The sequence below is a fragment of the Haemaphysalis longicornis genome, unplaced genomic scaffold (genome assembly GCF_048455015.1).
Source record: "Haemaphysalis longicornis isolate Haplotype H1 unplaced genomic scaffold, Haemaphysalis longicornis Haplotype H1 scaffold_270, whole genome shotgun sequence".
NCBI lineage: Eukaryota > Metazoa > Arthropoda > Arachnida > Ixodida > Ixodidae > Haemaphysalis > Haemaphysalis longicornis.
The window spans coordinates 208,525-280,613 of record NW_027526326.1 but is presented as its reverse complement, the minus strand read 5'-3'; the positions used below and the strand labels follow the sequence as shown (position 1 = coordinate 280,613).

The 72,089-nt window shown below is 48.3% G+C and overlaps 1 protein-coding gene and 1 non-coding gene across 2 annotated transcripts; both read right to left on the bottom strand.

Moving 5' to 3' along the window:
- Positions 1–21,883: 21,883 nt before the first annotated feature.
- Positions 21,884–62,693, bottom strand: LOC144172940 (uncharacterized). The gene is made up of 3 exons (XM_077701533.1): positions 62,091–62,693; positions 24,299–24,570; positions 21,884–22,317 (listed from the first exon to the last, which is right to left on the bottom strand). The coding sequence occupies exons 1-3, from the start codon at positions 62,641–62,643 to the stop codon at positions 22,015–22,017; spliced, it is 1,128 nt and encodes a 375-aa protein (XP_077557659.1). The 5' UTR covers positions 62,644–62,693; the 3' UTR covers positions 21,884–22,014.
- Positions 62,694–66,296: 3,603 nt separating this feature from the next.
- LOC144172941 (U6 spliceosomal RNA) lies at positions 66,297–66,399 on the bottom strand. The gene has a single exon (XR_013323137.1). It is a non-coding gene; the product is annotated as a U6 spliceosomal RNA (small nuclear RNA).
- Between the last annotated feature and the right edge of the window lie 5,690 nt (positions 66,400–72,089).

The window sequence follows — 72,089 nt, the reverse complement described above, 5'->3', positions numbered from 1 at the left end:
AGTTCAAGGGGCAATGCAAGAATAACTCTTGAGGCGAACAGATGTGCGATGGAACAGAGTGAACTGAAGTGGAGAGGAAAGGAGTGGCTTTTCTCGGTCTGCGCACGCAAAAGATGGGAGAGTTAGCCTAAAGCAGCTGCGCTGAGAAAAAAAAAGTCTAAATCGTAGATTTATTCAATGGAAAGAGTTACCGATAAGTTTCACCAAAAAACAAGAAACTCGATTAATTTGTAAGACCAGCAAGGATAGCTTCTTTGGTACCGCCTGGCATGAAAACACAAGTGAAGGGATACGGACGTGAAATGATATCACGTGAAGTGATATCAACAGATGAATCCTAACATAAAATTGCGTAAGTGCAGTGGAATTAGGTACCAGAGGGCACGTGCCCGTCAGTCTATTAAATAGAGCAGGGAGACAAAATATACCTTTGTTCAGTTCGAAAGAACTAACGCCATTGCAACCACAAAGGACTTCTTTAAAAAACGCAATATTGGCAAAATTTTAAATTTCGCGCCACAGTAACGTAGTATGGGCAGGAGCGACGAAGTACCGGCCAGCAATAAGAACCTTGTTATAAATGTGTTAACTGCTCGTTAGCATTCAAGTAATACGATCACACGGAACTAGAGGCCCCAAAAGAATCGCGCAGCCATGTCTTTGGGGGGTGTTTTTAGTCGACGGCCGCCAATCGCACAAACAAGATTCTGTGACGTCATAGTGAAGTCGCTGGCAAGTGGCCTGAGAACTGCCACTGCTTCATCTGTATTCCACAGTGAATCCATAATTTGTTTGGAGTTTGTTATTAAATTGGTGTCATTGATTTCCACACGGGCAGTTTTTTGTAATGAATCAAACTTGTATTTTCTCTTCACGGCCCCTTTAAGTTATGAGGCCTAAAAGAAGACGAAACAAGCAGTGAAGACCCATAAGCGACAAACCCGAAAGTGAAATTGCTTGTGATTACGATTGTGATTGTTATTGCTCGTGACGGAATAACCAGACGTCCTGTCATTCCGCGAGTTTCTTGTAACTGCGGAACCTCCGCCTGTATTGCGTAGGTTACAACAAAACAATAAAAAATTGGAGCGACGCTGAAGTAATTACCAAATTTTGCCGACACTACGACATAACGACACGTTCGAAGTGCGTAGGGAACTTTTGAATAAGGGTTTAATACACGGGTATCGCTGTAGCGCTTTTGCCAACTTATGATGTGCTTAGCATACCTCGCGTGTTCTGAATTGTATGCATAAGCATCACAAAAAAGGCAAGAAGCGTCTTATATTTTCTACCAGTTTTAGGTTAGAAACACCAATTGAGAACATTTTTAAAGGCACCGGTATTCCCTTTTCTCGAGAGGAAATGCTTGTCCTGCATTTTTAGCAACTTCTCCCGTCCAATCACATTGACGTCGCGATGGTCGCCATCCTTTTGCCGCTTGTTCACGTGTTTTGAGGCAAATCAAGTTTGAGAAGTATAATGTAGACCACGCCGCGTTGCACTCGCTAAAAAACGTGAAACCTGGGGAGGAGCGAAGCATGCAGTGTATAAGTGTATTCTTGGCGGCTTGGCTTTTTGGCGAACGCAGATGAAACCGTTCGGGGGTAGAGGTATACATCTCTGCTGTATAAGTCTCTTGTCTTTGGAGCACGAAGCTCTCAAGCGGGAGTCGTAAACGAGAGCCCCGGTGTTTCTTTCGTACGCGTTAGGAAGCGCTCCAGCGCCAGGCGTAAACGAGGGTCCATGGTGTTTTTTAGTACGCGTTACGTTCATGGGCGAAGCTTAAACGAGTTTCCCAGTGTTTTAGTACCATGACTACATGAGACGACGACTACCATGATGACAGGAGACGACAGCAGCCCCAACCACTAAGAGGCTTCGCCCCTAAAACGGAACTGGAGTTTATTTTCTTCTATTTCTGGCACGCATAAGCGCAGTTTCAGAAAATTTGTGGACGCTTCATTAGTGACACTTAACGAATGCGTGAGCACCTACTCCCCCCCCTTCCCCTCTCGAACTTGAGGCTCGCCTCATGCGCCCGCCTTGCTTCGGCTTTATAAACCGTCAACACCGCGTTTCTCGCACGCCCTCCACGCACCGCGCCAACCATCCTTTGCGATGTAGCTATCTCAGCCGTCAGGTTTGCTCGCTATAGCGGCGGAAATGGGTGCTTGTCGATTGTTCGCCAGTATCCGCATTTCGTGGCCCTCAATAGTATCCCCATTCCGTTTTCTGTTGCCGCCTACTCGGCCCCGCATGCGCTCCACACCCAGCTTTACAACTCGTACAGGCGCTAACAGCCTTCTTCGAGACGCCATGCGACGGGCGCGCTGGTAGAGCGAACGAAGTGCCGCCACTCCCCACTCCACCGTCGGCTCTCCGCAGGCGCTCTGTAGTTCTCCGTTCTTCTTTCACTCTGCCAACGAATCAGCGGCGGTAATTTTAGCACGAAAGTGTTTTATTGCGGGATACACAAAGATTTCACTGACGTCATATCCGTCAGGGAAAGGACGCCAGTAGAACGAAGCAAGCGGCCTGTAAAGGGTGCATCCCGGCACACAGGGTCTTCTTGCGGGGAAGCAACCTTTAGCACTAAAGAGTACGTAATACTTACGGTTGTTCGTTTTCGGGTTGTATATTTGAACACGAAAGCGTTTTATGCCGGGATACACAAAGATTTCAGCGATGTCATATCCGTCACGGAAATGACGCCAGGACACGTGCCACGACATCGCTCGCCAAGCACACCCACATGACAACCGCCGGCACGCAAATCATGCTCATCTGCAGATTTCGCTGCGCCTTTTACACAGGAATCTTTTTTTTTTTTGTCGACACGCCCCACCCTTTGCTCACACCATTAAAAATGCAAAAATAATGTGTGGTTAGACGACCGAACAGCACACTTTTCACGGGAACTCTTCAGCTGTCATTCGGTATAGGTATCGGCACCCGAAGCAAAGCTATCCGTTCTTAGTCTGCGCTCGTCCACATCCTCCTCCCTGCATCCCGCATCCGCCTTCTCCTGTGTCCGTCCCCATCCTCTCCCGCGTTCTCCGCATACTTGTCAGTATGAACTCCAGCTAACGGCCGATTCACTCCATTACAAGTCCGTTTCCGCAGTCCACCCTCGTTCCCGACTCCTCCGAGCACCAAAGACCTACACTTCCAGCATTTGGCGACAGCAGCAAGAGGCTATACACGCCCTGGAAAGAAGGGTTCTGGTGGTGGACGCCCCACTCGACGAGAGTTTAATTAAAAGCCCTGCCTCTGGAGCCTAACGAGTCTGTTGTGTACATTGACGAGAGGGCAGGCTGCGGCGAGACCTGCTCCTGGCACGGCCACCGAAACAAGTGGCCCCGCAAGAAGAAGTCCTCGTCGTCGTACACCGGTTAGAGAGTCGAGTTTTCGGGGTTCGATCGATGCCCCTTTTTCCGGCGAAACTCCGACTACTTTACGCCCTCTTTGTGCGAAACCCCTTAGCGCGCGGGCGCGCGCATCTCTGCTTTTCTCTCTCGCTCGCGGAAAGTGCAGGAATCGCGCCTCGCTGTCCGCGGCATGCGGCGCAAGCCTTGTTTCCTGGTCGCCATCGCTTTGCCGTGTCTCTAAGCCACGCCTTTCTTTGGCCCGACCCGCGAGCGAGCGGTACACCGAAAAGAGTTAATTACTTCTCCGTCGTTTCACGCGCGTTTTGGTTTCGCGTTCAGTCGCCCGAGTTAACTTTGCCGCTTGCATCGGGGGTTATTTGTAGGAGTTAAGTCGATGGAAGGGAGGGGCTTTAAAATCGGCCGCGTTGCATACGGGCTCGTTCGGCGTTCGCATTTGAGTCGTGTCGGGCAGCTCGTCTGGTCTCTCCTCACCCCTCACCTCCTCCTCACCTCCCAACAAATTTTCGCTTCCCATAAAGTTGCACTCACTGCTGCGTATGGAGCCGAAATTTGTTAATCTCCTATCTCGTCAGTATGTATTGATGTTGATGAGGGTCAACATCAATAGGTTGTGTGGGTCAACCTATTGATGTTGACCAGCACAATTCTCACAGGCAGGCATTCGGAAAAAGGTAGTCGTAAGCACTGTTGTTACACTAACTACCCTTTATAGGATAGACCAAGCGGCCCTTTATATCCTAAAATGCTACATTTGGCTTGGTACACGCAAAAGGTTGCCCCTCTTTTAATACGTTCTTAAAAGGACACTGCAACACTATTTTCAACTTTTAATGAAATCTTAAACGTTTGCAGAACGTAATCAACCAACACATCCAGTACTCAGATTAGGGAATCGCAACGTACCTCAGTTAAAAAATGACTGCTCTATGGGCATCAGATAACTTAGAAACTTGCTCAAAATTTTTATTTCTTTCATGGTCTTGGCGTTCTTCGACAGCTGGAATTACGTCATTACAGTGGTATAGCGGCTATTCGCCGGCTTTTTTTTTCAGTTACACCAAGGAATGCATTCGGTAGCCACTTTAAAAAGGAAGCCACAAAGGCAAAGCAGAAACGGAAGGCGTATCTGCTGCGACGAGCAAATCACGCAGTGCCGCTCTATGCTGGCAATAACTATACCTTTCGCAATGCTTTCAGACGGGAAGGAAAGAGCTAAAGCGTCTATTCGGAAGAGTTGCCGAGTCCGTTTAAGTGCGTTCTTAGGCCGGGTTCAGACTGTTGCCGCAACTCTCGTAATAACTTTAAGGAATTACGTCATTTCACGTCTCAGTCAACCGAACTGCGTGACATGTCGTTTTTTTAACGTCCATAGATCATGATACGGCTTTTGCGTCGGTAGTCTGAACATAGCCTTACATGAGAATCCACATTTCTATCCTCGTTGCTATGGTCATATTGAAGAGGCTGGCAGACCATATACCCCTTGAAGGTTTCATGTAAGAAGGCGGGTTTTCCCGAGCTCTCTCCGCCACACCTAAATCTTTTTAGAGCGAAGGCTCTATTACTCGACGTGCAAAAATAACCTTGTTCCTCGTAGCTTCAATCCACCTTCAAGATTAGCCAAGGTCAAGCCACCGCTTCGTTCGGTTGCGCAGTGAAAGCATCTAATCGCTCGCTTGTTCTACGTTGAGAGGAGGAAATGGGAAACAGTATGACAGGTGTCATCAGAAACTGATACAGGGAAGGGCTGGCTGCATCTAAATTAACTGCGCTTCCACGCCTACAGCGCCGACGGCGCCGAGCAGCGTCTGCGTTTTGTTTTGATTTAACCATTTCGTTTAACTTGATTTAACCCCATTCAACCACGACAAAAAGTATTTTAATGTGAAGCAATCTCCGCGACTTTAGAACGATTCCGCAGTGTTTCTATCGGTTGTCGCGAAGGAAGGAGCGCAGAGGCCTGCAATTCGACCTCAAGCAGAGGAGGGTTAAGACAGTGGAGGGTTGTTGGGAAGGGTACGGGGTGGAGGCGAAGCAATTGACTTCAAGCCTAAGTGGGCGTGAGGGGAGCGAGAGGGACTGAGGTTATAGCAAGGAAGGAGGAGGATCAATTTAACCTTCATACTGATTAGGGTGGGAGGAGGGTAGGGGTTGTGGGAAAGGAAGGACGGGGGGAGAGAGAAGCAATCTGACCTTAATACCAAGAAGAATGGGGGACTACAGAGGGGTAGGGATTGCGGATGAGAAAGGGGAGATTGGTAGGGGTGAAGTGAACCCTGTTTGTCAACACAAACGTGTCACACACGTCGTCTCTATAGGAGCCGAAATGCCCCCCAATAACGCGGAACACAACACACGAACGAAAGCCGCGCCAACAACCCAAGAACGGGATGCCGTTCTGAAGGAGGGTTGCAAGCTGGGCTAGTTGGAAAGACATTCTTGGATAAAACCAGCGCGAATTCAGACGAAGACGAAGGAAGGGCAACACACGGACAGCCGCTGGAAGCCAGCAGCCAGCGGCTGTCCTTGGGTTGTACTTCCTTCGTCTTCGTCTGAGTTCGCCCTGGTTTTATCCAAGCATGGCCTTCTAAAGCAGTGGTCGGTGAGCAGCATGGAGCGGCTACTCCTACAGGACAGCGACTAGTCTCTTCTATAAACACATACCTAGCGACCCATTCGTGACGAAGTGTAGCATCTATGGCAGGCTCTCTTTATAACGCTAACGGCGACTGCATGAACTGTTATTAACTGTACCCACATGCGACTACTCAACACCTCCAGTTCTACCCCGATGGGCTGGGGTGTTCTGGAAGAAACACCGGACACGGTCTGGCTACGCTTACACTTACGATTATGTCACTGGTTTGCGGCTCATTGGAGGTTCAATGGCGTTGCAAGCTTCCAATACTAGCACTTTCGTCATGACAGATTCATCATTTGTCTAATGGGGAAGAGGCATCAACAATCCGCCTCCTAATTATTGTTTTGGGAAAGCGCCGTGCTGACACTCACTCGCACAAGACACCGTCATGTCAGGGTACTCCGCTGCGAGCACTGAAGACAGCCACGCGGTCGACACGAGGTCACGTTGACCGCGTTACGGCGATTGGTGGGCGATGCGGCCATAGCGAGACATTAATAGGATAAATACCCTACGCCTGTGAGCGTAGCATGTAAGCGTAGCCTGTGAGATGAGACGAGGAATGTCAAGATAGAGGAACAGAATGACCGTCACTCCTTTTGAATCCACTTTTAACTTTTATGAGGAACAGCGAAACGACTTCAGTGAGAAGCATGACAACCATCCCTACCGTTTATGATTTTCACCATGAGTTGTGCTGGTTTATTGATCTGTTAATTGTCATAATGTTAATGTTTTGTTAATCAATTTCTACGCTGAAAGATGTCTTCACCTTATGCCTAAATGTTCTGAGGTAAAACAATACTCAGATGCATGGGAGCGAATACGCACAATAGTAGGATTACGCTGGCAGGAAAGAAGACTCGTAGTTAAAGCAATCCAGCATGGGCTTTCAATGCGATAGCATTTTTGTAACTATTTACAGTGTTCGTTTTATGTTGTTGTCTTTCGTTTGCTTTCTTTTAGTTTTCTTTTTTCGTTTCGGGCTATAAAATGCTGTTACCCACCTCCTTTGTAACGCTTTACAGGCCTTGGGGTATCCTGATTTTAATATTTAATTAATTAAATAATTAATTGATGAATAAATAAATAAATAGAACACTGAGCAGCAAAATTCGCCTCCCGGTCGGTGTCGGTAGCAGAGAAACGGGTACTTAAATGGCGATGACGCAAAGAGAATGAAACTAAAAAAATATTTTAAAGGAAAACTTGGCGAAACAAGAATAATAAAAGTAAATTATTTTTATAACCGCACGTTAAAGCTGAACATTGGCACAACAACGTACCCACTCAGGTGGATTTCGCCAGTGGCGATGACAGCTGCCTTCATAAGCTGACGGGCGAATCACTAATTTCCGTGTGGGGCAGCGTCAACATTGCCAAACCAAATTTTCACATGGTGATGACTCCTGCATCAGAAGCTTACGGCTGATTCAGGAATTCTGATTGGTTGCGAAACCACCACAACCACTCGAAAGAAAAAAGAAAAAAAAAACACTCTGCGGCGTTAAATCGTAGAATATAGTTTTCGCATTCGAAACTCGTAAGAGGTGCGTAGGCGTCCTCGAACTGTTTTCTTTTAGTCGTTCACCAATGTCATTTCCGTCTTTAGATGCGAAGCATCTCATGCTCAGGGCTGTGTCCCTCCCTCCCTCGTTGTACGCCGTCTGCCGTCCGCACTCTACTGCGCATGCGGGTCTCTTCAGCCCCGTCAGCGTTTCGGCTGATGTCAGCGCAGTCCACTATAAAAAGAAATACTAGTTAGGCGGCGCCCGCTGTCGATCCCATGGCTCTCTGGCCGCAACGGGAAGTACGTGGCGCTCTTCTCACTGCGCTAGAAACCGAGACGGGAGCATGTGCTACAAACGCGCCTTATGTCCTTCACTCATTCAAACTGCGTCAAGAAGCTACTGATACAACGAAGGCACGCGAAGCTGAACGCCAATGGAAACGACGAACTGAAGTCTAATGGGAACTTCACTCGACCCCATGGCGGCTTCGCATACTACTCAGGCTTCCCCTACGGGGAGATGGTGTAATTTTTCTTTTAGTCGTTCTCCAAGGTCATTTCAGTTATTAGTTAGTGTTCTTCTTGCCTCCTCCCCGTACGGTTGCGTCTCCCCCTTTTCCACTTTCCATTTCTTCCCTCCTAGTTGCATTCAATATACACCAGGCGCTACTTGGCACAGAATTAATTATTATAAGGTTGTGTACAGAGTGCCGTCCGACAGTACTACAAGCACTCCACTAAAGCGACGTCCACGGGCGTTCTGATGAAAAAATACAGCGTCTGTCAGTGTTGCGCTTTCAATTAACGTATCGTAACGTAACGTAAACAAGCCTAACAACCTAATGGACAGAAATGAAAATAATTTAAAACACCATAAACTTACCTTAGCCATGAAAGTTAAAATAAAAACAAGATGTAAAAAATAAAGCAGGCGTGAGCCGGACTCGAACCACCGTCATCGGGAGCAGCAAGCTAAGACGGAACCTAAAAACTACAAGGGCATTTGTCTGTATGTGCGCGTGTGCGTGTGCGTGGGCGTGTGAGTGGGCGTGTGTGTGCGTGCGTGTGTCTGTGTGGGTGCGTGCGTGGGTGCGCGCGCGCGTGTGTGTGGGTGCGTGCATGCGTGGGTGCGCGCGTGTGTGTGTGTGTGTGTGCACGCGCGTGGGTGCGCGTGGGTGCGTGTGTGGGGGTGCGTGTGTGTGTGCGTGTGTGTGCGTGCGCGTTCGTGCGTGTGTGTGTGTGTGTTCCACATGATATTTATTGCACTGCAGGTCAACGTAGGAAAAGATATATATACACATATCAAAAACTATGTACACATACAAATGAGTTGAATACAAGATAAAAAAAAAAAACTAAACACAATGAACAATTGTACAGTTGCTTTAAAACCGGGGCAACAGTGAACAACAAATAAGCAGGGGATAACAGTCAGGGCGAGAACCATTTTGGTCGTACACATCTTTAAGATTAATGGTCATTTGCCAAAAGTGTGATCTGCCAGGAAGAAACCATAGGCTCAGCGTGTCTATCCAGTATTCGTGTTTTCCATAAACTATGCAGAGCGATTAGAAAAAAAGAACAATAAAGTGGCAGGCGCTGTGGCCTGTATCAGCCCAGTCTTAAAAATTCGAATATCGTCGGACGGCACTCTAGCCTTGGATGGCGCTGAGATGGAGTGCCGTCGGCGGCACTCTATAATAGACACTGCGTTATTATGAATAAACCCATAACATTTTGTTGCGGCGATTCTCATGTTTTCTTACTCTCGATATGCCAATCTTGAAGTCATGGCTTCGTTTCTGCATAGGCTTTCTGAAAGAAGGCAGGATGTAACCACGGTTTTTTTTTGTGTGTGTGTCTGTTTGTGCCTGTGTTTTTATCTCAGTTGGTCATAACCATTCATCGATGCTTCAGGAGCACTACCCGCGGTGATGGCTAACCAGGAGAATCACAGCACGGTTGTAGAGTCACTAACAAATGAAACGCGAACACGAAAATATGAACCAAAAAACACAAATAGCGTGATTCGTTTCAATGCAAGCCAAATTGTCACGCGACTTAATTACAGTACCAAATTTGGAAAATGTGGTTTTTCAAATATACCAATAGCGCGCCGTTATTTGACCTCCACGAACCGCATTTTTAAATTTCGCTTGTTTTGGTTCAATTTTTTCTGATCGCATTTCATTTGTCAGTGACTGTACTTGCTTCCCACTGCGTATTGCTTGCGTACAACTACAGCAAAACCTTCGTATAACAAAATAGCTTTCTTGAAAAATTGCTCTGTATTTGAAGCATTCGTCCCTCCCCCCCTGTAGTACCTAAGCAGCCCACCATTCCCTCTTCTAACAAAGCACCGCTTACAACGAACACATGAGTCTGATCTCGAGGGCATCATTTTATTAAGAGCCTACTCTGATTATATACATAAATGTATTCTTATTAAGTGTTTGTTCTGTCCGTATGTGGGATTAAAGAAGCTTTCTGTAAGGAAAAAAAAATCGTATCGTTATTTTCTGGGGCACTCAAATTCGCTCCCATATGCTCCCTTCAAACGAAACCATCCCTGTCGTCGTCTTCAGCGATGCGAAATGATTTCCAGAATGAGCGGCTACAGCGGCAAACGCATTCGCAGGTAACAAACCGTAATGTGACCAAAAATACTAATAACAAGCGCATTGTATGGCGCTGCGTTCGATTCCCCGGGGGCACACCACACGACAAGAAAAAGTCGGAGGGGGGAGGGGCATAAACTGGTGGATGGTGGGGGGATGATAAAGACGAGTTACAGTTGGACAAATCGAGTTGGGAAAGCCATGCGTGCATCCATAATAGTATCCCGCTGTATTCTTTCCGATGGACCGCCGAGGGGCGTCGCGCAGGTCACGCACCCTCCATGTGCACTCGCATGACGAGACTGCCAGTTTTGTCCTTTGTGGACGAGATTCCCAGGAAGTCATTGATAAGAGGCATGCGCGCGCGATCGGAGAGCGAGTGACTCGGCCGAAACGTCGCTCTCGTCGTCGAACCTTTGTGTGTCGCCGCCTCGCCTGACTGACTGCTCGGAGCGTTTTGGCAAGCGTTGAGAAAAGAAATGCGTCCGGGAGCTCAGAATTTTTTTGAACTATTCAATTTTCCCGCCCCTTCGCTTTCATGCAGGAAGTTGCGGCGACAATGCGGAGGACGTCCCGTGGTTGCTTTACTGCCTGCTCCGAAATCAAAGAGAGAGGGGAATGAATGTTGGGTCCACACAACGTACAGGACAAGGCCTGAGAAATAAACCCCAGTTGATTTTCAGCTTCTGAGTGGCCGGGAGTGAATGACATCACAGGAGAGGGAGTAATGAACTAACTGGGGAGAGGCAAAAGAAGAGAAGGTGTAGTTTTCTTCGGCCGCCCGGGCCCCGGCTTCAACGTGCGGCTCTGCAACCGAGAGCTCCAGTAGCTTCTGCCGTCCGCCACAGTGCAGAGCTCTCGGCGGGGTAGCTATCGCGCCTGGCCGATCAAAGCGGTCGCCGACGGCCGAACAATGGGACGCTGGGAGGCTGCGGGAGGGCTCGGTCTGAAGAGGATCTCCTGTCAAACACGTGGGGCTATTATCGCAGCGATGAGCCGTGCGAGTCGCTCAGTGGCCGTGTGATGTCGTTCATACGTGGGCGCGCGCGATTTTAAAGCCGCCTACCGGACCCTGTTATACTGGAAAGCGGGCCTTCAAAAACGACGTTAGAAACGTACGCGGTTGTGGTTGCGGCGCGTAGTAACGATTCATTGCGGTTGAGTCGATAGTTCAGGGTCAAGGATATAAAATTAACATTTTGTAACTAGGGGCTCCTCAATACGTTTACAAGGCCAACATTTTTGACCCGTACCGCGATTTCCTCTACGGTAAGCAGCTGTGGGCACTACTTAAACAAAAAAACCCGGTTCCCAGGAATTCAGCCAGACGTTCGCGACATGAAGGAAGTCCGATTTAATTTTGAACCGCCTTTTTTTTTTTTGTAGTGCAGTGTGAAACGTTGGCACAGGTAGCCCCTTTACGTCTCACACAAGTATGTTGCGAGTGAGTATGTAGCCTGGGTGGATGCCGGGACATGCCCATGTGGGTAAGCAACCAAGGCGGCTGAGGTGCATACGTCGCACGTCGGTGTGTTATTTTCCCGCTTCCCGACGTCCCCTGTACCACGAAAAAAGGTAAATAAACTGCCAGTTAACAATTTCGTTAACGCGGGAAATTAACCGATGTTTATGAGTCTAAGAGAACATTTTTTTTATATACATATTGGTGAGGCACTAATTGCAGCGACATAACATGCAGAGGATTCAACGCCCTTTCTAACAACACTAGTTTTTAAATTGTTTTTATATTTATATATCTTCTTTACGAACTGTGTGTGGCATGGCGCACCGTAGAAGTATGTGAGGATGGCGAGGCTGCTGTTTTCAGCTCCGTCAGTTGTCGCCGCGTCTCTTGAACTCCTTCCCTAAAACTTCTCACCTGTTTGGCGGAGGCTTTGTACGCTTCCGTCTTGGCCGCGTCGTCCATGGTTGCGAAACTTTTGATTTGCTGGTACATCTTCGGCCGTGGTGCACTGTAGAAGCCTGTGAGGATGGTGAGGCTGCTGTTTTCAGCTCTGTCAGTTGTCACCGCGTCTCTTCACAGACTTCTACAGTGCGCCACGCCACACGAACGAAATATAAAATTCAAAATTTTTGTCAACTAGTCGTAGAAAAGTATAAAAAAGGAGTTGTGTATGACAAACCACCGATAGTAGAAAAAAATTCGAATATGCATTTTGTAGGGAAACATTTTAAAATTACGTGTGAGAAAAAAATGTTGACTTGCGGGGAACAGTTTATCAGATATAAATAAAAAATGTTAGCATGTCTACCGCCTTGCGGAGAAGCCCAACCTTCATTTCAAAATGCGCAATTTTGGGTGGTTCCCTGGAAGAAATATGGCGGTTTGACATCATAAAAAGCGCCAATTCGTCCCCACGTGGCGTAAAAGCATCCTGGAAATGACTGACTTTGCATTTACGGCCAGCACAGTATTCGAGAAAAGCACGCGATGCGGAAAAATTTGCATGGGATTGAAAATTTGATTTCGATTGTATTTCGCACAACTTATAAAATGCGCAGCGCGATTTTGCGCTCGTCGTCACAAGTATAAAATGACTGCCATTATTTGCTGTGAAGGAAAGCAAGTGACCTTCGGTGCCCGTCGTTATTGCGGGTTTTAAAAAATGCGGAAACTTTCACGTGGACATTGTCGGGAAAAAACTTTACCATCCCTTTTTTTACGAAAGTTGAGGGAAGCGCCAAAGCTTTCTTGTATCGTCAGAACGTTCGCTAAAAGTGCACCAATCCTTCGCTGAAAGTGCGTACAATCGACCGTCAAACTTTCACAGAGTCAAATAGCAAGCGAAGAACGAACCAACGCGAAGATTTTTCGCGCAATTTAAGTAAGCGCATTTACGAACAATGTAAATGCATACCCCTACGTGGTTTATGAGATGAAGGTATACTATTGTGCTCCTCCTTCGGGTTCTATGCGTAACGTTGTCTTATCTAGAAGCGTTCCTTTTTCCCGATTTTAAAGTAAATGTTTTAACACAATGCAAGCCCGGTTTGATCTTATCAGAGCTTTTCGGTCGACCAACCGGTCTATGGGACAATGCATTAGTTTTTTTACAGAACGCCATCAGTCCCACGGAGAAAGCTTTAGCTGTAATAATGCTTAGACCGCATTGCCAATACTGAGCTTCATAAAATCGGCTTCACTGCCACGCAAACGAGCATTGCTCAGGAGACATTTTTTTTTATCTGTAATCGTGGAGGTCTTACCTGAAAAAGTGAAAACCCTGACGCCTTATGTTAGCGACATTTTCGTGTACAGCGAAAGTGTGACACTTAGATTAGGGCGCCACAAGGTACCCAGCCAAATATTGCTGCTCTATGCCCACCAGTTAAATTGGAAACTTGCTAAAAAGATTTTTCTCTCTTTCCCGGTCTTGGCGTTCTTTGATTGCTGGAATTACGTCACTGAGGCCATTTATCAGCTATTGGCCGGCTTTTCTTCAGTTGCAGCAATGAACGCATTCGATAGCCACTTTAAAAAGAAAGTCACAAAAGCAAAGCCGAAACGGGGGGCCTATCTTCTGCGATGAGCAAAGCGCGCAGTGCCACTCCGTGTTGCGATAACTGTAGCCTTTACAGTGCTTCCAGACGAGAAGGAAAGCCTGAGAGCGTTTAGCGAAAGTGTTGCAGGGTCCCTTTAAAATGTCTGCATTGTTGTGCGTGATGGAAGTGCAATTTCACGAAGAGAGGTTTTTTCGGGTTGTGCTTTTTTGTTTTCGAGTGTTTGGGCTTCTCGTAATTATGGTGCAAGTTTCGAATCGACAAAAATTACGTATGCACGTAACGTAACGTTTTTCGTTTTCTCTCTTTTGGTTCCTCTAAAATTGTTCGCTGCCTGTAGACAGTTCTTGAATTACTTTCTTTTGTTGATGAACATGTTGCTGATTGATGGGGAGCGAAGCAGCCTTCGATGATTTTTTTTTTCTGGTACCCTGGGTGCAATAGCTGATGTGTAGTATTTTCCCCCGTTATAATCCTGCTCTTCGTCTGCCTCGGCGCGTATTGGTCGTACGCATCAAATTAGTATTCTCTACGTCCGGCCAACTGTAATTACGTGTTTAGATGCTTTCGGGTTATATAGTTATTTTTGTAACTCATATTTTGTCATTTACTATTCGTCTTGTAAAGATGGGGGGAGCGGTACTAGATGTTTAGTACGGAGTGCGCCCTAGTCGAGCCTCGTCATAACGAAGGAGTATCGGTACAGTAATTTAGTTCGTTATAACCGATATTTGTTGTAACAGTAGAGTTAAAAATCGGCTCAAACCAATCGGCAATCTGGTTTCCACAAAAAAAAAAAATGCTTGATACAAAAACGCATTATTTTGAGATTCGAGCTCTTACCCTCGAGCCCTTAGCCCTTCGAACCCTTACCTTTCTCCATGTGGCATTTCAAACTCGATAAACCATAACATGAAACGCGAAATTTGAACAGAACGAAGTTAATTTGAGAAAAAAATGCCTGCTTTCTTACTTTTTCGGAGAAACTTGAGATCTCCGTCTGGTGGCTATTCAGAACACTGAGGAGCATGAAGTTTTCCACATTGTCCACGAACAAAGCGGCCTTTTCTACTTCTGCAGTTTCGGACGTCGGGAGCAGGTTCTCAGCCTACTGGTCAAATATTTCTTCGTTATATCTGATACTGCGCACGCTCTCACGGTTTCAGTTTCGTTATAAAAGAATACGTGTCCTTGAAAATGAAGCGTGGGCAACCAAATTTCTTATTTAGTTCGCTATAGCCGATAATTCGTTATATCAGTGTTCGTTATAACGAGGTTAAACTGTACACGACGCCCTGTAGCGACCATTATGAAAGTGCCACAATAGAGTTTGACCATGTGGAAGTAATGCTTTGACGCTCATCATTTACTCTTCCGCACATAGGCTTAAGATTATGTCCGGTGTGAATTCTGGCCGAGGAGCGTCGTGTCTCTGCTTTATTTAATTGTGATGCTAGCAGCGACAATAGTTTTTCTCGTCTTTATCTGGTAAAATATTGCCTAATTATTAGCGTATTTTTCTGTGCTTCCCATTCCGATGGCCGTTTGTTCTATATTTCGTTTCTGTCTTTCTACAATGCTGAGCAGTAATGATTAACTTGGTTCGCGAGATTTCAACTTAAAGAAGATGTGAAAAAGGCGCTCAAGAAAGAAAAAAAAAAAACGGCGAGAGACGGAGGCTTCGGTCGAATAACCATCTATCCACTAAATAATGGAGATAACGTGCTCGAAAAACCTGCCATATTATTCTCAGAAAGCCTCATGACTTTGAAGGCACAACCGGCTTGGAATAATATCAACGTTATTTTAGTGCACAAGAAGGGAGGTGTCAAAGAGTTTAAGAATTGTGGGTTCACCAGCGCGTACTCTCTCCTGTGTACAAGTTGTTTACATGGTTATAGTTAACTGCATTAGTGACGCCCTAGATTCTCAACAACGTCGGGAGCGGGCTAGATTTGGGAAAGGTTGGCTTGTCCATTCTTTAATTCCGGGCTGCATTTTTGTTTTGCGTGTGTGGGAGTGCTTGTTTGCCTTAGTAAACGTTCCAATCTTCCAATCCTGCAGCATTTGTACCTCTTCCCTCAAATAGACTTCATCTATTCTTCCGCTTTGACGACTCAAAACCCAACTCATTCCCACCATTCCCCCCCCCCCTTTTTTTTTGTCGTGCAAATTTATCAAAATTGGCAACGACCGTATCCAAGTACGTCGCCGATGATCCAAACCCGACGAACAATCCCATCTCCCTCCAGGTCGGAGTACAGCGCTTCTGTTCGTGTCGTCCCGTCATTCAAACAGCCCGAGTGGGAATCCGGGTTTGTATAACAGGGTAGCGACATGCACACAAAGGTTGCATCAGATAAGTGCGCCCTCTAGCGTACCGCGGCAACAGCGGCCCATCCGAAACGCGCTGCCTTTGACACGCCGAGTGGCAGGCGTGTATCGTCCGCGTGGCCACCAAGGTGAGGATCGCTGGCAGCAAAGAAAAGAACAAGAGATAGAGATAGAGTGGCAGCGAATGGGTAGGACGTTATAGAGGGAAAGAGAGAGAGAGAGAGAGAGAGAGAGAGAGAGACGGTGGTGAAATTGAGAGCGTGTCTCTGTGTGTCGGAGAGGGACGGTTGTGCAACCCTGTTTCGGCTCGAAATCCCCGCGACAAGCGTCCGCCCACCGGTCGTGCGGAGGCTTGAGCCCCGGCCGGAGCAGCGCGGGCGTATAATGCTTCCCGAAAGTGGCTCCCTCGCGCGCCTGTCAGGGAAACCTGCATCCCCAAAACCTCTTTGTGGGGCGTTACACAAGGCGGCTGCGAAGCCACGTGCGGAACAGCCGTCCCACGTTCGCGTGGCCGACGCTGCGGTTCCCCCCAAGGCCTCCCCCTCTCTCCCTTACTTTTCCTTTTCCCAACTTCCCGTGGTCCCTATATGATTGTCGCTGATTCTTTTTTTTTTTCTGCATCCCCATCCTGTCTACAAGGGTCGAGATGAATGAGGTTTATGAGGAGTGGATTTGCCGGGGGGACCCTGAAGATCCGGGTCGCTTGTATACGGCGGACGGGTTGAACACATTCTTTATAAGCATGCCCAGTGGCGGATCCGAGGTGACCTTTAGGGGACGGGGCGGAATGCCGGATTTGTTTTGGTGTGTCCAAGAGAAGGGGGGGGGGGGGGGAAGAGGGTTACAGCGACTTTGTGGTTAGCAGTGCTGAGTGAATGACAGCACTTTGATCGATCAGTGCATTAGTGTTGCACTGGGTTCGGTTGAATAAGGTTAAGGGAGCAGCGATTAAATCGAGGCGTCGGAACGACGACTTCATTTGTGTATGCCAGCTGGCACAGAATCACTCGAGTCTTAGGTAAAACCTGAATCGAAGACACGTTACAAACAATCTTGTTTTGTACGTTGCAGAGCTTTCTCAAGTCCATCATGGTGGCCAATTTGATAATTAGCTGTCCGAAGGCGTTAAACGCAAAGACAAAAAATATAGTACCGACACTTTGTAGTCAACCAACTCCCCCCCATCTATGTTATCAATCAGCGTCTTATGCATAGAAACACTGCAGGCTCTGCCAATGAAGTGCATTAATGCATGCGTTCTGCAGCTAATCTAGCCCTTGTACTACAAAATGTGACCCATAAAGTTTCGCCCACGGACTCAATTCGCTGTCAAAAGCGGTATTAATTTTTACTAGTAATCTCCTTCCCTTCCTCTTGCAACAACAAAAAAATATTCCATTCTATACTCTATACTAGTAGTATACTCTATTCTACCATGTCAACGCAGAGAAAGTGAAAACTAAAGCTTCCGAAGGTTTGACCACCCTGGCGAACACTTATGGCCAACCATATAGTAAACGAGTAAAGTTTTACCCCGAATGAAAAGCACCCCCTCCCCCCCCCCCCTCCCCCTCGTCAGCGGGCATGGACCTGGGGCTTTGCGGGGCAGGTCACCTTCACGGGAGACTGGGATTGGGGGGAACGGCAAAGGAACAAATGCGCCGGTAAACGTACGCGAGGGAAAGCTAGATATCGTTTCTAGGAAGTTGCGGGGATGCATGACGATGAAGAATGAAGAAGGGAGCGGCCGCACAATCGAATGAGCGCTGTAATATGTACAGTGAAAGAACGTTTATAAAACCGCCCCTCTCCAAGCGAAACGATCCGAATGAATGGCGTCACGGTTATATGCGGCCCTTCATACACGACAAGGCCGCTTCGGTTGGCTGCACGGGAATCATGTTGCGGAGAGAAGTGCATCCTTAAACACCGTGGTATACGGCTGGTTTCAGATTAATGTTTGTGAAGTGCGTGGAAATATTGATTGTGGTGTTTAGCACGCCCAATTACTTTGGCGATGAGGGGTGCCGTAGCGGAGCGCTCCGGATTAATTTTGACCACCTGGGGATTTTTAACTTGCGCAGAAATCTCCACAAACGGGCTTTTTCGCTTTTAGCCTCAATGTGAAAAGCCGCTACCGCGGCTCGGCTCGAACCTGAATCCTAGGGCTCAGCAGCACAACGCTTTAGGCAATGAGCTACCGCGGCTGGTAAATGCGTAGAAGGGATGACTCGTGAGTATGCATGTGTACACCAGTGTTTGTCGAGTGGCGATGTTCGTGACGACGGTTGTGTCCCAGTGTTACACTCGGGCGACGACAGTGTTGTGTTGAAGGACAGTGCAGCGTCTGGCTTTCAAAGAGACTTCACTGCACGAATCAAGCACCACACACGTAGGACTTGTTGGAGGAGAAATTTATTTGCACGTTTCCTTTTCATGTTTCTATGGTAACATTTGACGTGAACACGTATGAAACTCAGCGCGAAGTGTTTCGCGCGACACACCGGTTCGTTGCGCCTCTGTAGCCGTAGGATCTTCGAAAAGGGGCAGTGAAGTGAGTCGTAAACAATTTCAAATTTCTTTGCCATGTTAAACTTAAGGCTTCCCTAGTTACGAGATTTCTAAGGCTGAGTGGCAGATTTTTTTTTTTTCACGTGTCAATTGTTTTGTTTCAACTACCATTCTCTCACGATCTAGTGACGGCACTCGTGAGTTCTGAGGGCGGCGTTTAGGAGATTGCGAGCATGTCATGTGCTGTAAAATTATTACACCAGAACAGGATCTTCCTTGGTAGGCGTCATCACACAATTCGAAACTACAACGGGGGTGAATGAGGTACCGTTCAACCAAATTTCAAACCGCCGTGACGTCATTGTGGGGTGCAGTTCGCGAGGCGTCTGCGCTATAGGACCAGTTAATTTACCTTCTTTCGCGCTTTAAAAATGAACTAAAACTCTAAACTTCCACATCCGGTATGACATGGATTAAATGACATTACGAAGCCGTTTTACTTCACTTCAGTGCCCCTTCCGAACGTGAGGACTTGATACAGGAAGTGTGCCGTCTTTAGGAAATAGGCGACAAACGTCGTTTCATTTTATTGTGTCCAGCTAACAGGTAGCGGCAAGGGCAACAGTCTATAACCCCTTTTTTTAATACATATCGGTAACTCTCGTCATGATGCCATGCTGAAGCCATCGTGTACAATTCAACGCACCAAAAGTCCGCACACAGTTCGCGCCAAACCTATCGTAAGGGAGTACAGTAAGAAGCGTAGTCCATTCACTACAAACAGTGGCTCCGGTGGAAAATCTAGTGGCGTGCCGTAAAACGTCCGGCGGGCTTCATTTCTCACGCGGTCTCACGTGATTGGATGCGCGCGCTTACACCTCCCGGATAACTGTGCGCTGAGGTAATCACGTGAGAGGGCGTAAAAAATCAACCCCGCCGGAAGTCTTACGGCGTAAACAAGCTACGGCGCACTGCGAAAGTTCTGTAATCTGGATCTTCATGCTAGTGAAACCAGAAAGTGAGCAAATGCGCCCTAGTTATTTGTCAACAGCACGCTTTGTTCGCGACTAGTTGTCAAAAAATGATCACGTGGATGGGACGCAGTGTTGTCCGACGCTGATATTCATCGCTCTGAGAACAACTATCTTCGCAGGAGTTTTTATCTCAAGGTGTCATGCTCAAGGGCGTGTGGGGTCCGCTCAAGCCTTTTATCCACGTATTTTAGAGGATGTCGTAGATAACGGTCACGTGTCAGCGACATGTCTGCAATCCCGTGGAAGGCACACTCGCCTGCTCAAGCACCTGGTGGGGGTAAACGGGAGTGAATACTGTAACGGTAAAGGCCCGGAAAGGCTATGCTCGTTGCGTGCTTGACATCGTTGCACTTCCAAAGCTCGCGTACCGCGAACGAATACACCAAGCGGCTGGCGACAAGCGCCGAAGAAGTGCCGCTGTGACTTCACAGCCGGTTGACCGGTTGGGCTGCCCACGTGTCTTTATCTGCTCCTTCTGCCCTCTCAACATTAGTCTCCCTCTATAGCTGTCGGCTTAACATTGTACGCGTTTTATTCGAAACTGACAGCCCATGTAAACTGGATACTGTGTTGCGGTCATGACGCGGCGTCACTTCTTTTATCGCCTGCGCTTAGTTCTCCGCTAAACTTGACCGATAGTTTTGGGACCGTTGGCAACTGCTCCTTCCCGCGTTTTCGCGTGCACTGGAGTCATTGGGCGAATCCCAGGCTTAGACGCCGCTATGGATTTGTCTTGAGTACAATCTCAGTCGAAACGTCAAGCATCCGTAAGACGTTTTGCGTGGAATACTCTTATGGCGTGCCACAGGCAATGCGCAATGACATCGACGCATGTCGTCGCCCATCTATAGCTTACGATGGCTCGACAAAACGTCGCCCGATTGCGGGGGAAGAGGGGCGGGTGCGCAAATTATTGTCAGAGATACGAGCACCTTGTAGGTATATATCCCTTCACATATTGAGGAACATCGTTGCCGTTTTACGAAGCAGACACCAAGCTTCTGAGGCGGGCACAAACTCTGTTTTCGTCTCCACCAGAGAAATTTAGCTTCTCTACCCGTGACGTCTACCCGTGACGCCTGTCTATCCGTGACGCCTGTCTATCCCTGACGTCCAACCGTGACGCCTGTTTATCCGTGACGTCTATCCGTGACGCGTCTATCCACCACCTCTATCCGTGACGCCTGTCCTGTTCATTCCTCTTTCCTAGTTTTTTCTTAAAATGCTAGTACTCCTAACTAGCCTAATTTTCTGGCTTACGCTTCTCCATCCGTCTCCGAGAACGACAAATATACATCGCCAATGGCTCCACCTTCAAGCGGGAGCTTTTACGGTGGGAGACGAAACAACGCAACTGGGGCGTAGACACAAAGAAGGGTAGACACGCACGAGTGCTGACACTGTCTAAGGCAGCACTGTTTACCCTTACTTCTGTCCACGTCTCAGCTTCGCTGTTTTTTTTTTTTCTTAATCTCGCCAAACCAACATGCACAAATATCCGCTTCAGAGCTATGATGGCCCCCATTCACTCAGTAGCGCGCCGGATTGCGATATACCGTTCCGAGGTAGGTACAGCCAGGCACGTCTGGTGCGATGCAGACGGTTGATTAAACGTGTTAGCATGCCGCACTCCGCCCTTAAGTCGACTTAAAATGTACAAAACTACCCATATTTGCGAGAAGAAAGCATACAGCGGAGCTAAGGGAACATTTTACAGTAAAAGAAGTTACAGGGCCTGCAAAAGTTGGGCACTGCCCGGGACTCGAACCCAGGTATGCGCACCCAAAATCCGCGATTCTGGCTGCACTGGTCGAACAGGCTAGGTCAGCGGCCGTAACACGTGGCCTACCGGAATAGGATGGCCGGCCTTGCCGGTTTTACCCTCCGAAATCTTCAAAAAGAAAGGCTCTCTCTCTCTCTCTCTCTCTCTCTCTCTCTCTCTCTCTCTCTCTCTCTCTCTCTCTCTCTCTCTCTCTCTCTCTCTCTCTCTCTCTCTCTCTCTCTCTCTCTCTCTCTCTCTCTCTCTCTCTCTCTCTCTTTTCCTCTCTCTATTTCGCTCTCTCGACTTCGCTACCTCTCTCTCTTTGTAGGCTACCGAGGTTAAACAGTGGGGCTTTTTTACCAGGTACTCAAAATAATGTAAGGAATGTTCAAATCAAGTCACTAGATGGCGCTGCGGGCGTGCAGGAAGTAGCAGGCTTGTACCCACCAGGAAACGGAATCTCGCTGCCGGATTAAAGGGATTGCTCGCGGTTCAGTTATAATACTATTACTTCTTCGAGAAGGCATTCGTCAACCGCCGCCCTCGACACTTCAGCTGGGTGGTCGGGGGGGGACAGTAGGGTCGTCGTAACATAATACTCCTGCAATACTGAGACGGCGGTGGGTGGATGGAAGAGGCTGCTGGGGAGGGAGGATGGAGAGCCAACGAGGGCGAGAGGAGAGGCGCCGCTCAGTCTGCGGCCGCGCCGCTCTTGTGGTGGTGCTCGGCGGCGGCCTGCTGCTGCGGTGCCCAGAGGCTGGCCAGCCGCTTGGCGTGCTCGGCGGGCGACGGAGGCGGCGGGAACAGGCCCGGGTAGGCAGGCACGGCTCCGAGCAGCGTGGCCGAGTGAGGCGGCGGGTGGTGGGGCGGCGGCCGCCGGTAGTCCAGCGGTGGCGGGGGCGGCGGCGGAGGCTCCTGCAGCAGCAGTTGGTCGAGCGCCTGGAGGACGTCGCCTCCGCAGCGGTCCAGCACGGCCGCCAGAGACGCCTGGCCCTGCGTGTATGGAGGTGGAATGTGCCGCTCATTGCTATTTAAGGGAACCCGATCTCGACCGCCTGCACTCAAAACAAAATCGGAACCGTTTTCCTCCGAATGTTGGCTGTCACCGGCAAGGACAAACCCTCACCAGCAGGTGCTCTTATCCTGGTTGTAGCAGCGTTCACGTCAGAGGCGATCATGTGACAGGTTGTCGCACACCACTGCTTTTATGCGGCAATGAATTGTATGATTACGAACGCTTTGTTTATGTTTAATTTAGATAACTTTTGGTTTTCCTCATTGGTTCAGTCGTTATCTACCTGGATGGGAGGCTTTCTTAGCGTAAGGAGAGCGCTGCAGCTGTCAAGCCTGCACCCGGAAGTAGAGTGATGATGGATATCGACTTTTCTTATTTTAACAGCAGAGCTGTTTGAGCTTTTAGTTCCGCCGTATAGCGTTGCCTGAAAAAAAAATACAGAGAAAATAGACCAAGCGCACGTGAGCGTACGCCTCGTAAGGCGTCGGCCAGCTCGACCTTCGAGAACACTCTCCCCAGCGTTCGTGGCGTGATCTCTCGCGTGCTGATCTCCTTGCCAGTTCACACGCGTTCGCGCCTGAAGTGGGCAGCACAGACGCGGAGTTTGCGCTACAGACGCCGAGTTCGCGAAGCCGAGTGCTGCGGGTTATAGCGCGCGCTAACGCGGTCAGCTTTGGTAGAGATGTGAAAGGCTGCGGAGAAAACAATCGGGCCTGCAAATCACGGAGAACTTTGAGCGGCGAGTTCGGAAATCCATGTAAGGTTCTACAGCCAGGTCTCCGACGAATTGGGCCGCCAGCTCTAGTATTTCTCCATTCTTGCACCACTATAGTGCAAGCTGCATGCGCCAACTTTTTAAATATTGATATCGAATTTCGATAGATAGCAAATATCGATTTCCATTTTGATATCGAGGGGACGATGAAAATTGCTGCACCATTTGTTTCACTCACGGAGGTTTCCGCATAATCTTTACCCACTATCTCGCTAAATTGGCCAAAACAGTGCTGCTTGTATGTTCACACTTTCCACCTTAGGGCGCACAGTGAGAGCCCATTGGCCAATTCTCATTGCCCTTGCCTGAGCTATAGTTAAGTCACGCATATAAGCGGCCCTTTAGCCGGTGACAGCCGTGTGTACACGCTTACCCTCGGTCGAGCGGCGATCGCCGCTGCAAAGACGACGAGCGTCCTAAACTTGCCGCTGTGCAAGCTAGTACTTCAGCCAATCCCTGTTTCCCTTACCTGACTTATAATTACGGCACGCATATAAGCTTCCCTTGTCGGTGACAGCCGTGTGTACACGCTTACCCTCTGTCGAGCGGCGATCGGCGCTGCAATGACGCGAGCGGCCTAAACTTGCAACTGTGCGAGTACTCCAGCCAATCGCTGTCTCTCTTATCTAAGTTATAGTTACGGCACGCATATAAGCTCCCTTTGCCGGTGACAGCCGGTGACAGTGTACACGCTTACCCTCTGTCGAGCGGCGATCGGTGCTGCAAAGACGACGAGCGTCATAAACTTGCCGCTGTGCAAGCTAGTACTTCAGCCAATCCCTGTTTCCCTTACCTGACTTATAATTACGGCACGCATATAAGCTTCCCTTGTCGGTGACAGCCGTGTGTACACGCTTACCCTCTGTCGAGCGGCGATCGGCGCTGCAATGACGCGAGCGGCCTAAACTTGCAACTGTGCGAGTACTCCAGCCAATCGCTGTCTCTCTTATCTAAGTTATAGTTACGGCACGCATATAAGCTCCCTTTGCCGGTGACAGCCGGTGACAGTGTACACGCTTACCCTCTGTCGAGCGGCGATCGGTGCTGCAAAGACGACAAGCGGCCTAAACTTGCCACTGTGCGAGTACTCCAGCATATCCTAGTTTCTGTCACCTAAGATATAGTCACGGCACGCGTATAAGCGGCCCGCGGGGAGTGGGGAAAAGCGTGCGTAATGTCCTCACCCTGGTGGGAAAGAGCCTGGCCAGCGTGTCGAGCGGCGACCGGCGCTGCGAAGACGACGAGCGGCCGTCCAGTGCCAGCGGTTGTTCGGGCGGCGAGACCGACCGGTCGCTGCTGTCGTCCGCGTCGCCACCGCAGCGCGCCGCCACTCCGTCGTCGGTGGCCGAAGAAGAGACCGGCGCGGGGCTCCCGCTGCTCCCGCTCGGCTCCTCCGACGACGCGTCGTCCGACGGCGGGCCGCCGCTGCTGCTGCCTCCTCCCCCGCGCTTCCACTCTGCGCAGGCAGGAGGGAAACCGGGAAATAAATCTGAAGCAGGCTCAAATTAAGCAAGAAATACATCGGAAGCAGGACAACTTAAGAACGACAACGGAAGTTGCCCCGGAAGAACTTGAAAGAACTACAGCTTTATCGTTGCAGACAGACCTGGGAATGCCTGTTTCAGGGCGGCTTTGCGACGCTGGCTTGGAGCGGCTTTTCAGTGATTCCGGCTCAGATCGTTTATATATATATATATATATATATATATATATATATATATATATATATATATATATATATATATATATATATATATATATATATATATATATATATATATATATATATATATATATATATATATATATATATATATATATATATATATTCTCCGAAGAGCGTACTTCTACTTTGTGCGTATTCCTGCAGCAACTAAGGACTCCACTTCACGACTTTTTCTATATATATATATATATATATATATATATATATATATATATATATATATATATATATATATATATATATATATATATATATATATATATATATATATATATATATATATAGTCGTTTGAGCCTTGTTACGCAGATTGTTCCTTCTGAAAGCCTTATGACCAGATGGTCTTATGATCTGATGACTATTTGTGGATGTCTAAGGAGACCTTGGCAAGATTTTTCATTGATTGATTGATTGATTGATTGATTGATTGATTGATTGGTTGATTGGTTGATTGATTGATTGATTGATTGATTGATTGATTGATTGATTGATTGATTGATTGATTGATTGATTGATTGATTGATTGATTGATTGATTGTAACGACGACTGACTGAGACTGACAAACATTTTACTTATCTCAACACCTGAAATTTCGTAACGAGCGTGGGAACGTGCACTAGTGCTACACACCAACTGCTAGCAGCAGTTTTTGCTCCGTTCTTCTAAACTCTTAGAGTCCCAAGAGACAGAGCGCTTGCATCAAGACATAGATAGTGGAAGTTGGAATCCAACTGGGTCGTATTATCGCTGTACATAAACATGAAGTGTGGGTGTGAGGCGGTCTAACGTGTCATGCAGCCGTGGCCGCTTCCTTCACATTTGCACGTGACGCTCTTCTGGTGTAATGCTCGGCTCACGGAGCACACAAGGCCATCTTTCGGTGAACTTTTGCCGAATAAGGAATTTGGGAAGCAGTAAAATCATTTTGGAAAATTGTATGGAACAGGTGGTGGCAGTCTGGAACACGATGGAAGAATAGATTCTTCCACCGTGGTCTGAAACGTCCGGCAGCGACAAGTCGATGGGGGAACATCAAGACAGAAACAATTTTCTTCCGTTATAATAATTATTCAACTCTGTCTAACTTATTTTCCTGACATAGTTGTTGCAGGAATTCGAGAAAGACTGCGCTTTATGAAGTCTCTCAACTCTATCGTTTATAGCATCGTAACGCTGGGTGCACACCTCTTAAAGCTCCGTCCTTACCTGCCCCTTCTACTGTTTTCATATTTTTTTCTCATTGTTTTTCCTTTCCCACGTGTAGGATAGCAAACTAAACCACTGCCTGATTGACATTCCTGCCTTTCTTTTACCTTTATTTACCCCTTCCCGTTTTGCTTGAAGTTTCACTGCATGTAACAATAATTTTTGTCGACCACCTTCAAACCTCAGGGTTTTTTTTTGGGGGGGGGGGGGTGTAAGGGGGGGTGGAGGGGGTTGTCCTGCCCGACTTTTCGATAGCCGTAACTCCCCATAAAGCGAATCTATAGAGCGGAATTGCAAGTTGTGTCTCTTTCAAAAGCGGCCGCTTTGAGCGCGCGCTGATTAGCTGAAAGCGGACGACACGGGTGTAGCGCGAAAGAGGAGAAGATTTCATTATCGTTGATTTGAAGCCGAGGGGAAAGGGAGCGATTAGTTAGTAAATTATTATAAAGATGGGGATAATGTTGGTAACGAAGCGTCAACAGACGGCGGCTTTTCGACATGGTATTCGGTTGTTCAAATGGGTTGTAATATGGTTGGATGAAGGCGAACGAAAATTTTGGTTTGCTTCGGTGATCAGGTGTTTCGGTCTCCGTAAAAACGCATTTTTAGACATTAAAAGCACGTAGAAGTACTGTAAAACTTATAGCAGTACTACACTATAAAACCTATATTATACCTTTATAAAACTATACTATAGCTTTACATGAAACCTTTACTATAAAACCTATAAAACTTATAGTTCCTCCATATGGACACAGCACTGAAACAACAACAGTGAAACAAAAAAAGAACGACTAAAAAGTGTCAAGTTTTAATGCGCTGACAATCAAAATGTCCAAGAAGACACCATTCTAAATAGCCCCAATAAATTGATAAATGATAGCCAAGCGTGAAGAACCATCTACCCTCCGGAAAGTACCGTATTCTGCAACCACCCCGCGCCAAAAAAATGCGTACGTGTCGAGAAGTGTCACCGTCTAGAAGCAACTATGCCAGGAATCCGCCACCAGTAATTACGCCGAAACCGGGCGTCCCCCCTTAATTCACTGCTAAGCTCCAACGCACAATCCCGCTGCCACTATATGATAACCCTGCGTCAATAAAGTAGGGAGAGATTCATATTTCCCGCCACCTGCAGCACAAAAGGGCAACGGGCCACAGCGCGATATTGGCAACGCTTTTACCTTCTGTAACGCTCTCGACGACGCATGCACAAAAGGACAGCTAGTATTTCTTTTTTGTATTTCCCGCTCGCCCGTGACGCATCTCGCCATCCGATAGGCACACGTGCGGGCCTTAATAACGGGGCGGGACAGAAATTTAATAAGCGACATAGTTATCCGAGCCTTTCCGCGGGGAATGTCAATAGGTGTCGCTCCTCCAGCAAGACACCCGTACTAAAAGGAAGAGTCGACTCCAGGAATGCGGCCGCTCTTCATAAGGAGGTGAAATAAAGGGCGCGACCATGTTAAAGCTCTGCCCCGAGCGCCCCTCCCCCCCTTCCATATTCTCGTATAACAAACTGTCAGAAAGTTAGATGACGCAGTGTCGTAACGCCTGGCAAGCCCGCGAAGAGCTTCTTCTCCCCCCGGGATATGAGGAGTCACATTCCGCACGTGCTCCCCTTTCTCCCCCATCTTCCACGCCTCCCCTAGCATCCTTTAACGCCTTCCCTTCCTCTTCCTTCTCCAGCGAGAGCGCGCTGCCATTGTGAGCGCCCGCGAGATTAATCGGGCGGACCTGCGGTCCGCGCGGCGCTAGAGCAGCGAGGCTGCTTCGCCACTTGGCCCCAACGCGCCGCGGGAAAGCGCCTTTGCGGGACGTTCGCTGCTCGCTTCATTCGTTGTCGTCGCCCTCCTCGCCGTCCACTCGCCCTTTCAGTGTCGTCGCTAGTTTTTACTTGTTCTCCGTCGCCCATCCTCATCACCCGGCCACACTTGTCGTCCCGACTGGGCACTCTGGGTCTCTCTTCTGCCCAGCGGGACATTTCTGTTTTCATTTCTGTATTTTTTTGTCCCGTGCTGCTGTTGTTGTTGTCGTGTTTCCCCGTTCTTGTCGACAAGGCCGACTCGCTGCCTCCCCGACGGGCCTGTTGTCCCCGTCTTAACGTCCCTGTGTTGCGGCGACTAAAGATGAACACGCGGCCTCCTTTTCAGTCCCCTTATTCGCCTCGCTATTCAAGAACCCTTTGTTGCCGGTCTCATATGCGAGCAGCAGATCCGTCCTTGCTGGCTCATTTCGTGTCCCGCTTTCATGAATCCACTCTTCTTTTTCTTTGTTGTTGGCTTGTTTTCGGCTGCGAGTGAGAGCTCGGTTGCCTTGACAGCCCTGAATGAGCTTTTTAGAGTGAAACACTCCTACCACGCTTAAATGGACTTCTTAAATGTAAGATGAACGTCTTTGCTAATGGGCCATCCGGAGGGCTATCTGCGCAGCAGCAGACAAGGGTACGCACTGGCGTGGAGTTAGGCCTAACTTTAAGGTTTGAGATATGCCCATTAATTTACCTCCTCTATCAAAGGCGGCTATGGAAGAAGTGGATTGCGAGATTCAAGTGACGACAGCGTGAGTTTATAGGTGGAAGCATTGCTATTTTTAGCACTAGAAGTAGGAGCGTTGAGATGAGAAATTTCGACATTATGAGTCGTCAGTATATAGGTAGAGGGCAGGTTTCGAGAGGGGAGGAAGGTGTGGGGGCGGGAAGAAGACGGATGATTCATTTACGCACCCACAAACACTAAAAAGAGTATGTTTAATGCTTTACGTCAAGCGGCTGCGAAAAAAAAATCTGCAAGTATTCGACATGCGCGCATGGGAAGGCTTCCTGTCCCGGTGTTCCCTCATTTTCGAGGTCGCAAAAGGGGGGTTAAACATGGGCCGCATGGGCCAGCCATTTGGCCCTGTTATAATGATATAGTGAGCTCACTGTCTGGTGACATCGGTATGCGGGACATATGACCCTTGCATTCCTGCTCCAGCCTCCCTACAGATCAAGTGACGTGGGTTTTTTATGTATTTTTACACCGTTCTTGAATCCCTGTGGCTTGAAATGAGGGAGCGATGTGGGGCCACCGACCCTCCATTAATCAGGATACGGGTGAGCGCTAATAAAGCATGGGGATATTAACCGGAGTAGTTATCTGTCTCGGTTCACTTGGCAGCCTCTTGCGTTTCACTTATTGAAACATGGCTTGTAGTGACCTTAGAAGGCAGCGAAGTTTTAACGGCTGAGGTATTGTGTCTTTGAATTACCGCCAAGTTAATTACTCAAGGTATCGCGTAGTACTGCGTAAATCCAACTTTCATTTGTGGTGAAGGTGTGATTGTCCTATCAATGGGACCGACACTTGCATGGTATGTGGCACGACAGCATGTCGAAGGTAGACCACGTGTTCTTAGAGCAGTTTTATTAGAGTGAAAGCTGTCTTAGTAGGACCGATGTTGTTCTGTGAAAAAACTAATGCTTTCCGCATAGACCGGTTGGTCGACCCAAAAGCTCTGATAAGACCTCTGGACACACGGCGTGTGCGTGAAACCGGCCTTGTATTGCGTAAAAAACGGTTGCTTGAAATTACTTGAAAGTCTATAACAGTGATTTCAACTTCAACTAGTTACAGCGGAAAACTGATTTGATTGATTGTAGGGTTTAACACGCCGACGGAACGCAGGCGATGAGGCGTGCCGTAGTGGAGAGCTGCTGATTAATTTTGACCACCTGGGGATTTGCAACGTGCGTCGAAATCTCGCACACACGGGCATTTCTGCTTTTCTCCTCCATCAGAATAGCGGCCGCCGCGGCCGGGAATCTAAACCGCGTCCTCATGCTCAGCAGCGCAACGCCTTAGCCGCTTAGCCACCGCGCCGGATAGATCTGAAAACTGCCGAAACATATTCTGTAGAAACACGATGGAGACAAAAGGGGCGCGTTTAGACTTCAGAACGCCAGTAGTCTTTTTTTTTTTTTATCGAGCTCAGGAGAGGAAGGAAGGCTGAAAGTACGAAAGCTGTGTTACGGCTTAAGCGTTTTACCGACTGCGCAAAAAGAAAAATAAAAAATTAGCAGTGGCTTAGCTCGGCTAAGCCAGGATATACGTAGCGTGAGCTGAGGTTCAGCACCAGTACTCCAATTGGATTGGATTTCAATCCAACACCATCCAATTTAATCCAATCCAATCCAATCCAAACACATGCAATCCAAGCCAATCCAATCCAAGTCTACGCTACGCAAAGTCAATCTGATCCGATCTGATCCAGACCAATCCAACAATCCAATGCTTCTCGCGCTTGCGCAGAACGGCCCTTCACGGCACACGCGAAACCGCTCAACCTCGGCCAGTGTAGCTTACGCTACGAAACAGATTTGTATGTGGGTTGAAGTTCAAAGCCGACGAATTTGACGGTGTCTTTCGGCACGTGGCACGTGCTCCCTGCGTGGAGGGCATAAAAGAGTCGTGGTCGCACCAACGACCACCATATTTGGTCGCTACCGATTAATGGGCGGCCTTGCACGGGTCGGTCGGCATCAAAGGAGCGGAATTCAATGGGCCGCAGAAGGAAGTCACCGAGGAGGCACAAGGAAGCGGCGGATCCATCCGGTTCCTACAACAATAGAACTTCCTTGCTAGGCAACGATTCTGACTGTGACTTATGAAACGTGCATCGATTCAGTCCTCGGACGGGCGTGGTTGTCAACGTGCAGTGCCTCGAAGACTCGTTCCGGGATGTTTCAATGAAAGTCACGTTTGTCATGCATCCCATGGTGCCGGTGCACAGTCCCGCGCACGAAAGTTCCCGGCCATCATGTCACGCCAATGAATTTGCGACAAATGTTGTTGTTGTTGTTGGTAAACTTTATTGACACACAAAAAACAAAGAAAAAGACCCCCAAAGTCCGGGGTTCTGAAAGGAACAAAATTATCTATACAGACGGGAGAACCTGACGAACGTGAGCCACCAAAGCTCGCCACCAGGCCACTCGGTCTGTTCCCTCCGGTGGCGCGAGCCAGTCTTGGAGAGAAGAGGGAGGAGGTGTAAGGGATTTAAGATGAATTGCGAGTGATGGTTGCGAACCAGAACAGTCCCAAAGAACATGCGGCGTATTGGGAAAGCCAGAGCACTTGGAGCACCGCGCAGGGCTGCGATGGCCTTGTAGTCGATGCAGTATGTGCGGAGTTGGAAGGCTGTCCGTTTGCGCTTGCCGGATAAGACAAGCATCTGCCCGGGGTAACAGGTGAGAGGGAGACGGAAGAGTCTGCCTATCCCCGATTAACTGTTGCACAGTCTGGCGTCGATGGAGACGGGCTTGTCGCGCTTGCGTGGGTGGGTGGAAAGGATTTGGCCAGGGCGTCTCCGAGTCTCCCGGTTGGGACGGAGCACGGGAGAGCTGATGCGCCAGCTCGTTGCCCGGAACGCCTGCGTGACCAGGAACCCAGTCCAGCACGTAGCTAGTACCAGTGTGTTTGGCCAGATGAGTGTGGAGTGCATGCATAATATTGATGGGAAGCGTCTGCTCCTGGAACAAGCGCAGAGCATCCTGACTGTCGCTGAGGATCACGTGGTTACCAGGAGTGGCTAACGATAAGATTGCGTCAGTTATTGCTTGAGCCTCTAGAGACAGGACGGAAGGAACGGCCGAGTATCTTTTCTGCAAGGGCGGCTGGGTAGGAGGAACAACTACTGTGACCCCGCGTGCGTCTTTGGATGAGAAGGAGGCATCTGTGTACGTCACTGTTGCTAGATCACCATAGCGATAGCGAAGAGTGCATATTCGAGCTCGACGACGTCCTGCATGCGAGGTTGCGGATACATTGATTGGAATGGTAGGAACTTTTATGCGAGGGAGTGGATACCAAGGGGGGTATGTCGCTGTAATGTCGGGTAACGAAGCTACCTCGTAATGAAGTGAGGATAGGAGAAGACGCCCATGCCAAGTAAGCTGGAGACGAGTGTGTTGTGCCGCCAAATGAAGATCAACTTGATCTGACAATGATGCGAACGGCTGAGCAGCCTCCAACTTAGCGAGGGGGGTATATCTAGGTACCCCTAGAGCCAGGCGGGTGGCAGGCCGGAGGAGCCGCTCAAGCTGGGATCGTTGCGATGACGTTAATTTTACGTACGGCAGTGCGTAAAGAACGCGAGTATATATTAGAGAGTTCACAAGTCGCGTAATATCGTGTTCTCGTAGGCCTTGGCGACGTCGGGTCAGCCTGCCGATTATGTGAGTTAGTTGGGTAATTTGAGCCTTACATCGATTGAGCCACTTTAAAGGAGTACTGACACGAAATTTTTATGTTACGTTTTTTTCGCTGCTATGCGTGCCTACCAGCCCACTAATCATAGAATGACAGATTAGACGGTCGAGCGCAGCGTAAACATTCATTTACGGCGTCGTTTATTCGTGCCAGTTTCGGTTTCGACAAAAAAACGCCGAGCGGCCGCCATGACAGCATGTATGACATGGCGTCACCATTCTTGCCGTATCGCTGCCTCTCTGGAAGCGCGCGCGAGCGAGCGCACGCGCGCCCCCAGACCGGCCGAGGTCTTCGCCGTCCCCACAGGCCCGGGCAGCATGACGTCAGTCCCAAAACCATGACGTGTACACACGCCCGAGCAGCGCGCGCCAACCACAGCCAGCGCGTCGGCTTCGTCACGGGAGCCCCGACGTCGGCAGTTTGGGGCACGTAGCAGATGATGTCACGTCGGCCCGCTCTGGGCTTTCTCGTGCGGGCGAAGATTAAAATGGATTTTAAATATGTTTCGCTGAACGGTTGCTGTTGAAACTTGCTGGGAGATATCTCCTGATAAAAAGGAAGCGTTTTACATAGTTATCTCAGCTTTGAAATTTCGTGTCAGTACTCCTTTAAGGCCTTCCCATTATCCTGTAGGTCGAAGCCGAGGACGCGCAGCCAGGCCTTACGTGGAAGAGGAATGTCATCAATCACGAGTTCTACTTGAGAGCGTTGGTCGCTAGCTTTAGCCCGCAAACGCTCATCAGTGACCACGAGGTACTCAGACTTCTGCGGAGATAGTGTGAGACCTACGCTTGACCCGAACGAGTGGACCGCATCAATTCCAGCCTGAAGTGTGTCGGACAGTGCAGCTGGGCTGCCGGTAGAACACCAAAGGGTTATGTCATCGGCGTACAGTCCAAACGAGAGATTAGGAATGGAATGTAGCATACGAGGCAGGGGGCGAAGTGCTAAATTGAACAGAGTAGGGGAGAGGACAGATCCCTGAGGAACTCCTCTGGTAGGAGTCCAGGGGGTTTGGCGGTAGTCCTCTAACACCAACGAGTGTAGTCGTGTGGTGAGAAAATTGTGGATGTAGTTGTACAGTCGGGAGCTAGGCGTAAGTATCCGGATTTGTTCAAGAATTGCAGAGTGCGAAACTGCATCAAACGCCTTTTGGAAGTCTAGACTCACGATTGCTCTAAGTTGGGCTGCGCTCGGATATGCATACACCTCTTGTTGGATTCGCAGCATTGTATCCTGTGTTGACCTGTGAGCGCGGAACCCAGTCATAGTCCAGTCAAAGAATTGGCTATGTTCAAGAAGCCAAGTGAGACGATGCAGGACCATACGCTCCATCAGTTTTCCAACACAGGACGTAAGTGAAATTGGGCGTAGACTGTTCAAAGCAAGTGATTTGCCTGGTTTTGGAATAGGGCGGATGTTAGCAGTCTTCCACTCAGGGGGGATACAGCCTGTTCGCCATGCTTCATTGATGAAATTTAGAAGAGTTTCTAGAGCGGAGTCCGGAAGGTTCCTTAAGTGGGAGTATGTAATCAGGTCCGGTCCTGGTGTTGTGTGTCGTTTGCAATCGGTGAGTGCAGCGCGGAGTTCAGCGAATGTAAAATCTGCGTCAATAGGTTCTTGAGTGGGACAAGTGACAGGATGAGGCGGCGGAGGCAAAGAAGGAAAAGGAAAGAAGGAAGCTTGAAGTTCGTCAGCCAAATCAGCCAAGCTAAGACCTGTCTGCAACCGCAACGATGTGATGTGCGTGGATCGCCGTGCCTGCCCGGACATGGAACGGATAAGTTGCCAAATCCGAGTTGTATGCAGTGTTCCACTCAGAGAGTCACAGAAGGACAGCCAGTTGGATGTTTCAAGAGTGCGCGCATATTCTAGAGCCTCGATTGTGAGAGCATCGATGCGTGCTTTGAGGGAGCGATTGCGCTTATTACGCTTCCATCGGCGCATAAGCGCATGACGCTGATCCCAAAGGCGTAAAAGATGTGTATCAACAGCCGGACGTGTGTCAGAAAGAGCAATAAGCTTGGTGTTATGGCCATAGGAGTCGAGAATTGCAGAATTCCAGGTGCTTAAATCAGATATGGCAGCCGTATCGATTGATTCCCGGAAACCATTCCAATTAGTGAGGCGAGCACTTCGCGGTGACGGAATTGAAGCACCATTCAAGGGTACAGTTGTGTGAATAATGTGATGATCGCTGCCTAGAGAATTATCCTGGACTTCAAATATAGCCGAAGGCAAGCCTATTGCCCAAGTGAGATCAGGAATCGTATCTCTTTGGCAACTATTGCCTTGTCGTGTAGGGCTGGTTAGATCATTAAGCAGAGAAAATCGGAGTTGCTGAGTGACCCGCCTTAGGAGTTGACCTGATGGTGAGGTGTATGTGTAGAGCCAATCAGGATGGTGAGCGTTAAAATCCCCAGCCCAAATAACAGCATGATCGCGGTAGGAGCGAAGGATCTTACCTAACCACCCCAAAGCGGGTCTCGCCTTAGGAAGCCAATACGAATTCATGACAACTAGTGGGATATGTTTCCGCTGTCTCTAACCTTACTTGTATAGGGTGGTTGAAGATATTTAGGAATGAAATGCTTTGAGCAGCCCCATTTCGAAGCTTTTGTGAGCGCATACGGGTCTGCGTGGACGCCGTAGCGCCGATTTAAAAAAAAAAAAAAAAGGTTTCTACCTATCTATCTTTCCCTCACCCAAGGGCGTATCTTTGGCCATAGTGTGAAATACCCCAGTTCGCGAAGTGAGGTATCCTTAACATTACTGGAATAAACAGAAAAAAATCCCGGGCCATCTTCACTAACGTGAAATTGGAACAGGGGCGAAGCATGCAGTTTTTAAGTGTATTCCTGTCGCCTTGGAGTTTTTGCTAACGGAAAGGAAACCATCGGGGAATAAAAGTCTGATGTCTTTTAGTGTTTTAGCGCGAGGCGTAAACGAGTCTCCCGGTGTTTTAGTACCGTGGCTACATGAGATGATGGTTACGACGATGACATGAGGTGCCGACAGCCCGACCCCTTAAAGGAGCCATGAAGACAAAATACAAGTTGTGTTTATTAGAAAGACTGTTTAGTCCCGATAACAATGATACCAATATCATCGCAATCTTCGAACAAATAACGGAGATATTGATGAAAACGTGTGAAGCAGTCGCGACCCTTTAGCCAATTTCCCGCAACTTTTCTATGACGTCACGGAACCGTGTTTGTGCGATTGGCGGCCGCCTAACTGACCTGTCGCGACGACACATGACTGGACGTCTGTAATGGGGCCTGTAGTGCCATTTGACCGCATCACTTGAATGCTAACGTGCAGTTAACGCACTGAAAATTATGTTTTATTGTTGGCCCGTATGTCGTCATTCTTGCTCATAACACGTCACTGTGGCGCGAAATTTAAAAGTTTTTAATACTTCTTGCTTTTTTTCGTTTAAAAAACATATTTTGTGGCTGTAATGGGGCTGAGTGAGATACTGAATCCTAGTTCTTTCAAATTAAACGAAGCTGCATTTTCTCTTCATGGCTCCTTTAAGGAGCTTCGCCCATAATAAAGTGAGTTTGCAGTTTGCCACTTCTATTAATTGAACACAGTCGTCGCTGCTGTCACAAGCGGGAATCATAATCACAAGGTCATCATAAATTCCTAAAAAAAATACTGGGGATGCTTTCTACTTTCTCAAAATATGAATGCGAAAGCCTAGTTGAACCTTCTGTTGAGCTGCGCTGGAACTTTCTGTCCATCTTTGCGGCCGCGACCGTATGTACTTGAGCAGCCCTCTGTACAGCACCCTCAAAAGCTCGTTTCTCTCGCTGGCCATCCATCACACTGAAAGATCTACGACACAACCCACAAGCCTACCCTAAACCTCACAAACACCTAACCAAATAAGAACAGATCTTAGTGAGGCAGGCGCAAACGGGTACCCTCCTAACCCCAGCACGACTGGCCCTTTACCAAGGAAGACCACTACCACAGTGCTCGAAATGCCTGGGAGTGTTGGATCAGCGTCACCTATTCGGCAACTGCAACAAGGGACCAGGCGAAGAAACCATTGTGGGGACTCTCGTCACGTGAAGACCAAACCGCCCTCACCGCTTTCATCAAGCAAAACCTGGAACGCCACTGCAAGGGACGTCAACAAGCCCCCGACAAGGACTCAACCTAGTCCACATGACGCCGCTTAGGAAGCCACGATAGGCAACCTAGAGGTTCCCTGAACAGAGGGGACCTATACCGGCAAAAGATATATAGTAATAAAGCATTCATTCATTCATTCATTCATTCATTCATTCATTCATTCATTCATTCATTCATCGCCAGAAGTCTAGGAGGCTCGTATCGCCCGTGCGGTGTCGCCTGCCCTGCATTGCCGCAGCTGTTTTTCCTTTCCCCGTGCGGACCGCGTCGGTCTCTTCCCGTACTGATGTTTACCTTTGTTGGAGCACGATCCCCGCCTCACGTGTCACGCTGGCGCAACGTAAACTTTTTTGGGCTATTCTGTGCACCTCACAACGATTGTTTGTGCCTCACGAGTTTTGTGAAACAAGGAGATCTAAGGCTTTCGTCTTACCCTAAGACCGGATGAAAGCAGACTAAATTCCTGCTTACAAAGCGTTGTCCGGTACACTCACTGCAGGAATGAGGTATACTGTGTGCACGTACGTGACGCTTTTCGACAGGCTTCAAAGTAGGCACACTGTGTTTAAAGTATACAGGCACAGGTTTCTTATAAAGCGTTGTCCAATACACCATTGCGGACATACGCAGTGCGTCAATATGTAACGATATATGCTAGACTAACAGCATGCGCCGGAGATAAAGTCTGAATTCATACTTTGAGGTTTGGCGACGTCAACCAGTACTGTCAGCTAGAAGTACAATGAGTACAATGAGGACTCATGCTCTATAATGCTCGCGAGGGCGAGTATGGGTCCAAGCCATTCATCCACCGACTAAGCGTCAGCACGTGCACGTGCCGTATCAACTTTACAAATGATTAATGACCCCTCCGTACAACTTCTTACTCCTGGCCCATATCAGTTGAGAGCCCACGACTGTAATACCCTTTCGTGCACATGGTAGATACCCATGTAATATATTTGCGAGGAGGATCACGTGATATACTACAGATTGATTGATTGATTGATTGATTGATTGATTGATTGATTGATTGATTGATTGATTGATTGATTGATTGATTGATTGATTGATTGTAGGATTTAACGCGCCGACGCAGCGCAGGCGATGAGGCGCGCCGTAGTGGAGGGCTCCAGATTAATTTTGACCACCTGGGGATCTTTAACATGCGCCGAAATCTCGAACACACGGGCATTTTGGCTTTTCTCCTCCATCAAAAAAGCGGCCGCCGCGGCCGGGAATCGAACCCGGGTCCTCATGCTCAGCAGCACAACGTGATGTACTGCAGACGCATACTTGTTTTCTTGCTCGTTCGCCTCCTCTTCGAGGTATACTTGTCGCGTTTTATGCACTGGTCGACTACCTCAGGGATAGGTGAACTGCCACTGATTGTTTTAAATTGCAGCTCAACTGCACTGTCGTAAAAAAATTCACCATCCCTTCCTAACGCAAGTTGAGGGAAGCGCGAAAGCTAAAAGTGCATCCAACCTTCGCTGAAAGAGCGTCCAATCGATCGTCAAACCATCAAAGACCCAAATCGCAAACGAAGAAGGAACCCGTGCGACGATTTTTCGCGCACTAAGCAAACGCATCTACGAATCATCTACCTGTATACCCGATACGTGGTTTATGAGATAAAGGCATGCTATTGTACCCCTTCTTCATGATCGATGAACGAATTGTTTTTTTTTTTATTTAGAACCGTTCTTTTTTTCGCTAATATCAAGTAAGCCTTTTGACGCGATGGAATCCCGGTTTCTGGCGAACTCACCATGTGTCCAGAGATCTTATGAGAGGTTTTCGGTCGACCAACGGTTCTATGGGGAAATGCCTTTGCTTTTTAACCGGACGCCATCGGTACCACTAAGAAAGCTTTCTCTTCGAAAGTTGCATGAAGGGCCAAATGAGAATTGCCGGGGAAATGCATAAGGCTCTTTGTATGCGCAGCGAGCCCTTTTTGAAGCTGGCTTCACTGCCATACACAACTGCATTACTGAAAAGACATTTTTAGGGGCAATATAACGAATTTGATGTCAAGGTTTGAAGTCCCTAGCAGCTATTATTAAATACCTCGAAAGACCCCAATTTATCCCTATAAAAAGTTATACACCGAACCTTTTTAAGGTCGGCTTTAGTATTATACACACGTGCATTGCTTGGAAGACACTTTTTAGGGAAAATATAAGTGGTTATATATTGTCACGTAGCCAAGGACGATGCAGGTTTCTTAAGAGAACAAAAGTATACGGAGCGAACTTGTGCTCCAATAGGAATTCAAAGGACTATACACAAGCTTTGACGGAGCAGTCAACAACGTGACGTCCAAAGTGGAGTGTCGGCGAGTTGAATGCCGCGGTGTTTGCCGTGCCAGCATTTATCCCTCAGCGTTTACCCCTCCGAGAGCCATCAAATCAGATCTAGAACACTGCCGATCAAAGACGGAAATTCCATTTCTAGTGACGACAGGCGGTAGACTTTTTCATTCAGTTATATAGCCTGCGCCGCATACAAAAGAAAGGGCCGGAAACGCGCGTTTCACTTCAAACTTGGATAAGTCAGCTGGGCGCGGCCAGGCGCGGGCTACAAAACACACAAATAAACAAACGAGAGGCTACGGTTCGCGACAGTATGAAATTTGAACGCCCTGCACCTGTTGTTGATACCATTTTGGCATGCGGGTATAGCGTGACACACGAACCGTTACGGACGGGCGGACGGGTTTCATCACTGAGTCAACATAAAAATGCTAACGCATTTATATGCCTGTTTAATGAAGATCGATGGGCAGGGCCTCCCGGAGAAGTGGTGGACAGAAGCCGGACTCAACGAGCATGCCCAGCAGCAAACCATCGAAGTCTTCTCGCATGCGCAGCGCCGCGTTCCTCCGGGTCCCCATCGCTCTTTCTCGTAACAAGAAAAGAAACACGCGATAATAGATCGCCAAATCGTCCCCTTCCCGCGGAAAAGAGGACGTGCAACAACAACAACGGAAGGAGGGTGAAGAATAGTAGTACAGCGAGACAAGACGAGCCAGGCAAGAGAGGCTCAATAAAGAGAGCGAGGGGAGCCGCGCCTTGTCAGCCGGGTTAATCCAGTTGTCGGGGGCATTCTCCGCCGGCGGCGCACAGCACCTGGGGGCGTCGTCGTCGCCCCGGGGGATAAGGCGCGAGGAGAACAGGTACAATGGCTCGCACAGCTCGGCCCCATTGTATCCTTCGGCGCTTGATCATTGTCGCCGGCGGCGCTCAGCGTGGTGTCGGGTTTGCCGGCACGCCTGTTGAGCGCCTCCCGCCGTTCCCGTCTCCCGCGGAGACGCTTCTGGATAGACAACGCCACCCTGGTAATAAAGCCTCCTCTTTTCTTTCCCGCCTTTGACTTTGCGGTTCACTCAACGCTTACACTCCGCATGCATGGTCGTGACGTCTTCTTTGTCTCGGCTAATCAAGATACGGGACCAGAGCGGTCAGGAGCGGATAATGATGCAGGGTGTAAGCCTTCACGTGTGGCGTGATTCAGTTATAGACGGGAGGAGAGGAGAGAATGGTTGTAAGAGCTCCCTTGTTACTCGTTGCGGGCTTCAGTGCTACTCGCGCCCTCCGGGCGCGCTTATCCAGGTGACCTGTCGCCCCTTACGGAAGAGACAGTTACGGTGATGGGCCCTCAAAGGATCTGTCCTCGCCGTCTCTTCTTCCTTTTCTTCGGCGTAAGTAAAGCTGTCAAAACGTTAAGTGACGAAAAATAAGCCTAAATTTGCGTTCTGTCGCGAGCGATGGCGCCGCTTTTATTCCGCATTTAGTGGCGATAGCGTCTTCGTTGGAGTCTCGTCAGCTTCCCGGCCCGAATTTTATCGTTTTTATTAGGGTGCCAGCAGTTCTGTCACTTCTGTGTGCAGAACCCACCGACTGGGATAACCGATGAATTGGTGACGAGATCGCGACGAGGGGCGTGTCCACAGTTGAGAAAGGCGAAGCAAAAATTAAAAAAAAAATGAAAATTTAAGAAAACCTTAGCTGCAAGACACCTCGCCGACGCGTCTTGCTAACGCGCTGGTACTTCCTTGCATTCAACTAGCAATAACTAAGTTACACGTTTCCTTCTTCTTCGCTTAGTCATTCCTCGTCAGCTTCCCTAAGCGACGCTTTTTTTTTTCTTTTCTGGCCACCCGTATACACAACACACACCTCCTTGCATTGTGCTCTGTCACCTGTTTTCCGTTCTTTCTCTTCCACTTTTTTCTCTGTTCTGTTCGAGGCACGTACCAAGTGCTGTCACAAAAGGGGAGATGGCATGCAACGTAACAATCTCAGCCATTCTCGACCTCTGCGGAGAAGCCCGCACGCTCTAACCTCACACGCATCCCCCTTCCAGCTTGGCCCTACCTATCCCACAACAAGAGCCCGCATTTTGGTATATGAGTATTTGCTGGCATTCCGTTCAGCCTGGGGACCAGCGTTAAATGTTGAGAAACCCTCACTGCGTCACACACGCACACACAAATACAGTTCTTTATTCATATCCATCCTCTTTCAATTGTCCCCCCCCCCCCCCCCCCTTTGTGCTACTTCCTAGCACTTGACTGGGGCTACGACACGCACTTGGCTTGTCTCTATCTTTGGTAGCATGCGGGTGTACACAAACAGTTGATGTGCGGCACAAAGCTTGAATGTTGTTACTTTCGTCCTAACTGGACGCATTCCGGCTTCATCTTCAATGTTACTCTGCGGCGCGGAAATATACAAAACCGCTTCTTCGGGGAAACGCGGTGCGTCGCTCCTTTCAGGGTGCGAACAAACCTGACATCTCTTTACAGCCTGGTACATCGACAGCGTTAGGGTCGAAGACCTGTATGGCAACGTCGGCTGTATTGTCGTGCAGACTGAAATGTCAAAGAATCCTGCTGCCGAATTCCTTTCGCAATCAGCTGATCGGTTTTTTTTTCTTGCGGTCGGGGTATTGTAAGTGGCATGAAATGTCCCGGGTTCACAAGGAGAGGGTGCAGGCCAGCGAGTGTAGCGGGTCCAGCGTGGTGAAGGTGTTTAAGAAAATCAGTACACCGGATGGCCCCACTGAAGTGTATTCCCACACGGGAAGAACAGTTTATTTCAAACTCAAGTGTTTTCAAGCCCACCGGCAACCGTTGTAGGGGGCACACGAGAAGAGCGTTGAATTTATACGACCGCATAAAAAATTTAATAGTTAACGAGTAGACAAACACCCTGGCATGCGCACTTCTACAGAAGAAAAATAGTCAAATTAGGCGTAGTTTAACTAACAACGCGCAAAAAAAAAAATAAAAACGTGTTAGCATGTCTTCAACCTCGTAACCATAAAAAAACTAGAGCGAGGAATCTTCAGCATGTTTCTCAAGACGGCAGTCTTCCTTGGGCTAATCAAGGAGAATATTTTGGCCTGTCTGTATGTCTTGCTGTCCCTATAGATTCAGCCGCGCAGCCAAAAGCTAAAGGACTTCTTTACAAAACTTTTATATACGCAGAACATTTCCAAGCGGTATGGTAGCGTACTCGATACTTGTCAATATTGTTCAGAAAAAACAAAACACCAGCGATATTTGAGTAAAAAACAAATGCATGGCTGATACTAGCAGTGTTCTTTTATTTAAAAATACATGCGAGAGTAATTTTGCGACAGCAAACGAGAACACGCTAAATATGGCTGACGACTGCTGAACTCCCTAATGCGAAATTTGCGCGCAGCGTGAACTGCAGTCTTCTCGATCACAGCGCACCGCTTCTGCTTCTCAGGAAGTGATCACGTGATCAGCGAACGCATGGCGGCGCGCGCCACTCTGTCGTTATGTCGCAGTGCGTCGCCTCCGCCGAGCATCTCATTGTCAGTCGTGTTTGAACATCCCGCGCAAATGTCACGTGGTTCGGATGAGCCACGCAACGTGGAGCATGTCTCACGTCGCGGTCCTCCTCTCCCTCCCCAGCGATGCGCATTCACCAGCACAAGAAGGACCGACGCACACGTCTAAAAGCCCTAACTCCAGCTGGTTACCTCAGCCGCCCACCTCCTATTCCCCGTCTGGCGAAATTTTTATTAACAAATATATTGCAAATTCAGCGTACACACCCGAAACACTTCGCAAGTGGTATACCCCTCACCTGCCCCCTCGATGTCCTTACTGCCGTACCACCACTCCATCAGACCTCACACACGTAGTTTGGTGGTGCCCAGCTTTCGCCATGCACCGTACATTTAAAGCTCCCCAACCCCATCCCGATCCACAACAAACTGATGCCCAACTATTATATGAAATAGCGGCTTATTCAATTAAAAGCGGTCTGGCACGGGTTCTTTGAGCGGGTCCTCCCCCGAACGAACTGGTAAATGTGCACAAACCCTATTGCGATCACCATGAACTGGCCCATTGCAGGTTCCAAGAACTGGCCCAGTTATTGAGTCTACTGAGAACAGCCAGCATTAATTTGTTTATTTTCTCTTACCCTCCCTCCCCATTCCTTTCCCCCATCGTGACCAGTGGTCATCCTTTCCTATTAAAGGTTCTCTCTCTCTCTCTCTCTCTCTCTCTCTCTCTCTCTCTCTCTCTCTCTCTCTCTCTCTCTCTCTCTCTCTCTGCCTCCCCCTCACACCTTCGCCAAGCGTCGCCGCCAAGAAGCATGTCGTTGTCAATCGTGTTTGAACCTCCCGCACAAATGCCACGTGGTTCGGATGAGCCCCGCAATGGAGAGCAGGGCTCCTTGCCTCCCCCTTACACATTCGCCATTCGTCGCCGCCGATGTGGGGGCTCGTGCGTGCTCGTGCTCGTGCGGGCTGAGCATACTGCCCTCCCCCTCACACTTTCGCAACACTTTCCTCGCCCGTTTTCTTCCTGTCTCCGCTCGCACGATTACAACGCCGACGTCGACGCCAAACCAAAGCAGCGGCCACCAAAGTGCTGAGCACTGAAAAAATAATTTACCCACAAAGTAAAAATAGGGCTGGCGCCCGATCCTCGTGCTCATGTCTCGAGTTCCAAGTCCAACCGTAACAGAAAGACCCAACAGGTGACGCGCCAGCCGGGCGAACGCGGGAAATTTGAATTGAATTCGGCAAACCTTCAATGCGTTTACCATGGGAAGACCGACACAAAAGGGGAAGTGTGAGAGTTGGGCGTAGAAGAGCTGGAGGGGCGTGAGAGGTCTATCCTCCTTCGACGAGATTTCCTGAAGTCCCATTTAATGCGAACGTTAACTAACATCTTGTGTATACAAAAGCGGGCAAAGGCCCTTCTTAGGTGGTGTTTTTGTCTGGTTTGATTGATTTATTGTAGGGTAACGGTTTAATGCGCCGACGCAACGCAGGCGATGAGGCACGCGGTAATGGAGGGCGATGGATTAATTCTGGCCACCTGGGGGTCTTTAACGGGCGCCTAAATCTCGAACACACGGGCGTTCTTGCTTTTCGCCTCCATCAGAAAAGCGGCCGCTGCGGGTGGGAATCGAACCCGCGTGTTTTTGTTTGTTTGTTCACGAACAATTCAATACATCTCATGTTTTTTGTTTGTTTCTGATAGGTAGCGTATTGGACAAATATCCGTACCCGCGGTGATAGGTACCCAGATAGAGCATATTTGAAGCCATTCTTCCAGGCTTATATAGCCACGGTTAAAAGGGGGGAGAACATTGGCGCGCGACAGCAATATACTCCGGGAAGATTAGCGCGCAAATTGTGGAAGCCACACGGTGTCGCGGGGCGCTTTTGTTCGCGCGAGTAGTGCATTGTCCACGCACACCATGCATCTGACAGGGCGAACCCTTTGTGGCCCCGACTATATCTGCGGCGGAGCTTCATGCGGGCTTGAGGGCGATCGATGTTATGTTCACATATCTGAGAAGGCGACGCACTGTACACACGCTAGCACTATGAATCCCAAGATGGGGAAGGTCACCTTAAGTACAGGCGGCTTTCACCTCTCCTGAATATCCTCCCGCTTAGGTTTCCCAAGAGAGGAGGCCGCTTTACCAAACACGATCGTTATCTTAGTTTTTGGGAAGTTTTATTTGGTTCGGCATTTCCATTTGGACGCAACGAGGAGGCCCGTCTGTAACGCTTCACGCGTCACAGTTTCGTCGCATGATAAAAATGCAATTAATATATTGCGCTAAGACCATATAACGTTAATATGAAACCACTTATATCTTTAAAAAGGGGTCTTTCTAGCAATGCCTTTGGGTAAAGCCTTGAAATCAACTTTAAAGCGCTAGGTGTATAGAACTTTATAGGTTTACCTGGGCTCTTATGAACGTGTCTTATTACGAAGGGGTCTTATGAGCGTGTCTTATTATGAACGTGTCTTATTATGAAGGGGTCTTATTATGAAGGGGTCTTATGAACGTGCTTATTACGAAGCCCTGGGGCCTTTACATTCTAAGCGAAACTTGTGCAGGTAGGGTTCCGTTTATCTTTAATGACGGTGAACAAAACCCCCCGAGGGTTCAACGCAGAGATTAGGGCAAGCTGGTGAAAGGAGTTCGACATGCTATAAAGCGGGACAAGACGGAAACACGAGAAAGCTGTGTCCGGTGTAAGTGTCCTCTCTTGTGTCTTCATATTGTCGCGCATTTAAAGACGATCGTCTTTCTTCAGCTACTTCAGAGGGACTCACTTATCACATTTTTATGCGACTTGCTAACTCGTACACCACGGGCTTAAAAGGCATCGCGTATACCAGAACAAAAAGGTTTACAAATCCATAGAAAAGTTTATAATGGCATAATTTTCCTCTTTAAGAAATATATCACTGCTTTAATCACCAGTATTCAGGACCTCTCCTTAGCACTACCTAACCCCTCAGGATATACCATATACACTGATTCAAAGCAAGCTATTCGCGCCATCCACATGGGTAGCATTCATAAAGAACTGCAGTATGATCTACGCAAAGCCATAAGAAAGCTACGCTCCAGCACCGTCACACTGAGGTGGATTCCTGGTCACGCTTGAATCCTAGGCAATGAGGTAGTGCATAGCCTCGCCCGCGAACTTTTGCACCGGGCACCTGGGATTCCCTGGCCTTATCCACCGACGTGGGAAACTCCCCTCCACTACAACCAAGAAATAAAGCTTCACTACAAGAACATTACGCAAAGTCTTCGTACACATCCTGTTCCAGACAAATCTCTAACCACCACGCAAATACGTATTCTTCGACGCATACAGTTAAATACCATCCTTACACCTGCTCGTTCCTTCCTCTGAAGTATCCGATACTCACCAGCGTGTCCCAATTGTCCCGAACCATACGCTAATTTAGAACACTGCATTTCTCCTGTCCCATTGCAATTCAATCCCCACATTTCCCAACCCTCCTCCTTCAACGTGGCGGACTTGGCTAGCCCCGGACCAGCTCACGGACCAGTTGGCGTTGAACCTGTGAACCTGACCCGGCACATTCTCGACGCTTAATGTTGCGTTCGAATAATTTTTTTTCTCCTCATCCTCCTGCTTTAATGAAATAAATAATGAACAAGAATTACAGTTTGGTATATTCAGTTTTCACTAGATGACGTTAGCTGTCCAGCAAGTGAGATTCTTGTGTATATATTTCAGTACAGAAATCACATATTTTTAAAATAAGCAAACTATAGGCCGTTGTGAACATTTGTATGTATTCGTTAAACTTTTCCTATTCGTGCACGACGGTTTTTAAGCCTGTCGGTTATAAAGCAGCAAGTCCCGTAGGAATGTTAGCAGGGGAGTCCTCCTTAAACACGAGAATGTCCGTCCGTCTGTCGGTCCCTCGATTCAAGACTTCCAGCCAAAAGTTAAAAGAATACACGAACGGCAGGTTATATAGGCGAAACTTTTCGAAAATCCTAAATCTGGGAACGTACTTCAGAAATGTCAACATTGTTCCGGAAGAATAAAGCATTACGAATATCTGAGGCAATATATCAACACATAAGTGGTATTCGCACTGTTCCCAGTGCTTCGCCCACGTGTCATGATTCACTTCGTGGAGATGCGCGAATTTTCTTAGTATACGCGTTACGAAGCGCTCCACAGCGAGGCGTAAACGAGTTTCCCGGTGTTTCATTACCGAGACTACATGAGACGACGGTTACGACGACGAAATTAGACGCAAGCAGCCCGGGTACCTAATAAAGGCCCAACCACATGCACGCGTAAAACCGGCGTACTCGCGCAACGACGTAAACCGGCGTACGCGCGTAAGGAGCCGGCGTACTCCGGCGTACGCCGAATGCATTGGTACGCGCCTTTTACGCCCAAGTCAGAACCCGCCAGATATCGACGTAAACTTTCAAGCGTACGGTGTTGACGTACACCTCTGGCGGTGATGTTATCGGCAGTCAGGTCGCATAACAAGACAGTGAATTGATAAATAAGCTAACTTCACTATTTATTATGCGATAAAACGAAGTAATTTGTAAAATACGGTGACCAAACAACCGGACAAAACACGCGAAGCAACGAGCAACTATGGGAGCAAGGCAGTTTTACGCCAAATGTAGCGGAAGGGATTCGTTGGTTTTGTGCCTGCCAAGTATGCATACTAAACCTTAACGTTTTTTAATGTCCCGAGAACTGTTTTAGTTGTTTCTGTATTAAATATACGTATATTTGTGAGAATAGGCATTATTTGCATTATTTGAGTTAAAATGTAGTTGAACTGGTCGCCACAAAGCTGAGTCCGAAGTAGTCGAGCCACACTGCGCGGCGCATTGGTTTACGCGCGCGTTGCGGCGATATGTGGTTACTCGCCCTCTCCGACGTCGTCGGCCGGCGTAAAGGCAGCGGCGTATGCCGCCGCAGGCGTACGTCGTTGCGCGAGTACGTCGATTTTACGCGTGCATGTGGTTGGGCCTTAAGGGGCTTCACCCCCAAAAGCACTCGCGCGAGTCTGGACATCGTGGCAGGGTTCGAACTTCAACACTAACAAGAGGTTCCAGTAGATGGCGCGAACGGCGGAACGGAGAAAAATTGTGTTGACTTCCGCAAACCTCCTTTGTGGTTATCGTGGGAGAGTAGAAAGGGAGAGGAAGAGCATGGGAGGTGGGCGGGGGAGACAAGAGAGGCATTTACGTGGCAAGGGCGGCCGAAGACTATCGTCTTTCAACATTTCCAGCGAAGAGAGCTGACACGCGGCCGTTTTTTTTTTTTTTTTTTTTTTATGTCCAACTCCCGAGGCTCCACGTGTATTTCTTCGAAAGCGCGAACCATTTCAAAGCGCGAAACGTTGAAAAACTGACACATCGCTGTGCCTGTACTCTCATGTTTCAAACGGCGTATGATATCTATGTGGAACAGCGCAAAAACAAAACTTGGCCAAGAAAGACAACGGGATTAAGCGCTACTAGCAACTGAAACGTTTAATCGTCAAAACACACAAATATATACACACAATCTAAGCCACCGCCACCACAAAAGTACAGTACAATCTACAATCTTCTACAGATCGTGTGTATATATTTGTGTGTTTTGACGATTAAACGTTTCAGTTGCTAGTAGCGCTTCGTCCCGTTGTCTTTCTTGGCCAAGTTTTGTTTTTGCGCTGTTCCCCATTATGAACTTATACCAACAAGCTCAACTCGCAGTTCTTCTAAATCTATGGGGAGCGCGCAGTTCTGGAACACACCGGTGCGTTCTTCTGCCTCACGAGAAGAGCTCGGAACTTGGGTTCGAGAACGGCTCATCGTGACCGCGTCAACAAAACATTTCTTTATTTACGCCACTTGGCGTAATTTCGCGCGTATAACCCGCACCAAAAATGCGGAAGAGAGAGAGAGAGAGAAACGTTTTATTCAGAGCGCTTATGGCGTTGCAGGAGTGGTTCCGTCTTCATGAGAATCCATGAGCTGCCTTAGCACCGGCTGCCCTCTCGGTGAGCAGGAGCTGGTCCGAGAGGCAGCGGCTGGACAGCAGTGTCTCCCACTGCTCTCGAGGATTTGGAGCGCGGGGAAGGGGTGGTGGGTGCTTGTTTTAAGTGCGAATGCACTTCTTAAGCGAGCCTGAATCGTCCGCCGCCGTTGTCCGCATAGCAACAGCTGCGGGTGCGCGCGCTCCTCGTCTTCCTCCTCGTCTTCCCTAGCAACGGGGGGAGATGGGCGCGCGCTACTCTCCTCCTTCTCTCTCCGCTCAGTGACTGCGGGTATTGGGCGCCTCCTCTCCACTTCGTGCGGGAGAGCTCTCACTCGCGTAGCGGGCGCTCCGTATTCCGACGCGTGAGGGCGCTCGTGTAGCCCTCGCCATAACGGCGGGCGCTACTCTCCTCCTCCTCTCTCCACTCAGTGACTGCGGGTGTTGGGCGCCTCCTCTCCACTCCAAGATCACAATATCCACCGTAATCGCGCAATCAACAACCGTGCATTCGCACTTACACACTCTCCCCCTCGGGGAAGTGCGAGGGAATTTTTTTTTATTCACTCTAGGATAATATGCCTGAGTGTACCAGGTTCTTGGCAGTGCTTGCATGGAGGGCAACGAATCTGCCCGCCAAAAGGACCGAGAACTTTCCGACAAGGCCTCGCAGGAAGTGGATAGACCTATGCCTTTTGTAACATACCACGAACGAACACAACGTTACAAGCTTAATCGACGAACTTTCCCGATACCTCACCCAAACCTCACGAAATCTCAAGAAGAAACACTTAGACTCCTACACACCAACACATTCCCGCATACAATTAGGCTACACCGGATATCCCACCCAATATTCAGCAAAAAGCGAAATGCAAAAAATTTCGGTGGCAGAGCAGGGGTGTGGGTAATACGCGGGATTTTTCCTTTAGTGCCGCTTCATGGCAATGCGCGCTGTGCCGTGAAGCTCCCACGCAGTAACACTGACTAAGCCTTCCATGGCAGCGATTGCGCAAAACATACAAGGACGAGGTAGAAAAAACAAGAACGAGCGCACTCTAACAATTGAATTTTATTATAATATTTTATTATAATGCCTACGTAAGCACAAAAATTCCAAGGTGATTGGGTGCCGACAGGCGTATTTCGGGCCCAAAATTTAGCGTCCGCTACGCCGTTGGTTAGAGAACTGGAGTGATTGCGTGTGCATCTGGATCGTTGTGATCGGCCAAGTAAATCATCCCGCACGTTTAGTACAACCATTCGCACAAGCTTCAACGTCGCTTCTATACATCACCCCTGTCATTTACCGTAAATGCTTTATATTAGCGCACGTCTACTGCCGATGCCGAATCTTCTGATTGACTGATTGATTAATAGATAGTATCCTGGCCTCGCGGTACGCTGTTCGACTGGGTCGATGCGTCCGATATCCATAAATAGATGACGGGTAAACATTGGAAGCCTTAAAAGGCATACTTTAATTTAAGGATAAATGAAAAACAGGAAAAGGTTACAAGTCGAAAAAAAAGAAAGCTTCCTTCCTCTGATTAGCTCCGTAAAAAAAGTGGTGCTGTCTCGAGGGCTGGCAACGGGAGACTGGTGGTCGTAGCGTCTCGTAAACGTAACTGAACACCTCGCTGGGGTTGCAGGACAGCGGGAGAAACGGGCCGAATTCCTTTTCCGGCCGTCCCCGTCTCGGAGAGAGAAGGAGAAGCGCGCACACACAAGCACAAGAACAAACACACAACACACTCGTTTCACCCTCCGAGGGACAGCGGCTGACTCGCAGTTCAGAGTTTGTGGCGCCTCGCTGCGCGTCGATGAATGCGAGCACAAAAGATTGATTTTTAGGGTTTAACGCGCCGACGCAACGCAGGCGATGAGGCGCGCCGTAGTGGAGGGCTCCGGGTTAGTTTTGACCACGTGGGGATCTTTAACGTGCGCCGAAATCTCTTACACTCGGGCGTTTTCGCTTCTCGCCTCCACCAGAAAAGCGGCCTCCGCGGCCGGGGGTCGAACCCGCTTTCGCGTGCTCATGCATAATTTTTTACAAGTCTTGTGTATGCCTTTGTCATGTATGCAGCCGATGCTTGTGAGGCGTCGGAACAACTTGGTCCTAGCAATATATGCCAACCGTTACTAATAGTCAAACTTCCCTTCGCTATCGTAAGTTGTACAAATTGTGAAAAAGACGTTGGGAATACAAAAAGAAATATTTGCAGAAACTACCAATTAGAAATTGACGAGTAAATGCTCGAACCGCTCTGTTACACTGAGCTTTTTTTAGAGTCTGCTTCACCACTACACGCCCGTGCATTGCCGGGAAGACACTGTTCCTTTGGTATTCTGATTTCGATATCCCAAGCAGTCGGATATCAAAGTCAGAGAGGGCCTAGGGCCTCTTAAAGCGAAGCTTTAGTGTCCGCACGGATGGTGTTTGTAACGCGAAAACGCCCTGCAGGAAAGCCAACTTTCTCTGACGGTGGTGATGAATGATCATGGGGGAAAAAAAGAGAAAGAAAAAATTACGCCCACTTCCCCTTGTGGGAACCTTGGTGTGATGCGACGCCGAGGGGGGTTCCAGCGCAAGCGGAGAGCAACCGTCGACCGAAAGGCCGCCGGAGAGCGGCACACCGGTTATATGCGCAGCGCGCCCGAAGGAGAGGAGACCGCAGAGAGAGAGAGTGCCGCGGCTATGATGCAACACATCCACTTTAATACAATCCAATCCAAGCCAAGCCAATCCAATCGAATCCAATCCAATGCACCTCGCGAGAGAGTGTTCGCTATCGGAGAGGCGAGGGGGAGAGTGGCTGCGGACAACAACAACGGACGCACGCAGGAAGGACAGGGCCGCCGACAAGAGATGCTCTCAGCGTCGCATCTAAAACGCTTCAGCGGCCGGAATCAAACCTGAGTTCCCTCGCGTCATGAAGGTGCCGTCTACCCGATTGCTCCGTTTCGACATAGTCAAAATTCAGCTCAAAATTCAGTTATCGTCAAAATTCAGTTATCGCGTTCACCCATCGTCGTCGTTAGACGGAGGGGGACATGATTTTTTAGTGATAGCTCCATAAAACCATGTGTGTCCCAATGAAACGTTGGGTACAAAGCCCCTTTGAATTCTGCTTCACTACTATAGGGAAAATTCTTTGCTGGGAAGACATCGTTGGGAGTGAATATGAGCGGTTTTATACGAAAATACAAAGCTCCTCGCATCTTTACTAATTACCTCCATAAGACCCCATGTACACTCTAAGCTGGGTAACCTTTAATAGAGGTATACATTTTCGAATTTTTGTAACCTATAATTTATAAGGTACAAATCTAACCTATATCTTCGTAACCTTTATATACGTATACATGTATGGGTTACTCAGTTATGGGTTACTTTGCAGCTTTCAGCATGTATACGTTTATATAAGTTACATCTACCGCCATCCAAGGTCACACACCTGGAAGGTGTCATGTTGCGCGCCAGGCGCGCTTTCGCCGGCGCCTTTCCCGCGTGGTAAACAAACATCGCGTTAGTGGAAGACGATATGTGCGACCATGCTGTCCATTGCGCCGTCTAAAATTTTGCGCCGGATGCCTTTTGTTCGTCCCTTGAATAAATTGCCGGCCACACGCCGGCCACCGATCTTCAAGTGGAATTCCCAGGAGGTCTGTACCTGTAATGATTCGAAGGGTTATTTGGGTTAAATAATAGGCTTTAGAGCTTGGCAGTTGGTATACATTCATATTGAAAGAACACCTCAAACTTGACAATAAGAAGAAAAGAACACAGCACAAGCACTCACTAACAACTGGAGCTTTCTTAAAGGGCTCTTTTCGAAAAAGAGTTCTTGTTGGCTCTGCAAAACCACGCATCTTATAGAACAGCTAGAGTTGCTGAAAAACTACAAAGCTCTATGCTGAGGAAATCGTTATGTGAATTCATAACGTTCATGTAGTAAAGAACTGGTAGAAAGAGTCACTAAACATGAGGCAAAATAAGATACGAAATATAACACCATAATACTTGAAGAAAGGCCTCGCATTTTTACAAGTGAATCACACTTTTGTCTGTGCAGGCTTGTGTGCCATCTTTACAAAGATTATTTGAATGAATGTGTTTAGTTATTGTATTTTCATACCGTTGTTTCCACTGAAATCAGACTTCATTTCAACTTGTGTCATACCCAGGGCAGTCCTGGTTGTCAGCTCAAGTAACACTGCTTGCAAGAAAAACAGTAGTGCTGATAAGTCATAGCATAGGTAGCCAGATGCAACCGCACTTTTCGAACAGCCAGGAACCGATGAGAGTGCAGCACCCATTTTTACACCTGCACCTGTCTCTGTGTAATTCGTCACAATTTCTACATCATCAAAAAACAACAACAATCAAGCAGCCTGCATGCTGGCTCATACATACCACTATTCTGTAAAGTCGCTTCACTGCACTACACTACGATCGCGCCAGACAACCATTTGCCCTGCAATACCACGCGAATAAATAAACGACTGATTTGCGCGAATGAGAATGATAAATCCACTTAACATGGTGAATATGGCCCGCTGTCTAAAAATGACTAACACCAATTTACCCACTCAAGGAAAAGAAATACAAAAATACAGAGTGTTGTACATATGAAAATTTTTATTGCGCGGTAGGGCAAACTTTCACAAAAAAAAAAGAGGCTTGTGCTGGACAAAAGTGAGTTTAGAAATTTCGGGCAGCATTTAGTGGACTACTTTTCTGCAGCGCACATGTTGTGTTTATCCGGATATATTACTACAAGACCAATAAACTAGACACCATTCCGAATATATGCAGCGAGAAAAATAAACATTTCCCGACGGCTGAAACAAAATGATAATACCCAGACAATAGCGCGATAATATAAGACTTTAATGGGAAAAAAAATAAATTCAAAGAGAGCAACCTGACAATTACATGAGCCAATAACTCGTCAAGTGCGCCCGATGCAGCCAACAGCGTAAATAAAACGGTCAACATAGGACGAAGGCGCGCAAACAGAGCAGAAAGTAGGTCACGAGCGCCGTTTTCTGTTATAATGTACGGGCTTTCCGGATTGTCCGCTCTAGTCTGACGCAACGAACGCAAGCCCGTGATTTCATTCAACTGCCGTCGCGGACAACAGAAAGCGTCCAGCAAAGCAACCAGTCAGGTAACGAAAATACCTTTCGAATGCTGCAATTTCAAATTGAAAAGCCCTCAGCGAAAACATACATCCAATGAAAACACGGAAACCGTTACGGGAATATACTCACCGAGTTCGCTTTCACTTGCGCCGGGGTATTGGTCCAACATGCCTACTTGATGGTGGTCGTAGAAGAACGAGCCGTGTAGCGCTGCCAGTCACAAATGGGCTCGCCGCAGCCTCCGCAACTCACGCCGACAAATAAGTCTTGTCAGATTTTGTTGATGTAACCTATAAATCAATAATGTAACCTATAAACCGCTTTTAACTTCACGCTTGTAACCGTTAGAATGGACTGGGATAAAGAAAACATAAAAATGGATAAATTGTAACCTTTATTTTATAGGTTACTTCCGGTTAGAAGTTACATTATGGGTTACCAGGATTAGAGTGTATACCAATCGAGCGCTATACACAAAATCCCTTCAAAATCGTCTTTACTAATATATACAAATGCATTGCTTGGAAGACGGGCTTGCGTTCGGGCTAGTTGGTATTCCATAACGTTCATCTTGAGCGCAGAAAAAAAAAAAACAAAAACACGGACACAGAAGACAAGGACAAGCGCTTGTCCTTGTCTTGTGTGTCCGTGTTTTTTTTCTGAGCTTAAGATGAACGTCTTGGAAGACGTTTTTTTAGAGGTAATTTAAATATTGTTATTTTCTTTAATGAAAGTGTGAAGGCATCGCACCTTTTATTAAACACCCGCGAAGACAAAACACATCTTTAGTTCAATAAAATGACCGATTTGTCTTGACAAAAATTAAAACCAATTTTATCGCAGAATTCAAACAAATAATCGGGTGTTAAAGAAAACAGATGAAGCAGTGGCGACGCCCCACCCACTTTCCCGCGGTTTTTCTATGACGTCACAGAATCTTGTTTATTTGTTTATGCGCTTGGTGGCCCGCTACCAAAGCCACTGCCAAGAGACGTGATTGGGCGATTGTGGTAGGGCTCTAGTTCCGTTTGGTCGTACCACTTGAGTGCTAACGTGCAGTCAACGCACTGATAACTATGGCTTTAGTCAGGTCTCTACAGCGTCACTGCGGCGCGAAATTTGAAAGGTTTGCGATATGTCTTGCGTTGCTTTCGGTTAAAATAAGCGTCTATCGCGGCTTGGTTGGGGCTGAGGGAGTTATTAGAGGTTAGGATTTTTTCAAATTGAACAAAGTTTCGTTTTGTTTGCATGACCCATTTATAGTTGTCAACGCGTAAATGTGGGCTAGTTGGTTCGAACTGTGAAACATGGTTAGGTAGCGCGGTAAAGACGGGACAAAAGTAGAGACCACACAGGACTAGCGCTAGACATCAGCTGAAATTTTTACTACACACATCAAAAGATATACAAGAAGGGCGCATGCGTGAACATGCTCAAAGCACTAAGATAAATGACAAGGTCAAGGGGTGGCATTTTCTTACGCCCGTGGCAAGTTCGCATCCAGATAATCTATTTCTTTTTTTGACAAACTAATAGATGCCGTGATTACACACTTATCACCGGCTTTCATGATGCGCCACGCTTCATACAAATCACGGCTGGCTTGGTCCTCAAAACAGCGCAATATTAGTGTCCTCTCGTTAACTGGAACACAGTGTGGAACTCAGTGCGGAAAACAGGCCAGCGCTAGTCCTGTGTGGTCTCTACTTTTGTCCCGACTTTACCGCGCTACTTAACCATGGTTCCCCATTTAATAGCGTTTTCGTACTCGGCGAAAGTGTGACACACCAGGACAGACATGTTACCTCGTTGAGTCCATATAGACATGTCTAATTAAGTATGCAAAATATTCATTGAATGTGCTCGTTTGCTGGGTCTGATCTGGGTGCGGTGAACATGCCCCAAATACGGCCGACGTACTGCAGTCTACTTTGGTGAGAGCACTGCACCCGCCGGAAACAGCAGCGAGAAATTCGATGCTCCTTAACGAGTTAGGCCGTGGGCAGGGTTGAGGGGGGGGGGGGGGGGGGGCACTATGCAGGAATTCCCATTTGGGAACTCTCGAGTAAATGCGGAAGCCACTCTGCTATACAACGAGTACCTATGAAGTTGGCTTCAGCGTTATACAGAAGTGCATTGCTATGAGGACATCTTTCCAGTGGCAAAACAAGATGTCTCATATCAAAGGAAAAAAAAAAAAGCCCAAGGACCTATTATTAAATACATTTATAAGGTCATTTTATGTTCAGAGACCCGCCGCGGTGGCTCTGTGGCTAAGGCGTTGCGCTGCTGAGTACGAGGACGCGGGTTAGATTCCCGGCCGCGGCGACCGCTTTTCTGATGGAGGCGAAAAGCAAAAGCGCCCGTGTGCACGAGATTTCGGCGCACGTTAAAGATCCCCAGGTGGTCAAAATTAATCCGGAACCCTCCCCTACGGCGCACCTCATCGCCTGCGTTGCGTCGGCGCGTTATACCCTACAATCAATCCCGTATTTTGAGAGAGCGATACGCTCCGATCACGTTTAAAGCCGTGTTTCCTATTAAACACAAATGCTTTTCTGGAAAGACATTTTTTCGAAGGTCAATGTAAGCTGTCGTATATGATAACATCAAAGGTCCTAGGGTGCTTTGTCAAAACTGTTTTCTCGTGCGGCGAAAGAGCGTCACATCAAGCGTTAGAAACGGACATATAAGTTTCTTCGTTGCGTCCACGTAGAAATGCTTACGCATTTAAAGGAGCCATGAAGACAAAATACAAGTTCGGTTTATTAGAAAGACTGCTTAGTCCCGACAACGATACCAATATCATCGCAATCTTCGAGCAAACGACGCAGATATTAAAGAAAACGTGTGAAGCTGTCGCGACCCCCTAGCCGATTTCCCGCAACTTTTCTATGACGTCACGGAACCTTGCTTGTGCGATTGGCGGCCGCCTAACTGACCTGTCGCGACGACACATGACTGGACGTCTGTAATGTGGCCTCTAGTTCCATTTGACCGCGTCACTTGAATGCTAACGTGCAGTTAACGAACTGAAAATTATGCTTTATTGTTGCCCCGTATGACGTCATTCTTGCTCATAACATGTCACTGTGGCGCAAAATTTGAAGGTTTTTAAATACTTCTTACTTTTTTTCGTTAAAAAACATATTTTGTGGCTGTAATGGAGCTGAGTGAGATACTGAGTCCCAGTTCTTTCACATTAAACAAAGTTCTATTTTCTCTCCATGGCTCCTTTAAATAATGTCCCCGGGCACACAAGAACAAAGGGCTGTTCCCCTGTATTACACCTCGCGCTTAGGCAAGAGTTCTAGGCAAACGTTGACTGGCAACGTGAAAAGTACACTGTCAGAGCAAAGAACTCACTATCTATTTCATCAAGCAAGGTTTGTCCGTTTCAATGACTTTTCAAACATAGATGTTCCACAGCACTCCTGTCCGCCACATGATGGATAGTAACACGAAGAAAGCTTTTTGAGAGTAGCCACGCCATGGTTTCGCTACGTGATGACGAGGGCCATACGTCATTCAGACAACTCATTGCTACGGGGATGTCAACTTCTAATCGTTCAGATGTGCTCGGGTAAGATTTTGATCGCCGTAGAAAGTGGCCATTTGCGATGCTCTAATGTCTCTGCACCGTTCTCGTATACAGATTGATGCCCGTGAAGTGTCCACTGACGCAAACTGCCGTATGCATGTATAGGCACAATCCTGTTCCCATATACATGAACTTCTCTTAGTCTGCACTTTCCAACCGTGCCGACGGTTATGAATAGCGTCCAGCCACGTGCTCTCTGTACTGATGCGAGCATGAGCAAACAATTGGTGCTGACACTTGCAACCCTTTCATTTCTGCGTACACAAGCATGTTCAAGCGATTATTAAATTTTGCCGGCTGCCGGGCCGTTAGAACACGTCCCTCGCCAACGTGGACTGAAAGTATACTTTCGTGCCAATCTGGCCCCTGTAATATAGGTGCGTATATAAATTTACCGATTGACTTCAATCTATAAACATGCTCATGGCACAGTGGCGGGAGGGGAAGGAATTACAGAATGATGATAGTGGGCGCACCGTCATGCCTTCAGTATATTATGGGGGTTCTTCAGGCTCGATCGCCTCAGACGGAGACCGCGTACATAGCGCATAGCGACATTTCCCCAAGCAAAGATGGCTCGCTGCGAACTAATTGAAGATTGGTGTTTGAGACAGTACGGGTTTGCTCTTTGTCTAGCTTGGTAAATCTACACCTGGTGAAGTTTTAAATAATAGCGATCCCTACGTAAGGTCCACGCTGGTGCCAATGTAAAGGATGCGGCCTTATTGCACCATTTTAATGGCATTTGGTGTACATTCTGCGCAGCATACGGCTTATTGATAAAGATCTCTGAAACGTCTTAAAGAGGGTGCCATCCGGCAGCAGGAATCTTGAGCATCCCCCCCCCCCCCCCCACACACACACACACCTGTATGTGTAGTCTCCGCCGATAGATGTGTAATGAGGGCAAAGTGGGGCTACATATATGTGGCGGAGTCAGGGGACGTGTTCTGAGTAAGCACAACCTGGCAGCATCTTCTGCTCTCCGGTTCCCATCTGCCGTGTTCCCTGGCGTCCAGGGAGGTCTGTCTTGCAGGCTTTGTTCTCGTGGCGCTGCAGTAGTAGGGCAATTATGTTGTTAGTGGGAACAGAAGCGGTGGACGCCTTGCTGAGCTACTGTAGTGTGCGAGACCGGGATGGGCCGGATTCCGTGGTGCCATTCTGTTGGTATTGCTGAAGCTGTTAATAGTTAAAAACGCGGAGTCGCCGACCAACGGTTTACTAAAAATTTACTAGACGTTTTGGCCTCCCTATGGAAAGCTTTTTTTTTTAATATACCGTTGTCGGCGATCCTACGTTTTTGACTGAATCTTTTCGACCACATGAAATTTCGTCAAACCTTGGGTTTCATTGTTGAATCTGTTACAGGACGCCGAGCCAGCCAAGAGTTTGGCTTACTTTATGAGGCTTCACGTGTCGGGGATCAGCGTGGTACTATTTATAGTCACTGGTAAAGAACATATCCGGACAATAGCAACTTCAGTTCCGTCGATGGAGGCATCTATAAAGGTGTATAATTCGTATGGAGCCGTATCTTGGGCCCGTTTTTGGATGTACCGTTGTCGTACATCTCAGTGTCGGCGGGAAGTTGGTCTGTGTCTTATCGGACGATGGCTGCACGTTTCCGAGGTGGAATCGATACGGCACCAGGGAAGGGTTAGATGGACCGACAAGCAGATCCCATCGCTGAAGCGCTTGTCCTCGGGGGACCATCGAGGTCGAGTTGTTCTTGATGTCGAAGTTGAGTCTCTTCAACGACTGCGACAATAGATGAAGGGGAATTGTTTGCTTCAATTAAGATGTTGGCGCGCGCATAAGCTTGGGGGTTCCGGTTATTGGTCTCATTGCAGTTCGATACAGGGCGGGGAGTTCCTGCATCTGTTTCCTTCTGAAGTCCTACGCGGACAGCAGGCCGCACGTGAATCGTTCGACTGCCACCACTCAAACAAAATGGATGCGCTGCATATATACCTGAAACGCTACTTGGATGCGCTAACCACGAGGTGACGCCGGAGTTTCAACGCCCATTTTCAGCGTTATTTGTTGCGTCGGGTTTGGAAGGCGTCATCCGTGAGTGGCTGCGAAATTGTTTTCCCAGACCACAGTGTCAGCCTGAGCTCCACGAGGGAGTATTAAAGGCTAAAGACGGCCATCTTGCTGATACATCTTGCTCAAGCATTCGGCCTATCTTGTTCGTGGCTAAATTGAAGAGAAGAGGGGCAAAAGATGACCCTTGAGGAACACCTTTATCTAAATAATTGGGCATTGGGTGTCCCTTTCGCATCCTTACATATGATTCGGATGGGTCGAAGTTCTTAAAAGTTACGCATGCAGTCGGCTGGTTGGTGATTGCGCCAGGAATCTCTTGAAGAATGGCTTTCTGATGTACACCATAAAAAGCTTTGTGCATACGCACAGAAAGTGGATATATTCACCTATAGTATGGTAAATGCTTTTGTGATGTTTTGTTGATTACCCGTCGGAATATGTCGAAGTCAGTCAGAAATGAATGGGACTGGGCTGTCTGCTCCAGGTGGTATTAAAGTTGATTGTTCGTGAGCCTGCCGATAAGCTTACAGATTGTAGGCGTGAGGTCTATCGGCTGACAGTTATCGGGTCTCCCTTCATGGGCCCTGCTGCACGCCTCAGGGTTGGGTGAATGATAGAAAGATTCAAGTATTCGTCTACTGTGAGTTGTTCTCATGGCCAACAACGTGGATGAGTGTTTTCTTGGCACTGATAGGGAGGTTTTGAAGAACTTGCCCTCTGATGTGGCCATAGGAGGTTCGTTTGGCAACAAGAAGTTAGCACACGGTGAAGGGCTAATCCACGCTTTCTTTCGCGTCAGTGACGGGGAAGCTTATAGGTCCGGCAGAGTGCCAGGTTTGGTAGTCAAGTGTGGTCGACTTTTTCTCCATCATGCACGTCTTGGTCTTCTTGTAGAATTTAGTCAATTTAGCGAATTGAGTCGCATGTTCGGAGTTGTATAAGGCGACCAAGGCGTTGTTCATCATAATTATTTGCAGCCATCTTTGACAGATCGGTGTTTGGGAAACAGTGGTTATATAATGTTGCCTGCAGGCAATAATATATATGGGAGTATCTCCGACGCGTATTTTACATCGCGGCTTAATTTGCAATAAGAAGCTAGCTTGCAAATTATAGGGGCATTCCTAGTGAGCAGGGTGGCGAGGTGGTGTACTTGCATCTTGGGGAACAGCGCGAACTAACAAGGACACAAAAAGAAAGAAGTGGGCAGGACTAGCGTTAGTCCTGTCCACTTCTTTCTTTTTGTGTCCCTGTTATTTCGCGCTGTTCCCCAAGATGCGTTCCTAGTGAGCTTGTTCTCCTACGCATACAGGGCAGGTCATTTACACCCTCTAGGGCGTATATATTTTTTAGAGTATATAGGCTTGATGCGCTGGCAGTCGCTGCCGTCTTCGTCAGTTATTTGCTGGCCTTAGTCGGTGTCGTCGACTTGAAGGTTGTCTGGGGGAAAGAAAATTTCTTTCCCCCCTTCAATTGAACGCGCCACGTCAATGCCACGAGATTAGGAAAGTCAGGTGGACAGTCACAGGCGCATACGCGCTATCAACTATAGCGGTTGCCTCGTTGGAAGCTGGCCACTGGGAGAGTGCTAAGACTAACCGCAGTTGGGTAGTTCCAGCTACCGGGGTCTGGGCACGAGAGTTCATTTGCAGCCCATCGCTCGTGTGTGGTCAGCATGACTTTCGAAAGGCGTCCAACAATTTCCCCACGCGCAAAGAGGCGATATATATAGGCCAAATTTACGAAGCACATGTTGTTCTCTACTTCTTGCTTCCAACCCGCATGCAGATGGTGCACAGAAAACGACGGAGAGAAGTGTGCTCTCAAGGCCAGTACGCGTAGGGCATCACTGGCTGCCGGGCTTCGAACTCTCATGGAAGAACGGGGCAGATGTGCAATAGTATTTTCATGCATGGTTCTTAAAATACAAGCGATAATCGAGCACTTTTTTGAGATTTCATGAACGAACGCACACACCGAAGAAGTCAAACATTTTCCTTCGCTTGCGACCGATATGCTTTTAGCCTGGTGACCATAGATACCACTTTCCGGATCATACGCTGTTCACATATTCATTGTGTTGCACAGAATAGTGTCGAATTGGCCAATCCGTTACGGTGTTAAAAACGGAAACGTACGTAACTTGGTTAAATTTTCTTCTGTTCAAGCAATACTTTGGATTCGACAACCTGTGAGCGCAAGTTACATATTCGTCATGGTTTACTGGTTCTCTACCTGCTGGTCCGTACACTATACCTCTATACGCTTTGAAGCCACTCGTTAACTCCTGAAATTCGCCTTTACGTATATTAGAGAGCCACGACCACAGGAGACACGGTTCGGACCAATCATGACTTTTGCGCAGGAAAACAGAGCCGCTCCATGCCGCGGTGCTGCGAGCATGTTTCTATCCCAAGGGTATCATGACATCCAACGTATGCATGCATAGCCAAGTTTGCGATACCCCAAAATGACCAGCCGGAATGGTCCACATGCTTACACCGGACGTGCGTGCACTTTCTAGCGCGTTGCTTCACCACCTGCAAATGACGCACAAGTGATCAAGAATGCGGTTGACTCGTGATTCGGGACATGCAAACAGAGCTTGTCGATTGGAATAGATTAATGGAGTTACGCCGCCGTAGCAGGGCACGGACCTCTCGCCTACCGACTGTCGTATTCTGAAGGCCTGCCTACAGATACGGCGGGAAACATTAGCAAAACGTTGGCGGGTTTTACAGGGTTTGCTGAAGAAGTCTCCACAACCAGCACGCTCTACAAGAGACGTTGTCCATGCAAGAACATGTCCATGCCGCAACAAGAGTCGTTGTTGAAAAGCTGCCTAACAAATTAGGGGGACTGCATGCGCTATCGTCTCTCTCATCTTTGGGCTGTGGGTCAATAACAACTCTTCTTCGATGGTGCAGCCAACGGGATCTGTACGCTGGTCTTTTTGCAAACGACGTCATGCGGAGGTCACTACTGAAGTCACTATCGTAGGTAACTCACCCGCGGGGGTGGCGGGCGCTGCCGTCAGTCGTCCTCCTCCCGAGTGCGACGGCGGCGGGGACGTCGTGGTCGTGGTGGGCGACGTGGACGACGAGCCGGTCGCGGCGGCCGCAGCGGCAGCCGCCGCCGCTGCCGCGGCGGCGTCCCTGGCCAGCAGCTGTGCCATGGCCGCCGAGAACGTGTATCCGGCTCGGTGCATGGCCAGCAGCCCGTCGTGGCATCCGTAGAGCAGGCTCAGCTCGCGGGCCTCGTTCTCCTCCTGCGCTTGCTGTCTCCGGAGCGCCACCTGTGCCGCCATGACCCGCTGTCTCTCGGCGATCAGGGTGCACTTCGCACAGGCGCAGTCCCGCCAACGGCAGTAGCGCTTGTGCCCCTTCAGCGCCGACACGACCCCGTGGTTGCGACAACGGGCGCACTTGGGCGTCCTCTGGTACCGCTCCGCAATCGGCACCGCCGACCCGACGCGCAGGCCGAGCAGGCCCGCCGCCGCCGCCACGGGCTGTGCGCCCAGGCCGGACGACGGCCCGCCGCCGCCGCCGCTGCTGCTACTCATCCTGCCGACGACGACGCCGCGGCACCGCGGAAAAAAACGCGCCACTCCGTTTTCCCGCGTCTTTGCCGACTCCCGGGTCGCTTTGATACTTGCCGATCGCTCCCTAGTTCCCGCCCGGGAGTCCCCCGGGGCTCCGCCCTCGCCCTAGCGGCCCCGCCTGCCTTTCGGAGTTGGGCCGTCCCGCCGCCAATGGGGAGCGCGTGCCGGGGGACGGTCCCCGTTCCGCTTCCCCCTTTCGGGGCCCCCCTTCGCGACCTTCCTATCCGTGCGACACACTGTGCGAGGACCACACTAACACTGTACAACGCGGCAACGACGAAAGGACGCAACACACACACGCACACTCTTCCCTTTTTTTCCTTTTCGCGCGGAGGGAAAGCGGGTGACGAAATATGCGGCTCTCCGGTGATAACGATGACCAGAAAGGGTTCTTTCCTCCGTGGATCGCGCCGTGTGTGGGGGAGCGGAAACTTAATACGTGGCCGCGCGCTGGTTTCCTCTTTTGATGCCTTTCCCTGCTTTTGTTTCCCTTACTCTGGTGATAAAGGGAAGCTTTGGAACGGCCCTCCGTGCAGCCGGGATTAAAAGGAGTAAATCTGAAGCGCGTCGCGATGGAATTCCTTTCATCGAGGGGGTTAGCAAATGAGCGGAAACTCTTATGTGAGCGGCTGTCGTCTGCGGGGATGGGCGTGATGTGTTTTGTTTCTTTCGAGGCATCTTCATGACCCCTTTAGGACGCGTGCTATGTTTTCAGGCTTTGTTCAGGTCGATTCCCTTTAAATTTTCTTCATGCGCTGATACTCCCCCGCCTGGAGACTCACCGGCAAGATATACAGTATAGCCCCCATATAGGGAACCAGGTTTTAAGGAAATACCGGCTGTAACAAACAAATCTTCGTTTCCCGTTACCATTTGTACACATGGATTTTATGTGGAGATATGGCGAAACACGGATATAACGATCTGGTTTCCGTTTCCCGATGTGTTCGTCATAAGTGGGTAGCACCGTGTAAAGCTTTTCCTGAGGGCAGTTAATAATTAATCGGTACACTTTTATGGCATATTCCTCTGTTATTCGGTCAAATGGTCAAATAGGCTTTTTCGCAGGATAGTAAGAGAATATTGTTCATGGTGCGAAACATGGTGCAAAAGCCTAGCTGACAGTAAATGTGCTTGTCGTTAAGCCTCTGTCTGCATAAAAACGTTCTTTTGCATGGCATATATTGGGATTCAAATTTGGAGGGCAAAGGGAAATATTTTCGAAAGCGCATTTGGTAGGTAAAAGCGTGGTTAGCAGAGGTCGTCAACCTCACCCTCAATTGGACCTTAATATTTCACCTGGATGTGTATATACGAAATGTGAAGCATATCATAAAGTGTAAAATCTTAAACAAGAAAGACAGCGGGAAATACATGCGCTCCAAAGTGATCCAAACCCACAACGTCGAGGTTCCGTGTCCTATGCGTTACAAGTTCAGCTACTGCCGGGTTGGTAGCGTCTCTCTTTCTGGTGTATTGGTGTGCAATTAAGTGTATTCTTCGTTTAAGGGTGATAGCCAGCGCTGCCTTAACAACTCATGGTAACGGCGACCTTTATTTAAACCCCGAGGTCGTGACTCGAGCTCGTATGTCTTCATACCTCGAGCTGTTATTTGGTTGCGAAGCCGCCTACAGGTAAGATGAGTTGTAGCACTTTATGGGGATACACGGTGTCATCGGAGGTATATATTAAAAGGCGCTTCCTATGTTGGGCCTAAAAATACCTTCCAAGCAATGCATGCATGTATAGCAGTGAAGCCGACATTAGAGAAACTCGGTGCGTAGCGCTTTATGGGGAACATAGGGTTTATAGAGGTACTATTATGAGCAATATGAAAGGGAACACAGGAACGCGTGGCGAACAGCCTCGAAACAGACTCGGAGCGATACGCGGATGGCGCTGTGAAAATCAAAGGGGGAAGGAGGGCGCTCTTCCACTAGCTGTTGGCATTCCCACCACGCTGTGATTTCTACAAAGCAGCAGCTTACGTCATTTCGCCGATAATATGGTATCGTCCGACAGCCGATAAGACGCACGGCAGGAATGGGAACAGTTGTTAGAACAGCGTCCCCCTTTCCACTTGGTTTCCGACGGCGGCCGCTGCGTATCACGCATAACTGGGTCTGAGGGTGTTTTCTATGCGTTGTTCCCTTTCATATTGCTCATAATAGTACATATTGAGGCCCTATGGCCTCTATTCTTTCATGTAAAACAACTGCGATTGCGAAAAATCTGGGCAAATTGAAAAATTAATCAATCAATCAATACATAAATAAGAAAAATCGATACAAAATGTTTTCGCTGCAGAGTAATAGTCTATCGCAGTGAAGCCGACTTTAAAAGAGCTCGGCATATATCGTTTCATGCTGTACATGCTTGTCTTGTGGAGAAAGATAGAGAGAACTTTATTGCACATGATTCACGACTGAACCGTGGAAGTTTGGTCCAGTCGGCGGTGGCGGTGAAGTTTCAGCTAAGGCATGGAGTTACAACAGGGGCAGGCGGCTGCGTGCGCAACGTAAAAGTTATGGGCTCCAAGAGTTGGGAACAAAACGCGGCACGCAGGTTCACATAAGGAGTGTCCCAGCTCTCTCGGGATTAGGGGACGTTGAAGCGGAAAGTTAATTGGCCTATTCATGGGAGGTTGTGGCCATTAATACACCAGGGTGGTCAATCCTGCTCTAGTGAAGGAATTGCGTTACCGGCAATGGTCGCCGGGATCAGGCCGCAAAGCCTCATCGTGCAATTCAATGAACACGCGGATGTTTTTTTCATCCAGTGGGAATTGTGTGGCACCGGGATTCGAACCGCGGTCCTTCTGAACGCGAGGCGGATGCCTTTACGCCCGCCCCCACTGCACTTTTTTTTTCTTTATTACCTTTTTGTTACAAACGAACATGTGTCAACGCCGGGTTAAAAACCGCCGCCCATACTTTGGTTGGCTGAAAGATTTAAAATAAACATCAAATGTTGACAGGTCTTCCAGTTAACCATTCCAGTTCAGGTTCCTGCAAACGATATACTGACTGGTATATCGTTTGCAGACTGGTTACACTTTGCGAGAAATACTTACTCACAGTCGTAGCATTCACATCACAGGTTCGCAAGGCCACACGAGAGCTTCAAAAACCCTAGGATCATTATCATGTCGTACGGTACTTCATCATTTTCCACTGCCAAGAAGCATATCCCATGCGGCGTTACAGGAAGGTCTTTCTTTATCGTTCTCTGCGAAACATCCCAGAAAAAGCTGGCGTCCCAGCGCTCTATGAAAACGTGTTCAATGCTTTCGGGTTTTTTGCACAACGTACACACTGAGGACCAGCCAAGGAAAAGCTTTTTTCCTCTTTTTTGCCAGCAAAAAGTGTGCCGGTGTGCAACTTAAAGAAAAATGTTTTTACTGAGGCGGGGACTACCATATTTTTCACCCGTGACAGAACATTTGTCCACCGCCTGCCCCATACAATGAAAGATACAGAGATACTGGAAACAGCATTTCGTTCAAGTTTTTTTTTTTTTCAGTGTTTTCCGCGATACATTTGCCATATACTTCACGGTAAACCTAAAATACAGGATTTTTAAGGTTTCACCACTTCTTTCCAAAATCCCTTAAAAAAATGTGGAACGCTTCATGATTTTGCGTGTCATCCTTGCGCATGAACCATGCTAATCTTCCCTGTATCGTTACAATTCTAGTATATGTATTTTGGAAGTACCGCCACCGCTGCACCGCTGAGAGTAGTTAGCACAGGACCGGTATAATCGGAGATCCATGGGAGAGGCCTTTGCCCTGCAGCGGGCGTGGATAGGCTGCTGGTGGTGATGTGGGTGGTGATGATTACGATGATGACAATGATGATGATGATGATGATGATGATGATGACGACGATGAAGGGGAGAGTGTGGGGGAACAGGTGGTGTGGCGAATGAGTAGCAAGAGGACAGGACCAAAACGTGCATTTGGACGCTGACCTGACGTCACACCACATACCTGACCGTATGGGAGGCCCGGGAGGTTGGTTGTTCGGTGTTGCAAAACGTCGCACGCGAGAGAGACTTGAGGGATGTATATGGCTTGACGCCTGGTGAAATGCGGGGAGGGTGGAAGGAGAGGAAGGCGGCGGGAGCGGCAGAGTTCTTTCACTTTCTGGCGCCTGTATTAAAGCGAAAGCTTTCTTAGTGCAATCGACGCCGTCATGTCAAAAAGCTGATGCATTTCCCCGTAGACCGGTTGGTCGACCGAAAAGCCCTCGATCCCTGGACACACGGCGCGTGCGTGAAACCTGGCGTCCATTGTGTCAAGACGGCTACTTGAAAATTATGCAAAACGCAGCGGTTCTACATAAGACAATACACGCATCGATAATGAAGAAGGGGTACAATAGTGTATACCTTTATCTCATAAACCACGTATTGCTATACATTCAGATCATGTGTGCGAGAAATTGTCGCATGGGTGCGTTCTTCGTTTCCATTGGTTCTTTGAGTGTTTGACGATTGATTGGACGCACTTTCATCGGACGTTGGACGCACTTTTAGCGAAGGTTTTTTGACGCACTTTTGATGTTAGAAAGTTTTCGCGCTTCCCTCATCGTTCTTTAAGGTACTTTTCTTCAATGGTTGACGTGCTTGTCCCTCGGATCGTAACCTTTAAGGCCCGTTCACACTTGCGACGAAAGCGAGCGAAAGCGACGAAAGCGACGGAAATTTCTGTTGCTTTCGTCGCCTGGCATCGCTTTCGTCGCGCGACGAGAGCGATCGGTCTCGACCAATTTTTTTCGCCTCCGTTGTGCCATCGCTTTTGAGGCGGAAGCAGGAGGCGAGACTTCCTGACGTCATATCCTGCCAAAGCACCCGGATGCTGTGTCTCCACAAGCGGCGAAGCTCTCGTGAAGTCTCACTCCGAGCGCGAGAATATAACAAGACAAGCAAAAAATAGTCGTCGCCCGGCGCTCGATGTCGCGTGCAAGTGTGAACAGCAAGGGTGGCGATCGCTTTCGCCTTCGTCGCTTTGTCGCGTCGCTTCGTCGCAAATGTGAACGGGCCTTTACGGTAGAGGAAGAGGTTTGCTCGGTGAACCGTCATGAGCAAGGAAGGGCATGGGCCTTCGGTTGCCCTCTAAACCCTGGTAGCCGGATATCTATTCCAGAAGTACATGAAGTCGGGAATGTTGGTGCACGTAGGTGTTAAGTTGTTCATAAATGTACGTGTGTAGCGTGTTGTTGGTAAAATCAAGGAGCGCGCCCTAGTTGTCCGTCCGCCGCAGTAATGGTTTCCGTCACAGTGTGGAGGGGATATAGGATAACCTCGGCGATTGCTTGAGTCTCAGTACCGGTAGGGCAGGGACCGCCGGTATGGCGGTGGACTTATTGGTGGCGGGGCGAACGGATGCAGTCGTGGCGTTGAGGTTGGGGAAGGTGGCGTATGTGTAGTACGTATCAAGAGGAGGTGCCTGAAGATGGTCAGCTCTGGCTTGTCTGCGCGCTGAATCTTTCTGGGGTTCCATATTACGGGGTATTGGGGGGACTCAGATGCGAGGAAGATGCGAGGGTATTCCGACTTCAGAATCAATTTTATATACCGTGCGGGGAAACTTCTTCCTACCTGTGCATGTATGCATACCAGTGAAGCCGACTTTAAAAGCCATCGGTGTAAAGCAAAGTGGTCTCATTTGATTAGGGAAGGCACTAGGGAGTTTCCGCAATCTGTATCAAAGATGACAGTTTTTACAGGGCTGAGTAAACGCAAGGAAGTCCGTCCCTCCACCGTCTGTGTGTCCGCATGCATGTATGTATGTATGTATGTATGTATGTATGTATGTATGTATGTATGTATGTATGTATGTATGTATGTATGTATGTATGTATGTATGTATGTATGTATGTATGTATGTATGTATGTATGTATGTATGTATGTATGTATGTATGTATGTATGTATGTATGTATGTATGTATGTATGTATGTATGTATGTATGTATGCATGTATGTATGTATGTATGTATGTATGTATGTATGTATGTATGTATGTATGTATGTATGTATGTATGTATGCATGTACGTATGTACGTGTGTGTGTATGTACGTGTGTATGTATGTATATATGTAGGTATGTATGTATGTATGTGTCTGTGTGTATGTGTGGGTAGGTATGTATGTATGTAGGTGCGTGCTTGTATGTATCTAGTATTTACGCTTGCCTGTCAGTCACCCATATCAATCATCTTTTGGTGATGAGTCTGCTCGCCAGTGGGTCACAGACCCAGCGGCAATTTATTGGCCACAGGTCACCCACGTAGAGCCACCGGTATGTCGCTTGCGGGTCACCAGTAATCCGAGAACCAAAATTCAAGGCTCAAATCAGTGCCCCCATAATGTAGCAGACAAAGCCTTAACTGTCCGCATGGTGTATAAGCGCTGAGCGAAGTCACTATGCACATGCGTCGTCAATATACCCTCTCGTAAGGGCACTACTAAAATGGGAAAACATTTCTGCCCACGGCACTATTCGACACCATACAAATCAATAAAAAGTAGACAGGCAGCTATTATCAAATTTTTGAAAATTTTATTGATGATTATTGTGTTTAATGTCGCAAGGGCTCCTACGCCAAAGAGCACCAAAAATTGAAGATTTTATTGCATGTTTTTAACACAACCCAAAAATGCAGCCCAGAACACAAATGATTTTGATTGATTGTGGTGTTTAACGCGCCGACGCAACGCAGGCGATGAGGCGCGCCGTAGTGGAGGGCTCCGGATTAATTTTGACCACCTGGGGATCTTTATCGTGCGCCGAAATCTCGTACACACGGGCGTTTTTGCTTTTCGCCTCCATCAGAAAAGCGGCCGCCGCGGCCGGGAATCGAATCCGCGACCTCGTGCTCAGCAGCGCAACGCCTTAGCCACTGAGCCACCGCGGCGGGTCCAGAACACAAATAATGTTATAGTTGATGAGTGCCATCGTAAACATGGAGTCACTTAGTGCCGTGCAAATGTCGCGCATCCTTTTAAACACAATTGAATCCTTAAAAAAAGTAGCATAACATATTTAAAACTATCCCAAGGAATGATTAAAATAAAACCAATCAGGTTCACACGCCATTCAAAAGGTTATTCTGTATAATTTTGCACTCAATAAAAATATGCCTATAAAAGGTAAAATATAGCAGAAAAATATGGAAAAGTGACAATATTAAACTCTGCGTGGGTCTTCTTCAGCGAGGAAGGCCAAGGACAAGCCCCTGATTGGCCGAGGGAAGGGGTGCCTGGTGCCATTGTGGATTTCGACGCGGTCCCAAGGGATGGCCTTGGCGCCGGTGGTGTCCCTTTCGACTTTCCTTCAGCGACTTCCTTGCACGAAGTCGCCGAGGTGCCGAAAGGAGAGGCGGCTGATTGCGGCCAGGCGGGATGTCTCTAGAATACTGGCCTTAGTGTGGTTCGCGTCCCGGTAGAGGATGTTCCTGGGCGTCATTATGTCCATACTGGCGATAATGCCTGCGCCGGAAAAATCAGAAATGGGAAGTCGCATTTCACCTTTTCTGTATCTTAGAGTCCTTAAAGGAGCCATGAAGAGAAAATACAACTTCGTGTAATTTGAAAGAACTAGGATTCAGTATCTCACTCAGCTCCATCACAGGTACAAAATATGTTTTTTTAACGAAAAAGAAAGCAAGAAGTATTTAAAAACTTTCAAATTTCGCGCCACAGTGACGTGCTATGAGCAAGAATGGCGTCATACGGGCCAACAATAAAATATAATTTTCAGTGCGTTAACTGCACGTTAGCATTCAAGTGATGCGGTAAAATGGAACTAGAGGCCCCATTACAGACGTCCAGTCATGTGTCGTCGCGACAGGTCAGTTAGGTGGCCTCCAATCGCATAAACAAGGTTCCACGTCATAGAAAAGTTGCGGGAAATTGGCTAGGGGGTCGCGACTGCTTCACACGTTTTCTTTCATATATCCGTTATTTGTTCGAAGATTGCGATGATATTGGTATCATTGTTATCGAGACTAAGCAGACTTTCTAATAAACCCAACTTGTATTTTGTCTTCACGGCTCCTTTAAGGGGGACTCATCTTCTAGCGTTTCTATGGGACTGACTCCGTGACCCACGGTCTTAAAGGAGGACTGACACGAACTTTCAAATTTGAGATAAGTAATTAAAGGCGTTATTTGCATAAGGCGATATCTCCCGGCAAGTTTCAACAGTAACCGTTCCGTATAACGTATTTTAAGTCCATTTTCGAGAAAGTTCAGAATGGATCTGCATGGCACTGTCTGCTCCTTTCCCTAAACTGCCGACGTCATGGTTCCCTTGACTTGGTATAAAGACGCTGGCATCGGTTTGCGGGCGCTGCTACGCCGTGTTTACCACGTCACGGGTTTTGGGACTGACGTCATGCTTTCCGGGCGCGTGGGGATTGTGGAGACCGCGGCGGGTCTGGGCCCGGCCGCATCCAGAAAGGCTGTAGTGCGACAAGAACGGTGACGTCACCAGCTCTGTCCTGTCATGGCGGCCGCCTCGGTGATCGTTTTGTCGAAACCGAGACTAACAAATAATCGAGGTTGTACATAATTATTTCTCTGTGATCGACCATCTAATGTGCCGTTCGATGATTAGTTGGCTGATATAAGGACCCATAGCAGCGAGAAAAAAAAAGTAACATGAAAATTTCGTGTCATTACTTCTTTAAAGGGGACCTAACAAGGCTTCAAAAGGTCGTAATTTCAATCCAGCAATTGCTAGAGCACCCCGTCACGACAGCCTATGCCAAATATTACGCCTCTGCTTAAAGCAGGGGCCGCACAAACACGCAAAAAAGAGCATTTCTTTCTTTCCTTGTTTACCTACCGATCCTCGCCTCCATACTGCCGCACGATGACATGCGGCAGATAGGCCTGGCGCAGCCTCTATGACGCACTAAGCACTGAACAGTACGGCGCCGCTGTTGGTGCTGTAGTGGGGAACCGCACTGAACACTACGGCGCCCCACACGCTCTTACCACTCTGTGTTCTGAGCTCATCTATCGCTCACTGTTCGACGCGGCTCCGCGGAGCGACGCCAATACTTTGCGTCGTGCCTTACTTATACAACTTTATTTAATTAATTGATCAATTCAATAATTAATTAGGACAACCGCCACTTAACATGTCAGTAATGGGGAAAGTAAGAAAGGAGGGGAGGGCGTCTACGTTTTCTTGTCTCGTAGTACTTGCCAAAGTCCAAATGGGCATGACACTAAAGGCCAAGAGTCAATGAATCCCTCTTGTTAGTTCGTTCGGTGCTACTGAAGGCTTGTGGTTTAGAGTGAAACCTGCCCTCTTCGCTTGTACTACAAGGAATGATTGATTTATTGATTGTAGGGTTTAACGCGCCGACGCAACGCAGGCGATGAGGCGCG

What these genes read in the sequence shown, in the direction of transcription:
- LOC144172940 (XM_077701533.1), bottom strand. Translation starts at nt 62,643, where the DNA reads ATGAGTAGCAGCAGCGGCGGCGGCGGCGGGCCGTCGTCCGGCCTGGGC. An exon ending in AGCGCCCGCCACCCCCGCGG is followed by an intron (nt 24,571 to 62,090) that starts GTGAGTTACCTA and finishes CTGCCTGCGCAG; the next exon opens with AGTGGAAGCGCGGGGGAGGA. An exon ending in CCAGGCTCTTTCCCACCAGG is followed by an intron (nt 22,318 to 24,298) that starts GTGAGGACATTA and finishes CCATACACGCAG; the next exon opens with GGCCAGGCGTCTCTGGCGGC.